General features: G+C 54.3%; 4 protein-coding genes across 4 annotated transcripts in view; 2 read left to right on the top strand and 2 right to left on the bottom strand.

Annotated features, from left to right (window-relative positions):
• Positions 1-14,992: 14,992 nt before the first annotated feature.
• Positions 14,993-15,426, bottom strand: LOC119103576 (runt-related transcription factor 3-like). Its single transcript, XM_037227163.1, has one exon. The coding sequence runs from the start codon at positions 15,365-15,367 to the stop codon at positions 14,993-14,995; it is 375 nt and encodes a 124-aa protein (XP_037083058.1). The 5' UTR covers positions 15,368-15,426.
• A 10,290-nt stretch (positions 15,427-25,716) lies between these two features.
• Positions 25,717-28,444, bottom strand: LOC119103921 (uncharacterized). The gene is made up of 5 exons (XM_037227619.1): positions 28,388-28,444; positions 28,023-28,135; positions 27,576-27,721; positions 27,047-27,161; positions 25,717-26,079 (listed from the first exon to the last, which is right to left on the bottom strand). The coding sequence occupies exons 1-5, from the start codon at positions 28,407-28,409 to the stop codon at positions 25,930-25,932; spliced, it is 546 nt and encodes a 181-aa protein (XP_037083514.1). The 5' UTR covers positions 28,410-28,444; the 3' UTR covers positions 25,717-25,929.
• A 6,122-nt stretch (positions 28,445-34,566) lies between these two features.
• LOC119102854 (uncharacterized) lies at positions 34,567-49,688 on the top strand. Its single transcript, XM_037226306.1, has 5 exons — positions 34,567-34,643; positions 40,380-40,489; positions 47,110-47,266; positions 48,482-48,589; positions 49,536-49,688. Exons 2-5 carry the CDS (start codon positions 40,485-40,487, stop codon positions 49,686-49,688), a joined length of 423 nt encoding a protein of 140 aa, XP_037082201.1. The 5' UTR covers positions 34,567-34,643; positions 40,380-40,484.
• A 14,783-nt stretch (positions 49,689-64,471) lies between these two features.
• The window catches only part of LOC119102853 (zinc carboxypeptidase A 1), a 7,055-nt gene continuing 507 nt past the window's right edge, over positions 64,472-71,019 (top strand). The window contains exons 1-5 of the mRNA XM_037226303.1: positions 64,472-64,718; positions 66,518-66,654; positions 69,021-69,267; positions 69,710-69,865; positions 70,320-70,424. Coding sequence (XP_037082198.1) covers positions 64,487-64,718; positions 66,518-66,654; positions 69,021-69,267; positions 69,710-69,865; positions 70,320-70,424 — 877 coding nt within the window. The 5' untranslated portion in view covers positions 64,472-64,486. The remainder of the gene's footprint in view (positions 64,719-66,517; positions 66,655-69,020; positions 69,268-69,709; positions 69,866-70,319; positions 70,425-71,019) is intronic.

Raw genomic sequence — 71,019 nt, 5'->3', positions numbered from 1 at the left:
AGGGGAAAAAATATGGTTTAGACGCAGCGCCTAGCCGCGCCATTGCAATGTCAATATCCGCAATCCAGGTCACCTACAGGATTTTAAGTGACGATTTCGATATTCAGTGCCCATGGCGAAGGAAAATAAACACGAATCTGGCGAAACGGTACTAAGTTCGGACTAAGATCTGTGTACATTGCAGCGGACTTATTTTTATGCTGCCAAAACGCATGAAGAAGTGTCAAAATTAAAATCAAAAACGCAACTGAGAAGTAGGTTAACTCACCATTATTCATCAATGCTCGTTCTTCATTTGTTTACCCCCTGCACCCTATCATCATGTTGCGGTCTGTTTAGCTTGGTGCCGTTTGTGGCTCACGAGCACCTGACTACGTAATCCTGCTCCAGTTCCCGTCCCTTTCCCCGTACCTAACCTTTCCATCTTTACATCTTAACAATGTTCATTCTGCCTTTTCTATCTATGCCCCCCCCCCCCTAAGCATCGTCTAATTTGTTATCATCGCAACTGGCGTGTGTGTACGTGTGAAGGAGGGGGAGGGGGGGAAGGGCAGCACATAATGGTACCAAACCGTGCAACAGAAATCGATCTGAAACTTGTCGTGGCACGGCAAAATTCTAATAAGCGCTTGGAAATAACATAGGCTTACTGGTTAACGAATCCCACCAAGGTAAATGGCTAGCTATAAGGAGCAGAACATTATTAAAACTGGGGATATCATGCAAACAAAACGGCATGCAAATACTAAACACATCGACAACACACCGCTTATTTTAAGATAGACGGACCAGTCACATGGTTGGTGGTTGAAACATGTCAATTAGTTCTTAAATGCACATGTGTAGAAACATGCTGCTCTTCAGGTGCTGATGACTTTCTATAATTGTTCGCCGTAAGTTTAACTTTCATAGTCTGTAAACCACTAGAATTTATGGTGCCTTTCATCTAAGTCTGATCCTCGGAATATCTCTAGATCATTGTATTACATTCTTGAACTCGCGAGATCCCGAGATTGAGAATTGGTACTGGGGTCGCCACCAGCGGCATCCGCTGTGGCGACCGAGCTGCTGCAGCGGCGGCTAGCACCGGCTGGCCCGGCCCGGCCGCACGCAGACGCCGAGGAGAGCAGAGACCGGAAGGCCCAGGGGATGTTAGGTTTGGTGAGACGGCGGGGCTGGAGCTGCAGACCTTCCTCAAAGCTGGGCACTGGGTCAGCCGAATTTTCGGGGCGCAAAGCCATTGGTTCGTAATGTGGAGAGATGCAAGCAAACAGCTGCCTGCTGCGTGTTTGCCCAGCGTACAGGACGTTGCTTGCGCATGATAGTGCACCAATCGGCGACAAGGTAGGGTAAAACGCCTTATCTGCATACGTCTAGAAGTTTTATGGTTATGTTTCACTAACCGCCATGCTTCAGAAACGCTAGACTCTGGTATTGTCCAACATGGGTATTCGCCTCTTTTATTATCCTTCTAACATTCCAACGACGGCAAATAAAGCCATGGGGAAAATATTGCACTGGTGGGCGAACCAGTAAGGAAACGTCTTTAAACAGTTTCCTACCGCTCGTGCGTAAGTAAAACTGTACGTGAAATTGGTACCCTCGCTCTTGCCAAGTTTTTTTTGGAATGGCAGACGCGACGCTCGTGTGCAGTCCCAGATGGCCAGTGCCGACCAACGCCTCCAACAATTTGATGGCTACACCGGCTTGAAATGAAACTTTCATGCACCGACGAAATACTACCATGCCCAACGCTAACTTACTGCGTGGTTTCTGACGAAGTCGAAAATAGTGGCCACAATGCAATGCAACTATGAAAAGAGTCATGAAAATAACGATGCTGCGAGTCCACAGCTGTCTCATTATGCAATTCTATATATGCGATTATATATGTATATATATATATATATATATGCAATATCTACGCGATTTTCACCAGATAATTCATTACTCGCTCAAAGATGACCGCCACCGTCAACGGTGCAGCTCAGCATTGCTGACTTAAAATGCAAGCGCGGCACTTTTACACAACGGTCAAACTTACTGCTAAATTGAAATAGTGTTTATAAACATAGCTGACTACGGTGACTGGGGCATATTGACACCTTTCTGCTTTGAGCCTGTATTTGGAAGAAGACACAGTTTTTCAACAAAGTGTTCTAAAAGACTTGCATGGTATCTGCCTACAGAGTCTCGGTAACATGGCGAAAGTCGTACGACGGATTTTTCAGGGCGAAAGCACAAGCCAGTATATTTTTAGTTCCATGTACGACAGCGCAGGAGGAAGCTGGAGGTAAGACAGTGGGTATTACCCTTATTCCTCGGCAAAAAAAAAAAACAGGAGGATGAAGATATAATTAGGCTGATATTTCGGCAACATGCCTTTATTGAAGCAAGAGCAGAAGTGAATTCGCTTCTGCTTTTGGGAATAAGGCTAATAATGCTGTTCTATCTATGTGAATAATGTTCCTCGCTAATGCACTGAACAACTTACGTAATTTTGAACTGAATGAAAGAGGGAGGTCATGGAGCACATCGCTGATACCTCCATCTATAGACAGGGACAACAGCGAGCACTGCATGTTGTTCTGCGTGACTGCCTGCATGTTTAGCTAGGAGTAGCCGTCTGGAGCAAAAGTGACCTTCCCAGGTCCACTGATGGATGTCACCATAAACACTTTAGTAGTTCGACCTCCAATGAAGGGGGGAGGACGGATTTTTGTACGGAGGACCCACATTCTATCTATTATTCAGGCTCCAGTAAACGACAGGTAGGCTTTCAGAGACACGCACCCGCGCCGGTACAGTCACCAAAACAAAGTCAATGGCATAAAGTGTGCTGCTTTTTTCTCCGTATTAGCGTGTACAAAGATTACGAAAACAAAACGTGCGACAGTGCTACATAGGAAACCATGCATTGTTAAAACATTTGAATGTGAATACGAAAATTGCCTACACATTTTTCTATCGTTTCTCAATTTCCAATTGTCTTTGAATTCAGAGCCTCATACTCCCTGCATGTATCGCATCTGTATTGTCTCTATGGAGCGTTGTCATACGTCTCATGATCACCGGATCTATGTCTGTGTTTAGTTAATATGTGTATGAATTAGCCCGCATATTAGGGCACATGGAAATGAGATAAAAGGGAATTAGTTGAATAGAGATACATGAGAGATACAGAGATACAAATGAATAGAGATACATTTCGGATTATTCAAAATGTATGACAATACATTAAATCAATGTCCCATTCACAACGCATCACGTTTCCTAAAGTTACCGAGCATCAGTTGTTGGGTTGAAGCCATTGTAATAGAAATATCCGTACAAAAAGAGAATGGAAATGGGGCTTCCCCTTCCCAGATTATACCAGAAACCTAGCCAGTTCTCAGTTTAAATGGCAAAAGGCTAGGCTTTTTCAAATTATATGCATGTGCTGGCCGCCTTGCGGGGAAACAGTCAAGAAATGCTAATTTTTCAACGCTTTGCTAGTCTTTGCGCTCTGCATGACTGCACACATGCACGCAATTACATCTAGGTCCAGTAAGGTGGAGTCATTTTTATACATAGCGCCATCACCGGAATGGGGCATTCCCAACATGTCTACTTAAAAAAGGCGAGTGCATGGAAACAGCCGCACTGTCATGAGCCGGATAAGCGAAAGAAATTCGGCTTTTATGGTGTTCTGTTTTCGATTTGCTACGCGGTAAAGCAGCATAGCCGCCAAATACCGCGTAGATGACTTCCAACAAAAGGCCATTACTAGTGAGGGACCTCACACACTGCATTCTAGCCAGTAAGAGGTTTGCTGCCAGCTGGACCGTCACGACTAAATTTTTAAGCTAGCGGGCACTTCCAGACGAGCCCAAAAGCATTATCTATGCTATGTGGTCCATGTTGTCCGCGTGAATCCATGAGGGGTATGAAACGAAGGGCTACTTTTGGACGAAGTGCATCTCAGCTGAGCAATGCACTCAGACTTCTAGGAACATTCACTGAGATGTTTGGGTGTTGCTGCCAGGAAAAAGATTTCTGAAAATCATGGACTTGAAGTTTCTGTTTCTTTGTGGTCGCTCCAGTACGATGCGTTTTGTGGCATGACACGATCGAGGTATTGACAGACGGGACTGTTATCATGTACTGGACACGACGGCAAAATGTAAGCGACTGAAGCCCGTCGCCTTTGGAAGCCCAAACGAGAAGGCCGCATCACTGCTTGGGAACATACCTCTTCCATGAGAGATGCTGAAAGATGCTGAGAGATGCGTACGGATATTTAGGATTCGTGTGCGGATTTACAAATGACTGCTGGAAGATAAGGTCGCCAGAGTGTGGCGATTTTGGTCCCAGTGATCATTAATGTGGAATAGTTTACTCATCGGTAACCAAGAGTTAAATGGGACTGAGGTTGATGATGATGTAGGTGGTGAACTTATAAAGCATGCAGCCTTATAACTTGCTTATAACTGTAGGGGGTGAACTTATAGAGCATGCAGCATCACCACATTTTGGGTGGCCCTGGTCTTTAATTCCTGCCAACATTCGCACAAAAGATCCCTGCACATAAACACCTATCCCTCACACAAACCGGCCATGTGTTCGGTCAGTGGCACGAGGTGAACGGCCGGGCGCCTGCCGCCCCCCGATGTCAGTTGAGCGGCCTGCACCGGAGCGCACACGCCACCACCGCTGGAATGCCGTGCACACGCTCCGTGCCCAGAAACAGACCGCCGTCCGTCACAGAGCACAGAGCACCGAGCACTCTGTCACTGACGGTCGTCAGTCGATGCATCATCGCATGACATCGGCTCCACCCAAACAAGCTCTCCAGCGCCAGCTTTGTGCACGTCGCGCCTGATTGCCATGAAATGCGTGGACGTGCCAGGCCTGCTACTGAATCGCCTGATAGCACTGGATAAGTTCGAGTCCGGCAATGTATCGAGTCATTCCGCCCGGCAGGAAACCCTAGCCATCAATTACACATCATTTTGCATGACCAGTTCACAGACCGTGATCGCACGAGCAGACAAACGGCCACGGGACGTCCGGTGTCATCAGCCTCGGAGCGACCCCTTCAACCACGCATGACCTCTTCACGTGGCGGGCGATGAGCCGATGGCGGGGCACGTGCTCCGGCGCCACGTGCTCCGGTCGTCACGTCACGTGGAGAGCATATTCGGTACTCACGTGTCTTACTCCGTGGCTCGCGCGGTCCGTCCACCGTCACCTTCATGCACTTGTTGTAGGTCATTATCTGCGGCGGCGATGTCGATATTTGTATTGTAAGGTTGAAGCTCTTCCCTGAAACGGAGGCGGGCAGTCAGCGTCAACAACAGCTGAACCTGGGGCGCACAGCTCGTGTGGCGGTGTGCGCGGGCGCGTTCCATTCCAATGCCTCAGCCCCCCCCCCCCCCCGCAAACTCAGCCCGGGGGCGGGCGCCGCCGCTCTTTGATACCTTAATTTCGGTGACATCGCGTTGACTGTCACAATTTGTCCGGGCCCCTTATCGGGTGGTGAACGGTGGTTGAGGTCGGGCCGGACGTTCAGCGGCGCGGTAAAATTCGACGCCGCGGCTGTCGGTCGTCGGCGCGCTGGATGCCGTCCCGCCGGTGATAAATGACCGGCGCCCGAGACGACGTGTTCAGTCGCTGACAATGGCCTGATTCCATCAAAGCTCCATAGGGTCTGCATTCGTGTCTTGATGAAGATCTCTGCGGTTTGATTCACTGAGTACTATATCGGGCCAATGCTAAATTTTGTAGGTGGTTTGTGGCACAGCCATGCCTTGGAAAAAGAATCTTCTGGTCAAGTTTTTTATAAGCTATACAAATTAAAAAACATCTGCATTGCGGTACATTGCGGTACAAAAACATTGCGGTACAAACCATAACATAACGGGATTGTATCAGAATGTTAAGGACTTGCCGCTTGTCAAATTGGCATTTCGAGGGCAGAAATAGGTATAGGTGTGCTTAGCCTTTTTTGCTAACTACTGCCAGCCAAAGCTTAAATGAAGCCGAACACCTCAAGTAAACTCTGTGGTAGAGCTTAACAGCGATCTGGTGCTCAAGGAGATTACCGTGTAGTTTCAGCGCCACTTGCCGTAAAGCGGGGAAAGAACTGAGTGATTTGGCGGATTTCGGCCGCACCCCTACCGCTTACGCCTTCTGCACCTTGTGACACTGGCATCCCGGGAAGCAGGAGCCTGGCGCTGAAGCTGCCTGCTACTGGTCGCTTCTGCCCCGCGCGGTGTCGGTTATATCGCGTTCCTAATCTTGTTGTTTACGTAAGCCGATCGCTACGTCGCCGGCTGGGTATCCTGCGTCGCCGGCTGGCTGGGCACCGCTGCGCCGCCGGCTGGGCACCCTGCGTCGCCGGCTGGCTGGGCACTGCGTCGCCGGCTGGCTGGGCACCGCTGCGCCGCCGCTGGGCACCCTGCGTCGCCGGCTGGCTGGGCACTGCGTCGCCGGCTGGCTGGGCACCGCTGCACCGCCGGCTGGGTGTCCTGCGTCGCCGGCTGGCTGGGCACTGCGTCGCCGGCTGGCTGGGCACCGCTGCACCGCCGGCTGGGCACCCTGCGTCGCCGGCTGGCTGGGCACTGCGTCGCCGGCTGGCTGGGCACCGCTGCACCGCCGGCTGGGTGTCCTGCGTCGCCGGCCGGCTGGGCGCCGCCGCGCCGCCGGCTGGGTGCCCTGCGTCGCCGGCTGGCTGGGGCACCGCTCCACCGCCGCCGGGTGCAGGTGTTGGTGCCGGTCGTGCTGCGCCTCCTCGGCACGTCCGGCTGTATCAGTATTTTCCGGCACTAATTTCCGCCTGCCACATGTGCTGTGCTCATGTAGAATTACATGGACGACCGGCGACAACTGGGCAGTCAGAAGCGAAGCTGGATAGTAAGAAGAGAGGCGTCTACCAGTCAATGAGGAAAATATTTCGGCATTACGCTATAGAGATCGACAATGGTATTGCGCAAAGTGCCCACCAAAGGTCTGACAGACCACCATACCTGCATGGCAGAATGTGAGCATGACCCAGCAGTTACGACGCCTTTTGCGGCGAGTGACGAAGGTAGGGTCGATGCGCGGTTAGCTTGACCCCATGAGGGCTGGAGCGAAGTCGCGTGTGATTTGGAAGGTAGTGTTCGGTAAATGGCAACTTCATTTGTTTACGGACTTACCAGCAAGACAGGTAGGTCATACGTTAAACATTGTATCATATCGGATACGTTCCTACGTTTTGAGTGATAATGATGTAGCATTTACGTAATTTGGCGTATGTCTGATCAATATCGCATGGTTGTCGTGTATATCAAAAGGTTTTCGGGAGATTTTCAGCATGCATTGTTGGTTATCAAGCTTCAACAAGTGTTTGCGTTGACTCTCGTGACGTTTGTCATTGGTGGTGGACCTCCGAAGGGAAGTTCAATATTTCGCATTGCTTTCTTTTCTGCCACCAATATTTTTCGTCACACGGGAAGTTGTTGGCCCGCATACTCTAATGTGAAGATACTTAAGGTAAATATGACTATAATCCCGTACACATGTCAATCATGTATCACGGTTGCTTGTCACACAATGTACCACACGATCCGCACATACTTGTGATTCATGATAGCCCTTCACCCCGAACACTCCCACGGTTCCGCTGCAACTCATGGCGTCTCACCGCCGGTGTCAAACTGTCACCCACGTCGATCGGACGGTTTATGGGCCGGCCCAGTCATGATCAGGCCTGCCTCTAGAGCCGCTGGCTTCTCCATGCTAGAGCGCCCAGCCGTACCGCTGGTGCTCCTCGCCATCTGTCGCGCGCTGAGAGCCACCTTGCGGTCGTCTTGAAGATGACAGATCGGGGCTCAACGCGGTAAGTCCACAGTCACCCCACGGCTCGTCGCTGTTGCGACGTGACCAGTGTGGGCCCAGTTGGGGCAGTGCGTGCAGGCGCCTCCAGTGCCGGCACGTCAGCTCGTGCACTACATCGGTCGACACAGGCGATAAGGCGCGACACGTGTTCCGCAGCACGGGGCTGGACGTCCGCGAACTCTTGCACCACACAACCAAGATCACCTTGTGCCGCGATAGCAAGCACTCAGGAGGAATTACGGCGCCGACGCTAAGGTCTGTCGGAGGAAACCTATGCTTGGAACTGCAATGGCTATCACATACCTTTTTTCTTAGACTTGATTTCGTCTAGTGATCTTCGAGCATGACAGAAAGGATGTGAATCGATCATGCTGTTTGGGTTCTTAGAAGCGAGCTTTCGCCACGACATCGAAACTTGATACGAACGCCTCAAAGCCTGACGAAGAGGGATGATGCCTTGAAATTTGTCATGTTTCAGGAAACCTGCATATGCGTGAATATATATATATATATATATATATATATATATATATATATATATATATATATATATATATACGAATATCGCTGCGCTGCAGCCTAAAACCCTTATGGCCTACACGCACCGACGTGCCAACCGCGTGCAGAGCTCAAAGTGGTGACGCCACGCGCACCAGGCATATCATTATGTTTCAACCATCCAGAAGCGTAGATTCAGAGAAAGAACGGTAGCCGCTCAACTAAATGCGGAAAATCTTGTTTTTTAACTGTTTTGGTACTATTGTTACCATCCAGGCCGTAGAGTTAACACTTGCTCAACCCGCAAGAAGGCAGCTATAGAAGGCAGTTGGTTCCCCCGATCCCTGCCTCTATCCCTGGTTCCAGACTCCTCGTGGAAAGATGGGTACCTGTGGATACCGCGTACGCGGTTGAACCAAACCACACGAATTCTGTGGCGTTTTGTAACAAATGTCGCGGATCTGTTTCGCTCTCATATCTCATGCTACGAAACAGATGTTACCTATCTAGACTTATCGCTCCCGTCTCTGTTTGCGTTACAATTCCATCCATGTAATATGTGATACCTTGAATCCTCCTTTGTGAAGATGTCGCGCCTTACGACGTGCGAGAGGCCTCGGAGAACTGCACCTCCCATTTAATCGAGCCACTCAAGTCCCTTCCAAGCCCTACACCTAAATCGGCAAGCACGGTTGTGTCCCCATGCGATTGAGGATAAAGGAATCTCTTATGGCTACAGGGAGATGATCAGGCGGCGCGGGTCAATCTGGTCACCTGTCCGATCCGGCCGCTCTGGGATCATGGCCGCTATATGAAAACGCTGGGCACTGGCGGTGCAGTCAAGTCCATACACGGCGCCTCGACGCAGTCCGCGCCATTATGAGGCCATTACTAGTATGGTATCATGATCAGCTGGAAGACGATCGTGTGCTGTTATGGGGAAGAGTGTATTCCACGCTGCCAACAACCCACTCGAACAGTTGGACATACCGTCACACGGCCAGCCATCCCGCCACACGCCAGCCATCCCGCCACACGCCAGCCATCCCGTCACACGCCAGCCATCCCGCCACACGGCCAGCAATCCCGCCACACGCCAGCCATCCCGCCACGCGGCCAGCCATCCTGCCACACGCCAGCTATCCCGCCACACGACCAGCCATCCCGCCACACGGCCAGTCATCCCGCCACACGGTCGGCCAACCTGCCGCACGCCAGCCTTCCCGCCACACCGCCAGCCATCCTGCCGCACGCCAGCCATCCCACCACACGGCCAGCCATCCCGCCACACGGCCAGCCATCCCGCCACACGACCAGCCATCCTGCCACACAGCCAGCCATGGCGACACGGCCGGAGGGGCGCGGCGCCGTTCGTGACGGGCCAGCCCTCAGTGTGGGAGACGTCCCGTCCGGTCGCGGGCAGGCCGCTGACGCCGGCTCGTCTCGCCCGCGGCCCGCGTGCCATCGGGCTTTCATTCCTGCCATGAGCACGGGCCCTTGTGGTGGTGCTGCCGCAAGTTGTGCTGTTTCAGGCGCAGCTATCTCCAGGCACAGCAGTCGGACAGCGTTTCACTTCAGCTCAGTGGTGGCCCCGGGCCGCAACTGTGGCATAATCAATGCGAGTGGGTGCAAGTGTTGACTGTCATGCAATGATATTTGAGGAGCCACGGCATCTATAAATCTTCGTCGAGTTCGCATAGGCCGAGAAAGTTGTAGAGCTAAAGACAATAAGTGAATCCTCCCCGAATTCTGGCGGAACACCAACACCTGTTAAATGTACGCATCAGTCAAGGCTTGCTATAATAGGACTTTGGGCGCAACGGCAGTCTGCGCAGTTGAATTCTGATCATGGAAGCGTTTGGATAAACATAAATGTGCCCGCTGAATGTTTTCCACACCAGTTATCATTTGCCACGATGCTCCTTTACGTGTTCAATGCTACTGCACAGAAATCTGCGGAACGTAGTTTCATGCGTCCACCCAAGGCCCTAACCAAACGGGTTTGCAAAAATCTATGTAACCAGCTTGCTGGGAAAATGCCTCCTAATATCGTGCGTATGCTGTGTTGCTTTGGAAGAATGCTTTAAGTCTCGAACCGTTCTGACTTTTGTGGCGAAACACATTATAGTTTAGGCTACAAACATAAACTGTTCCGCTTCTCTGGATATAAATTCTTTAACCACTTGATAGCTGTTCATTAAAACGAAATCAAGCATGCGATCAGACCTATTCGTCGTCTTTTTATAAGTCTTATTTGCCCTAACCATGCTAAGTAAATCCTTACCCATTGCTATCGACAAACTGAGCATGGCACCCTGGCTGATGAAGACGTTGGCCGAGTTGTCGGTCCGTCTTAAAATGGTCTGCCGTATCACTTATTTGCATATCCACATCCCACCCTGAATATTTGCCCAACACCCCTATGTCCTTGCGTTGAGTAGTTTGACAGACACCGAACTGTGTGGGGCAGCATCTTCTAGTATATCAACGTATCGGCAAACGCTTATGTTGGTGTAGTTCCATGCACAAATTAACAAACGTACGCAAACGCATGTAACGCATGGCTGGCAAAGTCTTTCCATATTTCATTTATATTGTCATCTTTAAGCCTCGTGTTTCCTTCCTTGTGTTCATGAGAGTCAGTGCGCATACAAAATATCAGAATTTGTATCCGCGAGATATCAGCGATAACAGGTACAGCTTATGATTGTCTACGTTTGTGTGATGCCACACGCGCATACTTGCGCATATGCAAACGGTTGCTTAGGAGATCAGTTCAAAATGCGGCAATTCGCACCAGAAAATATCATTTCGGAACGTCCTCTACAAATAGATGCTAAAAACATATGCGGATGCATGCACTTGTGTAAAAGATCATCTGAAAGTGCAGCAGTTGACAACAACAAATATATTTTTGAAAATGCTTCGTGCAAACCGTTCGTTCGTGCAAACGGCAGTTCCGACTTTTGTGAGATTTGCATAAGAACAATCGCTTACGAAAGGCCTGGGATACGTATATTTACAACACGAGCATTTGTAGTTAAGTTTAAGTTACAGTCACCATGAGTCCATGTCAAGCATCTCGTCCATGTTCGTAACAGTTGTCAATGCTTTTATTTCGCGCCATTAAAATGTTTGACACATGTCTAAGACTTAAAATTGGCAAACGCTCTAGCTTAGCCAGAACGAAATAAATGTTTGTGACCCCAAAAAGCGGTTTTCGATGCCAAATAACGCTGAACAACGAAAGTATTGTCTTGAGCACATTTGTTTCCCTCACGTTGTCTCAAAGCCATGTCATAAATAATGTTTAAGCACGGGCATCAATTAAGGGAAGTGTCCCGTCATGTGACTTGTCTAGCAGCCAGGACACAGCGAACAACTTGCATAAAAACCGACGCATAAAGACAAAAATGGAGCACAAAGAGAAAGACAGCACGTGAATGGGGAAAACCCATGACATTTCGTGCGTGCACGTTTGCTGTCAAAACACATGCATCTTACGGGCACGCGGATCAAAACGCTGCTTCGGCTGGAGCCAGCGCGCAGCAGTTACCCAGAAGTCCTTAAAACAGCACGAAAATTTCGTCTTTCCCATTGGACGGTGAAGCTGTGTTGAAGATGGAGGATGTTGTGCATTGCCAATGCAACGCATTTACCACCCAACAATGGTTGTCCGTAGGTACCAATACCGTAAATGTGTGTGGTTGCATTTATAATCAATATGCTTTTCCAGACCAATATTACAATCAGTGTCTGTCAGTGCGCATGTTTGTTAGCTGTCTGCTGCACTCCTACAATTTGCTGTAATGTAAAGGAGACGAGCTGCATAGCTAAGTTTGTCACACCCAATCATACCTGTACGAACTTTTGTTCGATGCCAGTTTTTAGGGTGTACATCGCATGTGAAGTACCAGGGGCGATCTTTGCTCTAGAGGTGATTTTTGCCTCTCCGGGTTCCGGTAGCGGCCGGTCCATAAACTATAACACGTGCGCATTTGAGTTGAGAAATTCGGGTGATTGTTCGCATCTTCGGAAATGGTCCAAAGGGAAGTCAACACTGGGCACAAGTCTAGACAAACTGGAAGGCCTAGGTGATGGCGGCACGCAAACGGCACAGTGTAGAGGACAGGCCGCTCCAACCCAGTTATGTCCGTGTCCGTGTTTGTGAGCGATGGACTACCCTCATTCCAGCGGGCGTCATGAACCTGCCGCCTTTGAGCCATGCTAATGATTTGTGTCGAATCTCAGAAGCCAAATCAACGGAGACACGCAGCTCGACTATATGCAGCAGCATCTTGATTAGACCACGGATCATGCAGCAAGTCCACTGTTGCCCTTCCCCCTAGGAAAGCCAGCCATGCACCGAACAGACCTAAAAACGGTCCATCTGGACTGCAGGTCTCTCGGGTGAAAGCCGGCGACACTCGTCCCAGCAGCACCTATGACCGTGCGGTCGTGGTGCCACTCACCGGTGCACCATGAAGTGTGCGTTTTCAATGAATAAACAGCTTTCAGATACATACGTGGTCTGCAGTTGTCATGCGTTCCGTAGCCGTCATGAATTGCAACAGTTTGTCACTCCAGCAAATTCGCAAGCAAGCCAGATGTATGCGTGTGCTTTTGATCAAAGCCAGCTCGACGTTGCCCAAAGACGTTACGCGCTGCACAGCTGCGACGCTGCAGCTCACTGCAGATATACCGCAGGAAAAATATACTACGAAGTACACTCGCTACCAAAAGTTGGATTGGAACGCAGATCAGAGGCCGCGTGCTCGCCCTCGCGTTACGGAATGTCTGAACGACGCACCCCCAAAGTTGCACATCTTGTGCTAATAATATGCTTTCTGGCACATATGACATCGTGTGACTGCTGGTAAGGGCGCAGTTTGTAGCGTTCAGCGAACACTAAGCAGTAAAGCGGTCCTGGCATTGCCTTCAAATGCAATGAACAAGTTATCCATGAATCAAATGGTGCGTTGCGGAAAACAGGCGTTCTAGTCAGTTCATTAGGATCGCGTGCTACTTTTGTCGAAACAGAGACAGACTGCCTTCAGCCAGCGCACGCACGATATTCATTCGCGCTCACGTAAAGCAAACAAGAGAAGGTGGATAAACAGCGGTATAGTACCGACCCAAATGGCTTTTTATACCCGTTTGTTCGCTACCAGCAATATTTACCCGTTCATTTAGCAATAGATCGTTATTTCATGTCACTGCCGTGGGAAAGCATTGAATATTACATTTGCTTACGTGATCTTTCGAGGGTTATGCCGACAAAACATCAAATCCGTCGCTCTTTCAGGAGATATTTGATGTACCAGACCGACTTTTAGGGCTTCATTATCTACATAACATTACACTGGTAAATCGCGTTACAGGCTTAAAGGCGTTCATAACCTCATTTCGCACCTGACTCCAAATGTGGCACAAGTGCGCTTGTCATCGCACCAGGCGTCAAATGCACCTAGTAGTTCGTAAGCCTATTTAAAAAAGGCATTTAGTTTGCATACAGACCACATCTCGGAGCATTATCTGTGCTAGTGTGCATTTGGGAGACACTTGGTGAGCTGAGGAACGATCATGTGTCTGTTGGATCGGAAATTACCCACAAATTGAAAAAGGTGGCCAGCGTTTGGTTGCCGGTGGACAACCATTGATTATGTCACATGGGTTTTTGCATGAGACGGACAGGAGACGAAAGGGGCTGAAGTGGCTCTTCTGGGAAGGTCTTCAGCGTGTCAACTTTCTGGAGCTACGCACACATAACACATGGAGAGTGCTCACAGCGCCCTCACCTAATCTTCATAACATCCTTGTGTACGAGAGGAAGAGGGATCAGTGTGGCCCCTCCTGTCATGTTTAGCCCTGTCTCATGGCGCTAGCTTGACAGAGCGTGCTAGGGTAGCTCCTCCTGTCACGTTTAGCCCTGTCTCATGGTGCCGGCTTGACAGAGCGTGCTAGGGTAGCTCCTCCTGCCGCGTTTAGCCCTGTCTCATGGTGCCAGCTTGACAGAGCGTGCTAGGGCGGGGTACGAAAGGCGAACTGACGTCACTCACTCTCCCCACTTCTCAGAACGTTCCGCCAGGCCTGCTGCACGGTAAACTGCCATGTTCATGAGATCTGCGGTGCAGGGTGCACAGAGCGCGCGCACACGACAGGCAGCGGGGATGACGACAGCGCGGCACGAGGAGCATCCGTCCCTCGTCTCTGCAAGAATGCGTCATCAAGCCTATGACGGCGCATGGATAGCGCGCTTACGGGAAAATCGCATCTCTGCTTTCGCGCGCGGCTCTTCTTGGGGAGATCGCCCATCACTGGCAGGGAGTGATGCGTTGCAGCCGGCGAGAGGGGTACACCGAGCATCGGCCGTCACTGGCAGGGAGTGATGCGTTCCAGCCAGTGAGAGAGGGGTACACAGAGGACTGGCCGTCACTGGTAGGACCCGGCCGGCGAGAGATGTGTACACAGAGCACCGGCCGACACTGGTCGGTCCCGGCCGGGGAGAGAGGGGTACACAGAAGCGTCGGCCGTCACCGGTCGGACCCGGCCGGCGCGCGTCACCCGCGGCGCCGCCGGAGTCCGACCGCGCGAACCCGACCGGCTGCCGGTCCAACGCCAGACTCACTCACCTCTACCCGCTGCGCCCGACGAAGCGGAGATCGTTGAACTTGGCCACCTGGTTCTTGATGAAGGCCATGTTGTTGCGCAGCTCGCCGGATGGGTTCTCGTCGTTGCCGACGCGCAGGGTGACGGCCGTGCCGTCGGCCACCTCGCCCAGCGCGATCACCTTGAAGGCCACAGGTAGCGTCTTGTTGGAGCGCCAGTGGGAGGGCAAGCACGTGCAGACGAAGCACGGCGAGCCGGTGCGCACCAGCTCGTGGCCGTGCTCGGTGGCCACCTGGTTGTAGGTGCGCTCCGTCAGGTACATCTCGGGCGCGCCGTTCATGGCCGGCTCCCGGTAGCGCTCCTGGTAGCCGACGTGTCGCAGCTCTTGCGGCAGATGCATCGGGGTCCACGCGGCGGCCGCACGGCCGGCCACCTCACGGCGGATGGCGCGCGCGGCGGGAGCGGCGCCGGCTTCACAGGCGCCGCGCTCGTTGGCGCCCGACCACGCGCCGCTCACTTCAGCTCGCTCCGAGGCCGCCGCTCCGGCACGCGCCGCAACTGCGCTATGAATGACTGGCCCCCGCCGGCCGCGGCGCGTTGCCCGCTGCTGACTCAGTGGAGAGCGCGCATGCGCGCTGGAGCCGGCGCCGCCGCAGCGATCGCGCGCGTAATTTGCATATAATTGGCGCGAGGGTTTGACGACGGCCGGGTCGGACCGATGATTGATGACCACGACCAGCGCTGATTGCAACTGTGCCGTGCACTCCAGCCACAGCAGGGTCAGCTCCTTATTAGCGACACTTGCATATTTCCAGTTCAGGCTCCCCCAGCATATCCTAATCACATCATGTCAATCTTCAAGTATTCACCAAAATTCTGAAACCGCATTACACGTCACCGAAAGTGAGGCGTGCGGACCACGGGAGGGTATCAGCTGAAAACACATGGAAGTTGAAGAGAGTTGAAGTTATTTAATGAATGTGCCTGCAGCTGAAATGGTGTGGAAATATGAAAATCCACCCCCGAAACGAGGATTTGTCCCCATAGTTCTTGACAATTATCCAGCACCAATCGCCTGCGCTCGTAACCGATTAAAATATTTTACCTTTGGTGTCGACTTGCGAGGGAATCTATTTTGACTGGAGGAGTCAAATTCACCATCGAGGCGTCCCGCTGGACCTGGGGGATCCAATAGGCAAAAACCTAGATCCAACTAAGGGTAGTGAAATACGGGAGAAACAACAGCTGCGCCCAAAACACCCAGACAGTTGTTATCTCGTTTACCCCCCCCCCCCCGCCCCCCAGAGACACATCTCCACAGAGACCCCGCCGGCAGTGGATCCGCCGCAAGCATCCTCACATTAGACAGCCAGCCCGTCCTGCAGGAGGCCTCACGCCGCCTGGAAAAGACCAGGTCCTTGAACTCTGACTTATCCATTTTATCTAAAGCGTCTTAGCCTGGCTCAATGCGTTTAATCCATTTTGGTTCAAGTTTAAATCCGTCTTAGGGGCACCGAAGGAAGGCTCGTTCGCCTCTTGAGGTTTGGTCCGGACTTAAAGAGGCCCTGCCGGCCATGAAGGGAACGATCCGCCGCAAGATCCGCCGGTAAAGAATCTTCCGTCAGATTCTGATTTGGGTTAGAGGACAAGACGCTCTTTAGGTACGGAGGTGGCAGACCGATACAACGGTGGCGCTTTTGGTAATTGTGGTGTCGTATGCAAGGCCGCCGTTGCAAGTGATTCTTGCTGAGGCCGAGAACCGCAGTGTCTGCGGCGAGCGGTTTCGGTTATCAGAAATCTGATGCCGTCACTAGTTCCTCTCAGATTCAAGTCCCTGGAACCGCCAGGAGTCAGTGAGAATTAGTCAAAGTTGAGCCTCGTAATAGGCGATGAGGTCAGCGCATTGCAGCCTCGATCTGACACCTTTGCTGAGACTCCAACTGCGGTCGGCGTGGTAAATGTCGACAGCACGTGACCGCTTGGGTTTAATGCGTCTGTAAGTTACTCAAATCGCTATAAATTGCGGCGTGCCAAAGCAGTGGACCGACCGACCTCTGGAAACAATATCGGACTTCATTAAGTTCTTGACTAGCATTTACTTTTGTCTGATCCGCCCTCCGACATCATTATCTGGGTTAATTAGGCTCAGGTTCCAGCCTCTGTTTCATCGGCGCCTGAAAACTTTTTGCAAAATAGCCGTTCGTTTAGCCATCGGTGGGCCGATCACAGAGCTCTTACAACGGGTACCTCGCAGGTCACACCAATGGTCACTTAAAAAAGGCGCGTGCCGCACACTGTCACGCGCTTTTTTGGAGCGCAGACGCCAAATAAGCCGCGGACGACACATTAGCGCTCAAGGGCCACGAACCCACCGGGATTCGTACCCGGACCCCTACATAGGAATCATCAGGACAAAGCCACTTGGGTGTCTTGCAAGCACTTTCTACAGAAAGCATTATCCTCTGTTCCCGATAATTTGCTCTTATCCTGGCCCAGGTTCCGAAAGGCATCTAACAAATTCGCTTCTAGGAGTAGAGGGATGCTAAATACTGGGTTCAGAGGCTAGAGACACACAACACATGCATGCAGTAGTATGCCGGCAGATGCTTTAGCAAGCTGAGCGCCCACCTGGCCACGAGCCCGACTTGCGCCGATTGTTTTGGACGCGCACTAAGCTAACACGTGACACGCCAACAGCAGTAGTTCGTACTGACGAAGACGTCCCGGCCGGCGCGTCGCGGTGTTGTGGGTTTGACATGTCGCCGCGCTCGGGGTCAGCGAGTCGCTGATGCGGGGTCAGCGAGTCGCCGAGACGAGGCTGACGCTCTGAGGGTGGGAGAGCCGCCTGCAGCAGCAGGCCACCGCCAGAAGCGATAGCAGCGCCAACGCAGCGCAGATTGTCAGGATCATTAAAAATCACCGCGGTTCACCGCACAGAGGTGGCACTCGTGTCGCCTGGGCCTAGCGCGAGCTCAGGGTGAAGAAGTGTTGCTCTTCCCCTCCTCTCCCCCACAGAGGCACAGCCGCAGACGAGCGATGATGCATCAGCCTACACCCGGCTAGCGTACTGCACGTTCATTGTGGTTGGAGAAGAGAAGGTCGTCGAAGCGTCTCACTCCGAGAATCAACATCTTAAAAGGTGGTTTCATTGCCGCGGTTTGACCTGCACGGCTGGGACCTGACTTCGCCGGGACATATAAATAATCACATGTCGCAGCCCAAGTAGCTGATGCATGGTTGACAATGACACGGACCCGTAATTTCAAGAGTAAAGCTTGCTTTCCGAAAAAAAAAACAATCCCATTGGTGCGCCAAAGCCCCATAATTGGCACGGCTGACACAGTCCATTAGGCAAAGTGGGCGATTCTTCGCCTGGATTGGAAAATATGTCAAGACCTCGCCGCATTTTGTTGAAGCCAAAACGCGAATACCCACTGTCCCCACATGAAGATTATGCTACCAGGTTAACTGTGCACCACATGGACTCAAAATCGCCATGAGCAAAAACACATTCGCTCACAAAGTGGGTGCGGCCGAGCTCAGCAGACAGAGAACGGAATGTGACCGTAGTGCTTTGTGTCGAAGGACAGTGGCCTGTTCTGTTGGAATTGACCTGGATTGACGGATTGTATTTTGACCTTCACAAAACCTGCTCTCGTAGCAAAGAAACCAAGTGTCGTTGATATTGTTGTAAGCGTTAACTCTTACATGAGCCTGTTCCCATCCTCGACGCAATGATTACTTCTCTTTAAAGACGGAGCAAATCACCAGGCCTAAAGACGGATGGCGCTTAATTACCCGCATTTTCTGCATCAGGTGTTATACCGGTATTATTTGAAAAGCTATGAATGGGTGGTAAAAGTTCGAATGTTTCCGTCCGTTCGACATCTAAATGGATGTCAGCAGTCACCTTTGCGGCAAAATCGGCTGAAAGCATTGCACCATTATGGATTGATGTCACATCGTGTCTGGGTCTTCAGACGTCTCGCATGCACTATCTTTCATTGGTGGCTCAATTTGCTTCATCATGTGTTGCGCCAGCAGTCGAAAAATGATTGCGCATACAGATCAGACCAGTTAGGTTCAATAAGTATATGGGAAATGCTTACATGAATATGCTACACCTAAATATGAATCAGGATTATGCTGCAAAGAATACTGAATTGAACATGACTGATACGGGCACGCGACTTGCACATTTTTTCGCAAAGGAGCCGTTCGGGGACATGACCGACTTCGAGGAGTTCAGTTGGGCTCCAGCTCTCACCTGCCTTCGCATTTGGGGTGTGCCACTGAATACGCGGAAATACCACAGCGAGAATATTACGGTCGAGTCTATGTATACAATAAATCACTACAGTTCTATATATACAGTATACAATAAATCTAACAATATAACTACAATAAAATATAGCTATAACAACAATATAACAATATAACTACAGTATACAATAAATCACTTCAAACCACCCGGATGCGTCCTGCTTCGTGTTCAGAATTAATTTCTATTCGTGGTTTTTGAAGGTCAAGGCAGTGAAATCCAGGCGTCATTTTCGGAGTCGCTAATAAATCGTGCGCACTTTTCCCATTCGCACAGATTGCGGGAGGATCGGCTCAGCAGGTTCTGAGTTCGGACTTGCTGCATTGTACCGAAGGAGCTCATACGGTTTTTAAGGTTGAAGGCTCTACTGGTAACATACGTTCACCGTTTTCGAAGCTTGGATTTTTGTTTGGACTTGGAACTTGGACTGGAACGACTTTTACCGAGTTCTTTTAGATTTTCCTTAATAGCTAACTTCTCAGGCTAAGTCGAATCAGCTCGTTGCATGCGAAACCTCCGCTAATGGATGTTCGGAGTGTATAGTAAAAAGCTTGTTTTATTCCGAACACAAAATCACTTTATTCCAAGAGGGGTGGTAGTAGCTTGAGGTTATAAGAAGTCATCCAAAACTTTATCATGAACTCCATCGTGTCGCGGACCACCTTGCACTTACAAATGCGTGTGAAATGCACTGATCTTGGTGCGCTGTACAATATATAATTAAGCTATTTTGAGCGATTTTTGAATCCTGCAATCAACACTGCTCTCGAAAGTCCCTTACGGCGACATCATGAGTAATTTTGGTTATGAAACGACGGCCACATGAGTAAATTGGAGATAGCAGCTACACCACACTGAATTGCCCGTCCTGTAAGATCAGTTGGCTGGACGGCGACCCGTGCATGGCGAGGTAAGTTTGAGTAGCTTCAAGCACTCACGACCTGCCTCTGAGTGGGGTGGTCCGCGGTCAGTCGCAGCGGCTGCGTTAAAGCTTAGGTGACGTCAGAGAGCCAGACGGCCGTGCCGTGCGTTAAGGCACGCTTAACTTTCGCCGTCAAATTATGCCGCCGGTCTAGAATTTCACAGTCGGATGGAAGGGTTAGGGCTCATGCGACAAACAAGTTTTAGGGTGGGCTCTGAACTTCCACTTCAGAGACTAGTTCTATGAAAGCTTCGGACCAAGCCAGAATGCAGTGTAAAGTCATAGATAACTCAGATACTTCAGATGATATAACTCGTGATATCTCAGCTACGAATGCGGTCCATAGCGACCCTTTTCACAAGACATTTTGTTCGACGGGCACCTAAGATGGTGCCTGAATAAAAACACACTAGCAGTGAGATTGACCATTAAAGTCGCTTGTGAATTCGCCCTGGCGATGTGCTTGCTTACCGCGTGTCCCTCTCTCGTCTCTGTTCGGCATTTCAAGTTTGTGGTGCGTCACGGCTTTGTCTCAGCCGCCTACTTCAAACCAGCCGCATCTGACAAAGAGGTTCTTCGGCGGTGCACCGGCCGTGGAATGGAAGAACCCTGCCGTAGACCAAATACCAGGGCTATTTCTCATTGAACTACAGCCAATGAGGGCCCTCGTTACAGCCAGCTGGCTAAAACTGCCGAGAATAACTGCAAATGGCGTGCGATATCGCGTGCAGCGTGCTCGGACGCTGGCGCCGGTCATTGTTGAACCTGTGAATCACGGCAGTCGTCGCCGCCGTCACTGACCTGACCCAGCCTAAATCAGTCAGCTTCTAGCCTTGCCTAAGGGTAACGACCTGGCTGACCACACCGTGCATGTCGGCTGGAGGTTTGGGGAGCTTAAGCACTCATGGCATGCGGCTACCGTGGTGCGTTTCTTTGCCAATGTGTGCATGTGATAACGTGTGTGTTCATCAGGTGCGCTTGTGCACGGTAAGCTGCATGTGCCAATGGTGATTGCGTTTGTCGCGACAGACGCTGATAACGGGTAGATAAGTAAGGGGAAGACGGATAGTAGGTGTGTATAGTAACAAATGAGTTCACTACTTATTTTATTAGTTTATCTATATATTTATTCAGTAAGTATGTAAGTGAGTGAGAAGTAAGTAAAAAAGTGAGAGGGACTTCTTTCATGTTGATCATTTGGTTGAGGCCGTGCTTAATTGTGTCAACTAAAATTGGTGTACACTTGCTACAATGATGTTTTTGTAGTTTGGTGCTTTAGCAATCTTAACATGCGCTTGGTGTATTGTTCATGCTGTGGTTACCTACCAGGTACTCGTGTCTGTTTTCTTTTATCGGGTCGTCCTGTTCGGTAAAATGAATTGACCTACCGGGAATATGAGTTAAATCCTGATACTAAAGGATATTATTTCACGTTTTCATGGGATCTGAAATGAGAAGCACATATTCGAAATCATGTTGCTCAAAATTATGCCCTTTTAAGACATCGTCTATTCTCATCGCTGTGCTAGATGCGTACTAAGTTGTGCTGACTTTCGCGTCGCCAATTTCAAAAGCAACCAGAGATGTACGCCATAGAGATGTCAGACGAATCTATCATCGGGTCTATCGCTCGTGCCTAAATTAACAAGCCATCTTACGGCAAGTTGGAGTACTACAAGGGAGCCAGGCCGTCCGATACAGTGGCAGTTCTCACACGACCAGTCTTGCAGCGACTCTGACGTCATAAAAGCGTGACATGACGCAATCAAGCGATGACGTATTGAGGACCGTATCTATTAGATGGTGAAACTGTGTTATCTAGAGTAGTCGCTTTCATTCAAAAGTATACAAATAGTCACAAGTCAACTTTTCCATTATATCTGATGCTCGCCACATATCTTCAAAGATGGAGCATTTCCTTGAACGGAAAGCAGGCCGGAAGTAGGCGATTGAATTTGGGGGCTTGATCATGATGATCATAGTCATTGGTGTTTCAGGACTACGGTCATCACATGTCATCTTGAGCACGTGAGTTTTAAATCTCACGTCTCTGATGCGCGCAGTATCATGAGAAGAAGCAGCTATACAACATTTGGACCAACAGAGTAGCGAAGTCTAATGGAGTAAGTTCCACACATAAAACAGCAAACAACAAAGGTATGCAAGGGTAACTATCGTTCATGATGCGTGATGCATAAAGTTTGTACTTAATGGTCGAAGCCGAGGAATCTCGTCCAGCTATGGGGTTGAACAACTTGAATACCCCTTTTCATTTACCTCCTTGTCATTATGAAATTGTCTCTTATCATTCTTTCCATGCAGGATTAGCTTGTAATAGCTGCACGTTTCAAATCACTGAGGTACAATTAATTGTTCTGGTTGTATTTAAAGGAAGTGTTCCGCATCTGTATGGGGCTCTGAACTGATTTGCAATCTTGAGGACCTTTCGGTACAGTTCACAGCCCCGCTCTTCTTGGGACCTAAATCCCTCTAATTTCTGAGCTACACGCCCGCGAAAAAGAGAGCATTTCGGGAAAAATATTTCTAGCTTGGTTTAGCATTCATGGCGTCATAATAACGGCGTTTAAATCTTGCCGTTCCATAAAACGTGTCGTGAGCAAGGCCAAGGAATATATCAGGGTCGCGACGTTCATATATGGCCTTCTTGAGCGCCATTTGCAGATATGGCGGCCGTCCATTGGCTCTCAATCAATGTTGTGTAAGGTACGATGACGTGATCAAACGATGACACATTGAGGAGCATATTTACTACACAGAGAAATTGTGTTTTCTTGAACAGTCCTTTCTACTTACAAGTACACCAACAGTTATAAAGTGCGCTTGTTTCATCATATCTGATGCTTGCTCCAACATCTTCGAAAGTGAAACATTCCCTTTGATATGGTCCAAACATGACAACTCCACTTTTCCAATAACGTCGGTTCCCGAAGGTGCTCGAAGTTACCGGAGATTGGATCTCAAAGGCCCCAGTGGTAAATGCTGTCATGCATAGTTTTGACGTCTAATTTTTCTCAATTGTTCCAGGCCAAAGTCCACAAAGTCGCCACGCGAATGCAGTTTTTTTTTTTTGCACGGATGTTTCATATGGATGCAACTGTGATTAATATGCTAGCAGCGGATGCATTATCTACTCTGACATCTTTCTGTTTTTTGCCGCCGAGTTGAGGCCGTCAAATACCAGGCTTAACAGAAATCTTCAACATTTCATCACCATTTGCTGACATTTTTGCCTAAGTCATTTTACAATGCCATTGTTCTGTTTTCGTTTTATGTTGGTTGAATAGTAATCCCTTTAAGAATCATATTGTCCAGATAAGTAGATTTTAGCGGCGACAGAATGTCATGAGCTGTCATCATGTTCGGCTTGTCTGACGCTGAGGAATGTACCGAGAAAAACTTAAAAATGCGGGTCGAATTAGTTTGTAGACTCTGGCCAAAAGCGATGCTGAGGCGGCGTCATCCTGCCCAAGCTCGATCGGGGTGCAAGGAAGCCAAAAGGCCCCTCACGAAGAGGTATGGAAACTCGGGCAGACCGGCAGCTGCTTATTTCGAGGGAAGTTCTGAGGACGGTCTCGCCCAACATCATTTGATTTGCGTTTATTTGAGGCGCGCTACATACAGTATGCATTTTGAGAACGGGAAGGGAGCGACATCTACCACCGGAGGGGAGCGCCCGCCTGCAACTCTGATACAACACTGCTCGGATCCGGGGAACGAAATCAAACTGAAATGATGCTAGTATGGTACGCACGAGAAAGGGCATACGCCAAGCTCATCTCGCTAAAACACTCGGGTGCGGCGATTGCAAGCAGCTACATTTTAAAGCTCGGCTGAGTTCTCGAGGATCACAGTTAGTAGTCGCGTTTTGTGCTTTAAATTGACGCTTTAGTCGGGGTATCCAATAAACCATCCGAAAAAGAGCATCATGACTGCATCATCCAGTAGATCCAAGACGATGTAGTTGAACAACATTGCTGCCACGTCCGCCAACATTTCGTGAAATGTACAGGGAGATGAGGGGCTGCGGTGCGCTGAGTCTCGAGATTCAGCATCAAGCGCCCACGGAGCACCCAAATTGGAAGATATCGGAGTTCCCCACGGGCCGTGCGATCGCGAACGAACCGGAACCCCCTTTACCGGAATCGGAATGAACCGCAAATAAGGAGCTTGCTACCTTAGAGAAATCCGATCATGACGCCGGCAATTATTCAACCCTCGCCGCAAACGGTAGTGGGTAGAACCTGTGCCAGACCGACGTTGTGGCCGGGTTGACGTCATCGGCGTTTTTACTAAGCTGCCCGTGGAAGAGGCAATAACTGCTATCTATAACAGGATCGGGCATGACGACACGCTGCCAGAATGGAAATCTGAGCATAGTCTCCATCAACCGCCTCACGATGCTCGCCGTCAGCACCGCATACTTCCCGTGGAAAGAAAAGCTCTTGAAGACCCAGTCCGTCCTGATATCTCTGCTGACTGGCGCACCTACCTTGCGACTTACCACCCGTGGCGGGGTGGTTTCCAGCCGCTTTACAAGGTCGCATCCATGACCGGAATGACCTGCAGCAGGCGATCTCACAAAATCTCGTCAAGCATCGTAAGCACTCGACGTTCGATGCGGTTCGGTTCGGAATGTGAGCAAAAAAGCAGTTTGGCATTATGAAGTATTCTGCTTTTGCGGCCTGCGATTTATTAGGGGTTACTGGTTAAACGAATAAACGCCTTTTGACCGCATTGCGATTTTGTGGACACATCGTGATATAACACAATCTTAATAAGATACACAAATCATCGCTTGATAGTTGCGTCAAAGCAGTGCAGGAATGCTCAGCTTGACGCTCAGTACCTCTGGTGTAGTGAAGATCAGTCATCTTCAGCGGCAGATCACTACGCTTGGGTATTAAGATCGCCTTGGCTTTGTGAGCAATCTTACACACACCGCCCAACTCAGACAGAGATATTTCCAACACAGCGGACCATTGCTGCGTCTGGTGAGTGTAGACAGTCGCTGGTCTCTGACCGGCACAGACTGCACGGCCAGAAAATGGACGATGGGAAAGGAAGTTGTAAGTAACGGATATGAGCCGCTGTGCAAATTTAAAACAATCCCGGCCAGCACTTACATATTTATGCCGGACATTTCTTATTGGCAACCATTAGCGAGAGCGCCCCCGCTGTGCGAATCAGATAAGCGACGGCGTACGCCTTTCAAGCTTGCGTTCCACACCGTGCGGCCGACGGAAGTGGTGTTATTTAGTGGCCACCCAGTGCGGGCCGGGCGCGGAAGCGCCGCCATAACCAGCGGCGCGCTCTGCTTGCAGCACGGCGCGGGCGCCTCTCCGACCAGCGGCCGCGCGCCCGCCTCCCACGTGCACGACCGCACACTCACATCGACGACGTATATTTAACAGCAATCATCAAGCCCGGCCGACGGCTGGAGCATCATAATCAACACATCTCTGCCGAGCGGGGGGCGATTTTGTACGGGACGGCGCGGTGGCGGTCGGCCGACAGTGCCGAGTCGTGGGAAGCGTAGTCGTTCGCCAGCCACCATGACGCGGCACAATGGTGACATCCCTGTCGACACACTACGGCGGGCGACAGCTCGGACCCGTCAGTCGACATTCCGCGCTGACGTGCGGCAGCTTCCTGCAGCGCGCGGCGGTGCGCCGCCCGCCGCTGGCGGGCGCCTGCGACGCTAGGTCCAACTAGTGTCATCTATGGAGCGAGACGAGAGGCTGCACTGCTCCAGCTGCTGCAAGATGGCCTGCAGGTGGGAAGCGCGCCGCCGATACTGCCGGTCGATCTCGTCCAGTTTAGATTCGATGCAGCGTATCTGGGTGTTATCCTGGGAAACACATGCAGCCATGAGCCCACTCATATTCATCTGACAAGAGTTCTACAGTGGATTAAACCGGACAAAGATTACGACAAAGGCAATATGAGGCCGGCCACATGACCTCCCGGATCCTCCCGGATCCTTGTCGACCCGGAGCGAATTGCATTTGGGTCTGTAAGATATACAATTCACAAACGGTCTCTTGAAATGACAAAGCCTCCAGGTAAAGCATCTCCCGATATATCCCTTCATTCCCTTCATTTGGTACACCTCTCTGGCCGGTCTCTCTGAAGACGAGTTGGACACATTCCTGTTGCAGAAAATACTCGAGGATCAGCCGACACTAGGGTACCGTGAGCAGGTCAGAGGGAGGGGCAAATCGACACTGGGGTGCCGTCAGCAGGCCAGAGGGAGCGGTAAGTGACATTGGGGTACCGTCAGTAGGTCAGAATGAGTGGTACGCCGACACTGGGATACCGTCAGCAGGTCAGAAGGCAGGGGTAAGTCAACACTGGGGTACCATCGGCACAAAAGAAGGAGGGGTAAATCGACACTGGGGTACCGTCAGCAGGTCAGAGGGAGGGATCAGTCGACATTGGGGTACCATCAGCACAACAGATGGAGTGGTATGTCGACACTGGGATACCGTCAGCAGGTCAGAAGGCAGGGGTAAGTCAACACTGGGGTACCATCAGCACAACAGAGGGAGGAGTAACTCGACACTGGGGTACCGTCAGCAGGTCAGGAGGGGTAAGCCGATACTGGGGTACCGCCAGCAGGCCAGATGGAGGGATAAGTCGACATTGGGGTACCATCAGCACAACAGAGGGAGTGGTAAGGTCGACACTGGGATACCGTCAGCAGGTCAGAGGGAGGGGTAAGCCGACACGGGGGTATCGTCAGCACATTAGAGGGAGGGTAAGCCGACACTGAGGTGCCGTCAGCAGGTCAGGGGGCAGGGCGGTCGGGCGCTGACCGGGTTCTGCCGGTGTTTCTGTTTAGCCAGCTGCCAGTGGAGCGACTCGACCGTCTCTCGCAGTGTCTGGTTCTCGCCCTCCACCTCAGCGATCAGCCGCGTCTGCTCCTGGAACCTGTCCCACCGGTACTGCGCTCACTTACGGCGCTCACGTTGAAATCTCTGGTCTCTAACGAAACCCAATACAGACAGTGCAAAAAAAACCAGATAACTGCATCCTTCGGTGGCAGCACGTTTGGTGACCAGACTTCAAGAAGACGGAAGGCGATCAAGCGAAAATCTGATGCGAATGACTGTTTCTGCCGTCTCTCAGTGAACGCGTCACTTGAATTTATGCCACACCAAATCCATCAATACAGCATTAAGCATGCAGTGATACCTTCTTGGTCAGAGCGGTCTCCACCTTACGAATTACTAATGCGCCTGCGCATAGAGCTGTATACATTACACGTAGCACAGCGGGTGCGCCACATAAGCAGCCCAGGAAAGGCTGAGGCCCGAGGCAGAGTCCAAGACGAGCGTCGCCCACCTCCTGATGGTCTCGCGCAGGTGGTTAATGACGCCCTCCTGCGCCTCCATCTGGGAGCGAACCTCCAACAGCAGGGAGTCGCTGCGGGCCGACATCATCTGCTGGTGCTCCTCAGGGTGCTCCTGCGCCGGTCGGCAGTCCGCCAGCTGGCGCACACAGGGACGGGCCGTCACGGTCTCCGACGACGACCCGCCCAGCTAGCCGCCTGCGTCACCTCCACCGGTTCTCCTGTCCCCTGGTATCCCCCGTCCTGATATCCTTATCGATGTCACGGACCTCACGATCGATTACAAAGCTCCCGACCAGCTGTCCCAGCTCGGCACCGGAGCCCACGGTCTCACCTTCTCCAGAGCCTTCTGTTTGAGCCGCTGGAGTCGCTGTCCAGCTTCCCCTGACATTTTGCCCACTAACCGCCCCCTCCCCTCCCTCCCGACCTTGCGTCCCCACCTTTGCGCGCAGCTCGTTCCTGAGCGCGGTGATCTCGGCGTCCCGCCGCGCCACCTCCTCGTCCCGATGCACCGTCAGCTGCTCCAGCTGGCTCTTGAGCTGCACGTTCTCCTCTGTCGGCGGACGGCGGCGGCCCGTCACACCGACAGCCAGCGCTGGCGCCAGCGCTGGCGCCGCCGGACACATATCGGACCCGCCAGGCAGTGCATCCGAACAAAATCATCCGAGTGTAGCAAACGGTTGCTACCATGGGACACGCAACCGATCGCAACGCAACAAAACCGGGCTACTGCCACCAGCGCGGCAGGCCGGGTGGACGCGGCAGTGCGGTGCGCGGTGAGCGGCGCCGCGCGCGCGGCAGGTACCCTCAACGGCGGCGATGGCCATCTGCAGCTCGGTCAGCAGGGTGTCGTCGACGCGGCGCGCCCGCTCCCGGGCCGGGCTGGAGCGGCGGGACCCACCTGCCGCACGGGACACACATGGCTCAGGCGCGGCAGGCGGAGTCAGCGGGAGTGGGTCCCGGGCCGGGCTGGAGCGGCGGGACCCACCTGCCGCACGGGACACACATGGCTCGAGCGTGGCAGGCGGAGTCAGCAGGAGTGGGTCCCGGGCCGGGCTGGAGCGGCGGGACCCACCTGCCGCACGGGGCACACATGGCTCAGGCGCGGCAGGCGGAGTCAGCGGGAGTGGGTCCCGGGCCGGGCTGGAGCGGCGGGACCCGCCTGCCGCACGGGACACACATGGCTCAGGCGCGGCAGGCGGAGTCAGCATGAGTGGGGCGTGGTCCAGCCAGCGATCGGCTGGGACGGCTGCCTGTTCACAGCTCGGCACGCCGCGCCGGGTGAAGGCGCCGTTTGACCGCAGTTTTGGATGCGTCTTGGCACGCTGCCATCCGTCCAGATCAACATTTTCGGAACTTCGAAGTCTTCAGGCGGCTTTGACCCCTTTCGCTTATAAGAGTGGCGGCATTATGCTCAAAATGACGAGTGGGAGGGCCAAGACGCGTCCGTTGGTGGCCGTCAGTCGGTAGCAAAATGGAAAAAGATTGATGCATACGCATATGCAACCACCCTATCCGTGCGACCCACCTTCGCTTGGTCATTCATCCAGAACGGTGGACGGACAGTCATTAAAAAACTGATCCGTGGTGATGATGGTGACTTAAGGTTTTAGGACACATATTTATCAAAGGTCATATTGCGCCCTAGGTCCAGGGATTATAGACATTAAACCGATACCAAGAACCACTCAATTTGCCAAGAACACGATCAAGGACAACGAGGCAGGTTCACAAGTGACATCAGTGCCAAAAACAGCCAGGGGCGGTCTCAGCGTCGACCAAACGGCAGCAGGCGCAGCCGGCCTCACGCACCAGGAGTCTTCTCCGGCGTGCGGGCGGCAGCGGCCAGCAGCAGCTTCTGACGCTCGCGCTGCAGGCCTGTGACGGTGCGCTGGCTCTTCTCCAGCTGGCGGCGCGTCTGCGTCACCAGCCGGTCGCGGTCCGCCAGCTGCGCCTTCAGCTGCCAGTCGGACGCGCCGCGCTCCGGTCAGGCGGCGCGGCGCCACCAGCGCACCACCAGGTGGCTCTGCACGTGGGCGGCCGCAGTACCGTAACGACGCAACAGATGCGAGTGCAGCTTTCGAAATAGCGTCGCACACCTGGGCATCGTTATTTAGATAGCAAAGACATTCAAATCATACAGGCCAAACGCCAAGATCAAACGCAGGTTTGTTCTGCCCGCCCGCAGTTGCCACAGGCGGGCAATTTCAGCGCTCTAGGGGGACACTGGGACAATCAAGCAGACACTAGACAATGCCGGGGGGGGGGGGGGGGGGGGCAGCGCGGCGCCGGTATGGCCAAGAGGGCCGTGCGCACCGCCGGCGGGACCCACCCGTCGGACGGCGGCCATCAGGTCCGCGTCGGCGCGCGGAGGCGACGACGACTGCAGTCGGCGAAGCCGGCCCTCCAGCGTCCGCGCCTTGGCGTCGTACGATTTCTATGACAGCAGACGCAACCGTTAACGCAGCCGGCGCTGTGCGAACGCGTGGGTACGAGGGTGGGCTGGGTACGAGGGTGGGGTGGGTGCGAACGTGTGGGTGCGAGGGCGTATCCTCACCGCCTCATCGGCTTGACTAGGCTGCTATTGCCACAGCGTCATTCACATTCACACAGGCCTGCAAATATCACGACGCAGCACTCAGCAAATATCACACAGCCAACTCGCACGCAATACAGATGAGAAAATCTGCTGAAGCAATACAACATACCATTGATTACGAGGGATGTTTCTTGAACTATGGGGCAATTCAGGCCGTCCTGCCCTTCATGATTTTTGAAACGTTTTCAACCACTTTTCGCAGGATTACCAGTTTTAAAAACAATAAGCGCAGTTACTTTGTAGCTGTGGTGTTGCAGCGCTTGACGTTTGCACGTGGCCCTCAGTTCAGGCGGGGATAGCCTGCGACGTCCCATCATCACCGCTATCTAATCTCCCCATTCGATTCACAAGGAATACGCAGTTTTCCAGCTAACAAAAGGACTGAGAAACACCGGAGGCTGAAGTCAGGCCCACACCTCAACGCCCCAGCGCCGAAGATGAAAAATCGGACTGATAAGCGTGTAAATGTATGCCTGCAGACGGTTACGAACTCCCGCGCGAAAAGCATCGGCCCACCTGTTTTGGGGTGTTTTTAAGGATCGAAGTCAGATCTCAACAACCAGGGCAGATGAACACCTGGAAGCAACTGCATACGGCAGGCAGGCCACTGTACCGGCTACGTTTCCATATTCACTGACCTGGAAACTGCGCCGACACAAACATTCTACAGAATGAATGCGTTCTTTTCGGCCGCGGTTGCCAAACCCTGGTCATTGCAAGTTCATGGACTTTGGCTAGCTGAAATTGCCAAGCTCGGCTAGACTCATGGCAGCCAATTTTCAAGCCACGATACTCGTAAAACAGCACGAATGATCCGTCAGTGGAACTCTGCTAAACCCTCAAAAAATCGGCGGATTCCAGACGCGTCGGCGCGGGTCGGCACGGTGTCGAATCCAAAAGCTTGATTTTAAAAGCGTCCACATCATGCAAATTGGTGACTCTTATGTCTTTTATCGCTTCGATCGCCCAACCTCATATAAGTTGAGTCAACGATGCGCTATTAATCGTAGCTAAAGTCCCGATTATCGTTGCGACCCTTCGTACAAGGCGAGCAGCCACGCTAAACCACGCTCCTAGAACACGCCGGCACGGCACTGGGTCTGCCTACAGATCATCTCTGCATTCGCGTACTCAGCATACCTTCATCGGCAGGCTCGTGTCCCTGCCTCCCGTGCCGCGCCGTGACACCCTCGCCGCGGCTCTCCCGGGGACGGAGCTCCGTCCCTGCCCTCCCGTCTGACGGGGCCCTCCGCAGCGGCGGCGCCTGACATCGGTCAGACGGCGCCGCGCCACGCCACCCTCCCACCGGTGCCACGCCGACCTGACGCACCGACGGCTGCTCGACTCTCCAGGTGAAGTGAGAGCAACCGCAAACTGCTCGCTGAACCCAGCTCCCATGGAAATTGCTGCTGCCGTTTTTCCACCGCCCACCATTGCCAAAGGCGTGCTCCTGGCCACCCGCTGGCCTGGTGCGGCCAGAGCGTTGCCGGTGACGTCACCTTGAGCTCGGCCTCCCTGGCGGCCGCCTGCTGGCCGGCCTCCTGCATGCGCAGCTCGGCCTGCAGCAGCGCCGTGTTCAGGGCGCGCCGCTCGGCAGCCACGGCGGCCGCCAGCCGCTCCGGTGAGGCCGGCGCCGGTGCCGACGCCGGCGTCTCCGTCTGGCAGGCCGCGCTCGCCGTCGGGGGCCGCCGGGGCGTCGACTGGCGCGTCACCTGGCGGCGCAGGCGGAAAACCAGGCTGTACACGGGCGAACGCAGCCGCTCTTGGGTACGCGTCGTGCCGCTCACTCACGAAATCGCCCTCACACCCACATACTGGCTTGCGCACCGAGACCCGCATGTACATACAGACATACCCAGGCACAGTAGATGGTATGTGCACACAGGCAGGCATGCGTGAGGGCACAGCCGCGGCGGTCAGGCATCATGTGTCGGTGGGGTGAGACACCAGAGCCTGGGACGGGAGTCGTCAGCGCCGCTACGGACGACCCCACTCGCCACCTCGTCGGTCACTCGACGCAACGGGCGACCGCTGCTCGTGAGTCACCGGCTGTCTCGAGCGCACGGGGGCCACGATCGCCCCACTAGTCACCAGGGCAGCGCCGGTCATCGGTCAGCAGTCGTCTCATCTGATTGTCGCTAGTGACGCCGGCTCCCGGCACGTGCGACATTCAGACCATGAGCGCGAGGACGCGTCTCGTGTCTCATGCTTGACCTGTGCTTGTGGTCAGTAATGTCGCCAAGGTCCTGAGGTGTCACGCAGTCTGCAGTACGAACAGTCCTGGACTGTGAGGATGTGCATCGAGCTGGCGGCCCGGGACCGCGATTAGCCGGCCGCTTCCATGTTCAGATAATGACCTCCATTGTACCTACCACTGTACGAGCGGATGCCGCGTTAGCAGCGTCTCGAGATCCGCCGCACTTTGAGCAGTTATACGTCCGAGCAGATCCAGTATAATTTTGAGAACCCGTACCCGAACATTTTCGGGAATGACGTTGGGATCAGAGCCGTCACTAAGCAGAGATTGCTGAGGGGACCCTGACCACACCACGGCAGAAGCGCATGCCAGGACAACGAAACATTTTCTCCAACAGACTGCAGTGTGCCAGCCCACGCAGCGATGAGGCTGCCCCAGTTTCAGCCTGGTTCGCTTAGACACTAGCTAAATGACCGTTACGCACGAACCACGTGAGTGTGGCGTCTCGCAGGCGGACACACACGCCTACTATACAACGGTGGCAGGGAGTGCGCGGCACTCTACCAACTGGACCACAGGACCGGCCCTGGAATATTGCATGATACCCCTCCAAGCCTGCGTTGGCGAAGCATCTGTTAAAAACAACATTCGCTTTTCAAGTCAACACCAAGTATACAGATGTCTATGGTACGCCCGGAAGGGTGCTCCTACGTCACCACCAGTGGACTCCAGGCGTCGGCGAAGCTGAGCTCCCCGCCGTCAGTTGTCTGGATGGGCTCCCCGTCGGCCGCGGCCGCCAGCCTAGGGCTGGCCGGACGGCTGTGCTGATAGGCAGGGTTATGGGGAGTCTAGAGGCGGGCGGGCGTGGTGAGCTGGGAGGCAGGGGATGGGAGAGTCGGAAGGCGAACGGGCGGGTTGAGCCCGGAGGCAGGAGATGGGGGAGTCGGGAGGCTAGCGGACGGGGTGAGCTGGGAGGCATGGGGGAGTCGGGAGACGAGCAGGCAGGATGGGCTGGGAGGCAGGGGGGAGTCGGGAGGCGAGCAATGTGGTCAGCTGAGACAAGGGGGACGAGGGAGTCGGGAGGCTAGCGAGCGTGGTGAGCTGGGAGGCATGGGGGAGTCGGGAAGCGAGCAGGCAGGATGAGCTGGGAGGCAGGGGGGAGTCGGGAAGCGAGCGGTGGGGTCAGCTGAAAGAAAAGGGGGATGGGGGAGTCGGGAGGCGAGCGGGCAGGGTGAGCTCGGAGGTCACATAGCTGAGCAGGGCGCCGCCGCCGCTGGCGCGTGACAGGGCCACACCTTGTCGTGCAACCGGGCGACCTCCTGGCCGGCCTTCTGCACCTCCTGCCAGCGCCGCTCCAGCTCCAGCCGCCGGCTCTGGAGCTCTTGCTCTTCAGGGCCGGCTGGCGGCGCGCGCTGGCTCGCCTGAAGCCGCGCCTCCAGCACGCGCTTGTCGCACTGCAGGTCATCTATGACCTGATCCAGGTCGACACGCTCGTTCTGCAACAGCAGACGGGCGGCTCACGTTATCAGGTCATCCGACAGAGGTCACAGAGGTCACAGAGCCGCCGCGACAATCCGTGTGAACCCGTGCATACGACTCCTTGCCGCAGCGTCGACGCTCGAGTGATTCAACACCTCAGCAAATCTGACGAGCTTCCTCAGAAGCGTTGAACACCAGTGCGCGTGTGCGCTTGCATGCGGTGCCTGCGGGAGCATGTGACATGGTAGCAATGGTGTACCAAAAGGACACGCTCGGGCTGCCAGTGAGCCGCATGGATGCCATAACATACGAGTGCAGCGCCAGGCAGCTGACGGAGCGGTTGTCGCGCGGGATGACCGCGGTCGGGGAGCCGTCAACAGTCAACAGTACAGTGGCGACAGTCGGCCGGCCCCTGACGCCGCCTCCAGCTCTGCCCGCCCAGGTCACCCCGTGCACGGTGAGTCGACAGAGGGCCGCCCTGCTGACGCCAACAGACCGCCGGCCGGACCAGTATCGGCCCACCACACAGCAGCCGTCACAGTCCCGCGTCCTGGCTGCCTCAGCACCACAGCGCCGTCACGTGACGTCACAGACCGCCCCGCCGCTGTTCACCGGACGCGGTCCAGCGGCAGGATGCTGTGACGTCATAGCTCGCCGCCGCCGCCGCCGATAACGCCCGATGCCACAGCGGTGAGCGGCGCGGACGCGACGGCTGGCGGCAGCGGCGGCGCAGCCAGCGGGCGGCTGCGGCGCACAGCCTGTCGGCTGACGGCGTCCGTCGACATGGTAAGCCTGCGCCCTCGGGCTCCCGCGCCTCACGGCACGCGCACACTCCGTCCCGCTCGCCGCGATAGTGACAGGACCTGAGACCGGGCCTCCTGTCGGATCGCACACTCTGTCCCGCTCGCCGCGATAGTGACAGGACCTGAGACCGGGCCTCCTGTCGGATCGCACACTCCGTCCCGCTCGCCGCGATATTGACAGGACCTGAGACCGGGCCTCCTGTCGGATCGCGCACTCCGTCCCGCTCGCCGCGATATTGACAGGACCTGAGACCGGGCCTCCTGTCGGATCGCACACTCCGTCCCGCTCGCCGCGATAGTGACAGGACCTGAGACCGGGCCTCCTGTCGGATCGCACACTCTGTCCCGCTCGCCGCGATAGTGACAGGACCTGAGACCGGGCCTCCTGTCGGATCGCACACTCCGTCCCGCTCGCCGCGATATTGACAGGACCTGAGACCGGGCCTCCTGTCGGATCGCGCACTCCGTCCCGCTCGCCGCGATATTGACAGGACCTGAGACCGAGCCTCCTGTCGGATCGCACACTCCGTCCCGCTCGCCGCGATATTGACAGGACCTGAGACCGGGCCTCCTGTCGGATCGCACACTCCGTCCCGCTCGTCGCGATATTGGCAGGACCCGAGACCGGGCCTCCTGTCGGATCGCGCACTCTGAACCATCGCATAGCACAGCGCATCGGCTTTGATGCGTGGACATGTCGGCGAAGGAAGTGTGTCGGTATTTAACATGAGCGAGGAAGGCTTGAGTTCCCGGTTTGTCGGTATTGTGAGATCAGAGATGCACCGCTGATAGCTATCGACTTTCAATGTACCAGGAGTTCAACAGGTAATGGCAAAGCGCAGACACTGGTTCCGTTGTCAATGCTCAACGTTCCAAGCTGCGCTTGAAAGCACAAAATCGATACGAACGACCGCAGTGATCGATCATAAGCGCAACTTGAAACGTCGAACAGCGACGGTATAACCAATGCTTGCTTGATATCGTCGTTTAGCCAGTGTCTCCTGGTACGTTGGAGGTCCCTGTAACTGTCAACAAAAGAAGTCAAAAATTATCACGCACCAGTACTGCCAGACCGCGTGTATGACAGCAATGCGGTCAGAATAAAAACGAGGCGGTGCTTGGCATGGCCGGATGAATACGAACGCAACGCGCGGCGCTAACCGCGGATACCAAGCAACAGGCCTGCCTCCAAACAAGGGCCAACAGCGCTGTAGTCCAAAAATGGTTGATGGTGTCCACGATGCATATGATGACGATACACCATGAGCATTCCAGTCTCAAAACGGCAGCACACTAGGATGCGTTTAGGGAACAAGTAGGGTCCACCTCGCCGTTTATTACGACCTTCATAGAAGTAAGCCCATGGACATCGTGTCTATTGCCGTAGTGCTGTCCTGGATATATTTGCGATAATAATATTTGTGTCGACATTCCTGGTGCATTCACAGAGCAAAACTTTTGTAATCGCGTACTGGGTTCTACCGTCAAAAGATCCCACGTGTTCTCATTTTAAATGTAACTCCTTTTAAGTCGCTTGGAGAGTGTTGTGTATATCGTATTCAAAGTGAACAAGCTGCTTCATAAGGCTACGGCTGAACCCAGGACACGCTGTCACCGTTCCTCGCGACGGACGAGCGCGAGTCCACGCCCTCCTCCTCATCTGCGCCGCCCGCCGGCTGTGGGCGCGGTACACCACGTGACGGCACCCGCGGCACCCGCCCATCCTGCCGGGCTGGCAGGCCGGCGACGCCACGCAGGGTCGGCAGCTTAGAGCGCCGTTCAGCTCCGATGACACACAGACGGGCCCGCGTCCTCGTGGACAAACTCAGAGCCGTTCACAGAGCGCCGGGCGTGCGTGCAGCGCACTGGAGAATCACTGAGCCCGCGGTGATGACGATGATTGGGGCTTTACGGCGTGCCGACTACCGTGGGATTGTGCGTCCGAGCGCAGCATCATCTGTGACGGCGCGGCGACTCCGCGGCGGTGGCGACGTAGTGGCGACGGCAGGCGGGAGGCCATCGCCCAACCGAGAGGAGACGAGCCGACAGCACCCTCCACCCACCGAAGGCAAAGCAAAACCTGAGATGGCGCATGACGAACGGGGCACCTGCATGTAGAAGGCAGGTGTCCCGGGACACCTGTCTTCTACAGCGAACGGAGTTCCGCGAGAACATTCAGACCCAGTTCGAGCGACTCAACATCACGTCCTCGCATTTGGAGGAGCGTGTCGAGGCCACAGACATCACGGCTGACAATCTGCAAGATGCCCGAGAAGAGACCGCCCTCCCTTACGACCCAACTGAGCTCGCCGGGATGGACTGATGCCATGGAACTGTCAGAGCAGCGGCCGCGGCACTCCGCTCGGCTCGACTGCGGCCCGCCCCTGCCCGGGTGACGCCCTGGCGCCGCGCCGCTCGGCTCGACTACGGCCCGCCCCTGCCCGGATAACGCCCTAGCGCCGCGCCGCTCGGCTCGACTGCGGCCCGGCCTGCCCGGGTGACGCCCTAGCGCCGCGCCGCTCGGCTCGACTGCAGCCCGACCTGCCCGGGTGACGCCCTAGAGCCGCGCCGCTCGGCTCGACTGCAGCCCGCCCCTGCCCGGGTGACGCCCCTAGCGCCGCGCCGCTCGGTTGCGGCCGCCCCTGCCCGCGGCGCTGGGTGCGCCGCCCAGCACAGCACGCGCGGCGCCAGCAGCGGATATCCGGGGGACGTTGGCACGCTGGCGATCCGCGCACCACCTCGCCGTCTTCCGGGCATGTGCGTGGCTGAAAGCAACAACATGGGCCGCGTCGCTGGCGGCCGGGACCGAACGGTGGTGTCGCCGCCTGGTGGACGAGATCCGAGACAGCCTGAGTCTGCCATCAGATGGTGCGGAGCAAGCTGGAGCTATGCGGCAAGGAACACCTCTTCAGCAGTGAGTCTCATGCTGTTGAGTGGCAAAATACGGTGACGTTCAAACACGGCCAAAGCGCGAACTTAACTGTTAATCTTTTTCATATTTAATCCGAGTCTTTTTGCATGTATGGATTTCTGTGATCAGATCTCGCGCTCAGCTGCTTGCTATGTGAGCGCTGACCCTACCATCAGACCATGCGATTGCAGGTCAACGACAGAATCTGGTGCAAACGTACAACGAGCCACAATGCTCGGCGTGATCCGAACTTCCCTCTGACGTCACCTGATCTTGAGTGCGGCCGCTGCCGCCGGAAGCAGACCATATTTGTCAGTGACAAATATCGAGCGCCTAAAGCGACTCGAACTCACCTCGCCACAGGTGGGTGTATCAGAAAGCATGCGCTCTAAGCCAGTTGAGCTAAGGGGACGGACGGACGCACTTTTCACGCCACGCGAGCCTGCCTTCCCACTTTTCACACAATATGCAGCCTGCCCACACCACTTACAGCCTGGGTAGACCTTCAAGTCCGGGCAGTACGTCGCCGTGCATAGGTGAACATGCCCGATCAGTGCGGACAGCTCGGGTGTTCCTTCATCGCACAAGAAACGTGCAGGTGACCCCGGTGTAAGGGCTTTCGTGCCGTGCTTTCTGTGGGTTCGCCGTGCCTTGGTGTCTGTTGACGGCCATTGCTCCGTGCATTCACTAAATCATTGCAAAATGGCGCATGATCAAACCGTACTCCGGCCCAATAACACGCATGTGCTGCCCCCCGCTGGTATTCAGCCCTTGGGCCCGCCTGACCCCTCTCACATACCTCGGGAGGCCGGAGTTGACACAAGACACGGTCCCGACCTCGGCCCTGGTGCGGCCACGCGGATCCAGCCAGACAGGGTCACACCGGGAGACCCGAGTTGACCTGACGCGCGGCCCGACCTCGGCCTTGGTGAGGCCACGCCGCTCCAGCCGGACAGGGCCGCATCGGGAGACCTGAGTTGACCTGACGCGCGGTCCCTACCCCGGCCTTGGTACAGCCGCGCGGCCCCAGCCAGACAGGGCCACATCGGGAGACCTGAGTTGACTGACCTGACGAAATTTCGCGATTTTTTATGCATGTTTCCTGACGACGTACCGCCAATTCCATCCATACCGAGTAACCAGCATCCGTTTAACATCCATGGGTTCTGGTCAACGGTAGGATGGGCACCTCCGCCACGCCCCGTCCGCTCCCATTCAAAACAACTTTTGTGCGGCGGATCTGCTTCTGGTGTGCAAATGTCGGGTGAGAGAAGATTCAACTAGCTCGGCAGCTTTCCCGAGCATCTTCATGTGTTTCCTGGCCCACACAAATTTTCCGCTCAGAATGCCCTTGGCCTCAGTCCTCTACCGTCAGCCTGTACTGGTAGCCCAATTTCGTGAGAAAAAAAAACTGTACTACGCTGAACCTTTGCAGTGCATTTCACGAAATCCCATCGATAAGCCTTGATAATTTCAGAATGCAAGCCTGCATATCACCAAGGGATGTCACGGAACTTCATCCTCGAGCTTGCAACAGACCATCTACGGTGCCAGATACATTACGAGTTATAAGACAATTTCCCACATACTGAAAGAATGGCGAAAATAATGGTTCTCGGCACGTGACGTGCCGCCCATTTGGGGCCGTGGCGCCATGAGCTATGGTAGCCTCACGCCGCCTAGCATGTGGTCGGCGCACAGTGAGTGATCGGGCGGCCCGAGACGCTGGGACGCTCCGAAGGCGTGCCTACATGTCCACCAGTCGCGCCCGAGGCGTCGAGCAATAAGGAGGAACCCGTCCATATGCGTCCATTTCTGCGGTGTGCTTCCCCGAACTAGCTGTGACAACTGCAACATGGTGCAAGTGACAGGATCGATTGCCATGAACACGGACGTCTTCGCCCAGACCTTCTCCTGCCTGATGGACGCGCTGCATGACCACGTCGAGGCCTCAGCGCAACAGGGAGGAGCGGCTACCGGCGCTGGCTGAATCAGCCAGCCAGGCCGGATAAAACCCGGACGACCGACTCCTACCGACCGACTCGACCGATGCTGGCCACACGGACACCCCCGCTGCTAGCCCCGGTCTAGCAGCCCCGAGCGGCACGAGACGGCCGGGTGCGACGGCGACACCCGTCCCCAGGCTGATGGAGGGTGTCAGCCGGCGTGAGTTTGCGTCATGGCGAGTCAAGTTTGAGGGATATGCCATCCTCATCAGTCTGTACGGCCTCCCGCCGGCGGGCCGAAGCGCCGCACTCGTCGCTCTGGTGGACGACCAGTGGACGCGAACACTCCGTCTTGGCCTGGATGTCCGTGACAACTGCGACAGTTCTGAAAGCGGTTACCTCCGGGTCGCCCTGAGGTCACTTTACATATATTCAGCGCTACTGCAACGCAATTCCTCAGTGAACAAGATGGTGGGTGCATCACAACATCCAGCTCCCAAAGAAACGAACAACAGCATTGAGCATGCGTGTGCTCGTTCTTAAAACGTAGTTATGGAAGGTTAACACCGGGGCGTCCGACCGCAGCGCGCGGCGGTCGCAGTTCCCGCCCTCCGCACGCAGCCGGACGGGCCCGACATCCGCCTCGGCACCAGACGTAAACAGGCTGTTAGCCAAGCCTCTGTTTGCGGTAGAAGTGGAACAACGTGGGCGTTGGAGGAAGGAAGTTATTGGTGTTTAGGGAGCGCGCTGAGTGATCAGGCCATTCTGCGCCCACAACGATGTGCTTACGTCCTTCGCGAGGTGTGTACATCACATTAAACTCAACGTCTGCTAGAAACGAGAACGGCTGTTTTGATTCCAGAAAGCCGCAACTGTCACCCAGGGCGTCCAACACGGAGCAGGACATCCAAAGCGTCGTATCCAGTCCCTTGCAAACTGAGGACGAGCGGAGAGCACGTGATTTACTATGAGGTAAGCGCCTATCCACGCAGAGGCCTCCTAGCAGAGCGCAACAGGGACCGTGAGGCGCATGTGAAATGTCACCACGCATCTGCAAGAAATCACGTCTTCCCTTCTTCCTTTGCAGCAGAAAGATGGCCACAGACCCATCTCAGGTTGCGTGGCCTTGTGTTTATTGCTCGCCGGATCATCACAGTAGCACTGCCATGTGCTGTGCAGGAATGTTCTGATTGCTGGGTAAATGTCTCTGGCAGGGATTGGTAAAGGCCGTGTCCATGGTGTCTGTGCTGCTCGCCTCCCAGCAGCGTCAGCCAGATATTTTCCAGCGATTCAGACTTGCTGGAACACCGCAAAGGACAATTAACCCTCTTCCCAGCCCTATCCAATGCTCCACAAGCGGATTTCCCTCCGCTTGGTGACATTGTAGATGCTCCTGTGCCAACTTGAGCCCTTCCTCCTTGTGGCGATGCGTCAGCTGGTTTGCCACCCGCCTTGAGGCAAGATTGGTCGTCTTCCGGTGATGACGAATGAAACGGACCGTTTTGCTGTTTTCGCTTTTCGCTCGCGGTGGACTGTTTTCGTGGACTTGTTCGCCATACCAAGACTCTGAGTCATCTGGCCGATTTGCCATACGACGATCCTCCATCACCACAGCTTCCACCTCGGTCACGTGGGAGGGGTCAGTCTGCGCCGCGGGTCTCTCGGAGCGTTAGGGGCCTCGCGCACTGACCCTGCCCGCCCCGAGCTTCTGCACCCACCTGCTTTGACTCGGCACAGGCGTTACCTCCATTATCACAGCCTCCACCTCGGTCAGGTGGGAGGGGTCAGTCTGCGCTGCGGGTCTCTCGGAGCGTTAGGGGCCTCGCGCACTGACCCCCGCCCGCCTCGAGCTTCTGCACCCACCTGCTTTGACTCAGCACAGGTGTCACCGCCATAATTCGAAGCGTCCCACATGCAAACCAGTGTCGAAATGAAAACCAAATTGTGGGCAGTTGACAAAAATACCTCCGAAATACAGCTGTATCTCTCAGACGAGGCTAGGCACAGCGCTGAGATCTTCTATGTGCCCAGAGAACACGTTCAACCTATAGTCATTTAAATTGCTTCCATACTGTTTTTAAAGTATTCCGCTGTACTATAACCGGAAGAAAAATTGTCGCACAGAATCATACGAAGAACTACAACTTACTTCTGGAATGCACCTTGCACAAGGAAATGCCCCTGCCTGGATACAGCTTACCGTTAGCCACACATAAGAAATGTTTGGTCAATTGGAGCATTGCTTAAATTGTATCTTCCCCTACACACATTTTGTCAACAGCATATCATTCCTACTAATGTACAACGGAGGCCGGTGTACTGATCTGGGCGGCCAGCCAGCGTCCCGCCAGGCCACTGTATGATGGCCGGGCTCACCCCGCGGCAGTTAACCCGCTCGGCCACGCCACCAACTCCGGCGCTGCCGCACAGGTCAACAGCATTTGGTATTTGACTGTCGCCGTGCTCTCGCACGGCTACCGGTGCGTGGCGACATCTATCGGCCCGCGCAGTGAACTATGGTCGATGCCCTTCGCAGTCCGCCCTCCACGCCGCCCGTGCCGCGAATGGGGTGCGGCAAACGCGAGCTGCCGGAACCGTACAGTCTCGAAACGTCACTGCGACGGGGCAGACCATGTGTGGAAGTAGAACCGTTACAGTTTCAGTGCTAATTAGCGGGTTCGATCGCTGTATGAGAGCTTATTGGGGTTGTCAGAACGGTCAGGTCTGCACCATGCTAACAAAGCTCACACGCTGACGCTGCGCCACGGCTATGTTACCAGTCCGCACTGACCAGGACATGAGGCACAAAAACAACGTTCCTGCATCCGATGCGCGGAATGAGAAGGGGGCATGCGAAATGCACGTTCGCCACCCGGCTCATTCCAGCAGGTTGAGTATGGACGAGCCGCAGTACGCGTCTCTCCGCCGACGGCATGTTTCCAGCGGCCCGCACGCAGACAAAGCGGGCCGGTTTCAGTGTCAGAGACTGTACTCTGAGTGGTGCAAGAACAGGTCCGCCGATGGTGGCGTCTGGAGCGGCACGCGGGGAGTGCGGGGAGGCGCGCTCGCAGCGGCGTTATCCGTACTTTGTGCACATTGGGCTCGTTCCCCGTCACAAGGGGGAACAGTGTCATTGACAAGGATAGTCAGCGGCACATCGTCAGGGGCAGTGCCTCCCAAATACAGACAAGATGGCTGGCAGCTATGGGGTATACGATTTGAGGTAAGTGGGGTCCGGGTCCCAATTCCCACTGCCAAACGCTGTCCCCGAGTTAGACCGATGACGTCACAGGTTAGGGCGTCACTGCAGTTCCTACAGCCTACAGTTAGCGCCTACGATGCAGCCACGCTTGCGTGGCGTCAGGAGTTGCGTCAGGGTACCTTTCCTACTGTGGGCCCGGGAAAGTTGCTTTATTTTAGTTCGCCGCCAGCGAGCGGCAGCAATCCCACAATCCGACTCTTGGCCCGCCCGCCGGCGACGCGCTTGTTTTGTTCTCTGGACTGACCGGCATCGTCGTGGCCAGGTCAACAAAGGACTGCCTCCATGGGTACAGGGGTTGCGGGTATTGTACCACCTTACCGCTTCAATGAACCCGCGCGAAGTGGCTGCAGAAAAGGATATGGACTATCTTGTTCGAGCAACCTTTGCTCACACTCACACTAAAACAAAATGTTAAGACTAAGAACGTGAAAATGCTAAGGCCACTAATGCAGCTTGCTAGCACAAATCTTGAGCCAGAAGGGCATTCTCGCTGTTCGTACGTGCTTGCCGATTTTGTTTGAGTTTCAGCATTTTTGTTGCAAAAAAACGTAGCCTGCCTTATAAACAAACCGTACTGCTCATGTCTGCACTTCTGAGATTTTCTTTTTCATCAAATACCTGCGACAGCAGCGGAAGATGGTAAAACCGCCCGCGCCATCCCCTTCTTAACTCTCTCGCGAGCCGGATGGGAGACCAGAGGTGGGCAGGATAGTCTGTGGCTGTGTGCGTTTCTTCAGTCTCAAAAGCGGGATCAGTGGCCGTCGGTGTTTCTGCCGTCAACGAACTGGAGCCATCAGCAGTTTGCCTCTCTCCTGTCACCGGAATGGAGTCGGAGACCAAATATGTCACCCAATGAGCAGAGCAGAATCTGCGGTCGTCTGCGTCTCCTCCATCACCACGTAGAGGCTGCGGCCGTCTGCGTCTTCTCTATCAGCAGAACAGTGTCCGGTATGGGTCTCTTCCACCAGCAGAACAGCGTCGGTGCCTCTGCGTCTCTCCGGTCAGCAGGGCATTCAGCGGGAGGCGGGGTCTCAGCCGAGCTCACAGAGGAGCCGTCCCAAGGTCGTCAACCGCGCCTGCCCGGTGCACTGTAAACAGACCGGCTGGCCGGTAGCGCACATGGCGGGGGGGGGGGGGGGGGGGGGAGCTCACCGGAAGGGCGGGGACGACCACTCAGCGACACAACCGACATGGTGTGTACGGGAACAGCTGTCCCAGCGCGTGATGGTCTGGTGGCGGTAGTTTAAAGTGAATGCTCTGCATTTCAGGATATTGAAGCAACCTTCAGATGTGATAAAATGAGCTCACTTATAACTATTGGTATACCTTTAAGTGGAAAACTGCTCTAGACAACACAGTTTTTTCTACTTGATTAATATGCTCAATGTGCTATAGTTTGATTGCGTCATGGAACGTCTGTATGACCGCACTCACCTGTAGTTCTTCCACCTCTCGAGAGGTGAACTATGGCGGTGCAAGATGTGTGCTGAATCAAATATCGCTGGCTGCTCGTGCTTTGGCCTTTTCTCGTGGTGCTCTTGCATATTATCTATCCGTGATTTTAAGGTGTATACTTGTATTCACATATTCAGTTACAACGCTATTTTTAAGTTACTCGATCACAGGTCTTATTTCTGTAATAACTAGGACGAATGTATTTCTTGCGTTATGTCGCACAAAACGTAATTCGTGTCAGAGCATCCGACCCCTTTATCCTTTTCCTTGCTTTCCCCTGAATCCCTGCGACGCCCCGCTTGTCCGGGGCAGGCTGCATGCGTTATCCATGGGTGGGCCGAGAAAATAGCGTTCATGTGACGTCATAGATGTCTTCGGAAACTTTGAGAACGTCCGCCCCAAAATAATTTGCACATTTTCGTGAGCGTGTAGCCCGAAGGATTTTGAGTTTCAAGAAGCGCAGGGCTTTGAATTGCACCAATGATCTTCAGGATGGCTATTTCAGTTCAAATCCCCATCCAAGTGTGGAACACTCCCTTGAAAAAAAAAACTGCCTCAGAGAGGAACGGAAGATCTGACGCACTGAGAACATATATGGCTGCGAAATTTTCCTCCTTGTTTTTGGCTTGAATGGAATATATTCTCACCTGCTGCTAAACTCCACATGCCTTGTTCTGATATTCATTTCGCAGCCTGCATAAAATGCTGCGGGTTGGCCACCTCAGGCTCACATATATTGTACAACTCATTCCACAGGGCTGGATGGATTGGGATTGGTAGGCCTATAAGAAGACTGTTGGCGGACCCAGTCTCCGTAAGGGGATAAGAGGTACAAGAAAAGTTGACTAAGATATGCACGAATGTTGAGCAATAAGACTTTCCTGATGCTGTTGTTTTCGAGAGCGTTTTCTTGTTACGCTGCATTAATCGCGCAAAATTTGGGCCTAGCGCGGGTACAGAGGAAGGTGAGCAGCTTTTGGCTGTACGTTCAGTGCGGCGTAGCTTTTGCTGATAACGTTTCAGCTGAAAACAAGGCGTAAGAATGCTAATTATTCGAGCGCTCGGGAAAAAGTTGGGATCCAACAATCGTTTCGTGTTCCATCAGAATTCGCCATTTGTTCTAAGAAAACCAAAAGTAAAACGTTTCAGTCAGCGCCCCGTCACGAGGATTTTTGATAAGACAGCTGATTTTTGCGAGTTCTGAAAATATGCGGCGGAGCAGCACTTAATGGAAAATGCAATCAACTACACCCATCCCATCAACTGGCACAATGGGTGCTCTCTTGGACGACGAGATGGTAAAGACAAATGTTGACCATACATGCTTCACACATCCTTTTCGTTTAAAGGGAGTGTTCCACATTTGTATGGGGGTTCGAAATGAAGTAGCCATTTTGAAGATAATTCCATGCAGCTTGTAGCCCCGTCCTCTTTGACCTAAAACCTCCTGGTTTCTGAGTTACACGCCCGCGAAAATGTGCGGGCTGTTCCGAGGTTACCCAGGCACCCATGACGCCGTAATGACGCAGTTCGAATCATGCCGTTCCACCAGCAATGCGGCGTCCAAGGCTGAGCGAAACATTAATGTCGGGCTCGGCCCACCTGTGGATGACGCATACAACCTGCCCCGAATAAACAGGGCGTCACGAGGATTCAGGATAAAGCAAGGAAGAGGATAAGAGGTTCGGGTGCTCTGACACCAATTACGCTTGTGCTTTATAATACAAGAAGTTATGCATTCCTTCTAGTTATTAGAGAAACAAGACTTCCAATCGAGCAACTTAAGAATAGCGTAAACTGGGTGCGTGAGTACAATTTAACAGCTTAGTCAGGGATAAATCAGTAAGCACACCATGAGAAAGGGGCAAAAAGTAAGCTTATAACGCTATGTGGCTCGGCGAAAACTTCAACCCCGTCTTGCCATCCCGCGGGAGATTGAAGAATTACAAATTAGTGTTGTCATACAAACGTTCCATGACGCAATCAGACTTTGACGCATTTGGGAGCACATATACTACAAAGGGAAATGTTTTTGCCTAGATCAGTCTTTCCACTTGAAAGGATATCAAGGGTTTTAATTGAGCTTATTCCATCATGTATGATGCTTCCTTCCATATGTTCAGATGCGGAACCCTTCCTTAATAAAATGGGCCTTGAGCCTTGTGATCTTGTGACAAAGGTTTAACCCCCCCCCCCCCCCCCGAACATAAATGAAAATGCCAGATAGACGTGTTTCATGGCGGTCACCAGATGTTCTGAACTATTGTTCGGACTTTCTCCATCTACATCTTCATCTCCATGTCAACCTCCGTCTTTCCATTCCTCGCTCCCGCTCCCTGAATATCATCCCCATCTGTTACTATCTCCCCCTCTCCCCATTCGTTTCCATCCGACTACCTCTCACTACTCCCACTCTTCAACTCCCAAAACATGTGAACAGAGCGTGCTGGCCACGCTCGCCGGCGGGTCCATCACGGCGACCGAGCCCTCACGGACCCCCCAGCCCACGGACTGAGCCCTCAGCTGTCCCTCAGCCCACCGACCGAGTCCCCACCGGCCCCTCAGCCACGAACCGAGCCCTCAGCTGTCCCTCAGCTCACCGACCGAGCTTTCGGCGGCCCCTCAGCCCACCGACCGAGCTTTCGGCGGCCCCTCAGCTCACCGTCCGAGCTTTCGGCGGCCCCTCAGCCCACCGACCGAGCTTTCGGCGGCCCCTCAGCCCACTGACCGAGCTTTCGGCGGCCCCTCAGCCCACCGACCGAGCTTTCGGCGGCCCCTCAGCCCACCGACCGAGCTCTCGGCGGCCCCTCAGCTCACCGTCAACGTGCCCGTGTTTGTCCCTCCGCCCAATTTGACAGTGAAGCCATTGTCCCAGGTTCTCCAACATTTCGGCGGCGCTGAGCACGTGCGGCGAGTTGCACGACAACACCACGCTGCCCTACTTCCAATGCCTCTGCTCGGGCCTGGTGGATAAGTACGTCGTCCGTGCCAAGTACTTCTTCTGCAAGAAAGCCGGCGAGCTTGAAAAGGAGGTGAGTGCCAGACACCGACCGCGATCACTAATGGTACGGCGTAATAGCTCGTTAATGTTACGCCTTACGGTGGATGTCACGTGTACCGTAGCTGCGCTCCTTTCACCATGTGATGACCACTGTGTGGCAGACGAGTGAGTTTGCGTTACAAAAGTTATCTTCGTGTGGCTTGTCAGCGAAGACAGTTGTGGGGGGGGGGGGCAATGAGATTGGCATGAGGCGGCAGTGGTATGAAATGGCATGGAACGTTAGTCTTGTGATAAAACTTATTCATTGAATTGTGATTGTCCCACTGGTGGAATCAGGGCAGGGACGCAGCCAGGATTGTCTGAGGGTAGGGGTGGGGTGTGGGGGTGGGGTGGGAGGCTTGGTGAGCACTTATCACGATCTTGGGATTGTTCTGGAGCTATCTTTGATGAAAACAAGAAAATGTGTGTCGAAGAGGGGGCTGCCCCCGCCCGTCTCCCTTGGCTGCGCACCTGGGTCAGGGCCTTTGCGTACGTCATGCTCAGCGAGGACTCCGCTCTCAAAGCTACGGCTTAAAGTGTCGAGTCATTGTTTTGCGGGTAAAATGTCCGATTTGTGGTTGCCCAGCTGTGCACGATGTGTCGGTGAGCGACATTTATGGAGTGGTTCTGCGGCGACGCAGATCTTGTTGGCGAGTAAGTTTGCCCCCATGAGCTGCTTTGGGGGGGCTGTTGCACGCTGGTTGATTTGAATGCATGTGAGGAATGACCGAGCCTTGCTCGTCAGGGTGGCGGGCTGACCCAGGATGTGGCCTGTGTCGGTGCTGACGGCACGTGGGGAGCGGCGCAGGCGTCGCGGCGCTACGATCCTCTCTAATGATGCGACTTTTGTATCCAGATTTGACCCCCCCTTCCCGCATACACGCATAGTGTACAATATGACGAGGGAAATGATAGAGACGTTTAACTGGAAAACTGTTAATTACTTTTAAAACATCACGCAATAAGGTTGGCCAAATAGCATGAAAACTGGATTTTGAATAGGCATGACCCGGCTGTTAGGCTGTTTTCTAGGCAGGGGATCGCTAGCCTGAATATAAGCACCGCGATTTGCTCGGAAATGTCCGAAAGCTGCACGTGACGGTGTTGGTTGGGGGGGGGGGGGGTGTGTACGGCGCCGAGACGGCCGGTTACCCTGTGGCGTGGGGAGCGTCCGCCCTCCAGCCTGACGGCACGCCGTCTGGCGCAGGCCTCGGCCGAGACCACGCGGCAGGTCGGCGCGACTATCGGCATCATCCTGGCCGTCTGCGCGCTGCTGGCCATCCTCATCTTCGTGTACAGGCGGTTCAAGCCCCAGGTGAGCTGGGGGCGAGCTGCGCAAGCATGCCACGCCGGACACAGCGAGGGCGGCCGAAGACCGGCGCAGCAGCACACGCGCTAGCTGCCAGCGTCGGTGTGATGCCCACGGCCGCCTGGTGACACATGGCTGCCAGCGTCGGTGTGGACCGCCCGCGGCCGCCCGACGGCACATGGCTGCCAGCGTCGGTGTGACGCCCGCGGCCGCCTGGTGACACATGGCTGCCAGCGTCGGTTGTGGACCGCCCGCGGCCGCCTGGTGACATATGGCTGCCAGCGTCGGTGTGACGCCCGCGGCCCGCCTGGTGACATTAGGCTGCCAGCGTCGGTGTGACCGGCCCGCGGCCGCCTGGTGAACCCACCTGGCTGCCACATGGCTGTCCAGCTGTCTGTGTGACGCCCGCGGCCGCCTGGTTGACATAGGCTGCCAGCGTCGGTGTGACGCCCGCGGCCGCCCCGACGGCACATGGCTGCCAGCACCGGTTGTGACGCCCGCGGCCGCCCGACGGCACATGGCTGCCCAGCACCGGTGTGATGCCCGCGGCCGCCCGACGGCACATGGTGCCAGCACCGGTTGTTACGCCCGCGGCCGCCCGACGGCACATGGCTTGCCAGCACCGGTGTGACGCCCGCGGCCGCCCGACGGCACATGGCTGCTAGCGTGGCCCGAGATGTGGGGGGGGGGGGGGGGGGGGGGGTGGCTGCGCGCGGTGCTGCATCAGTTGGTGTGGTTTCGGTGCTCTCGTGTGACGAACGCCCTGTGCCACCATTCTGGATGGAAGTAGTGCGTAAAACATTGCTTGCCAACAGCCCGGACGTGTGATCTGAAGCCATTTTGTTCTCCTTTCAATTTAAGCCCACCCTTATGAACTGTGTAGGTTGCGCCAGGTTAGCCTACTGTCCGGAAATTATGACTGATGAACCGTGCACTTGTTTACCAATTGCAGATTCTTGCGAAGACTCGGGCGGCATTCTCTCACTGTGGCATGAAGAACCACTACGACTCATGCACCCGGATGTTCTGCGTTTGCTGCCAGAAGCACTCAACCAAAGACTCGGTAACCACTGACCCGAGGGCTGTACAACGAACGCGCCTATAACGCGAGTGCTCCGATTCGGGTTCAATCCCCGTATCCAGCTGACCTATGCCGTGCTACGTTTCGGTGGACTTGGCCCAAACTCTGAGGACCTGGAGTCTTCAGACTCGGACACCAGCGACCTATCGACCAGCCACGGACACTAGGCACGAGTCTGAGACTGGCCGGAAGCCGAATCTATTTCGCGTTCACCGGCATCTTGGACTCGGACTCACGTGAATCGGTTCATTCTACAGATGTATCATAGCCAGTCTCGGGCGTCAGTGGAAAAAGTCAGGGACTCGAACCCACGTGAACATTGGCTAGGTTCCAACGTACTCGGAACTTAAAACATTCTACAAACCTGAGACTGTGATCCAGACTTAAACCAAAGGGAATCAGGACTCGACATGGTTCAGCCGAGACAGAACGCGGTCTCCATTCATTATGACATCTCTTTGATCACCTAGGTCGTCAGTCAGACCACGCATCAGTCAGTTGACTGAATTGTGAAACGCCGTCTTATTTTGACAAAAATACTCCTTGAAAGCATAATACGATTGACTTAATTGCCATGGTACCTGACACCTACTTCCATGCTCCGACACTTTTAGCCACCCAAAACCGCAATGCCCTATTCGCAGCCAGTAATTGCATTACAATTATTGTATCACGTGGAGGCAAAGACGGCGAAGTGCCAACTCAGCTCTATCTTGAGACGATAGGTGCTGTTGAGAGGCCCACCCGCACTCACACGCGGCGAAATAAAGAAACCCGGAATCCGATTTCGGTTCAAGGTCGTGGGAAAAAAGGACTCATTTGCAGCAGACCTGATGGATTCGGACTCGGCCCCGGTGATGTGGGTTGCTTCGACCGAGGACTCAGGCATCCGCACTCTGACAAGACCGTGCCCGATGCTTGTCGAAAATTCGGGGAAACCAGTCGTTTGGTCACATTGCTATCGAATTATACGATGTTTGATGATTTCACGTAAGGCTTCATAAAAGCGAAATGAAGCACATCAAAAGCGTAAAAAGTTTTTTTCCTTATCAGCCAACGGAGTACTCGAATTTTAAATCGATCAACGTAGACTTCGCCAATGTGTTGGTGCCCAACCTGGAGCTGACTGCAATCCTGCGCGGCGTCAAACTCTAGCGAGCGGCCGTACCACGCGGTCGAGTCGCAGCTCGCGCCTCTCGGGGCCTCTCCAGCCGGCCTGTGACGGTAGCGCCCGTTGACAGACGAGCATGGGAACGAACTGCCGTCCAACCAGAACCTGTCCGGCCAGCCCACCAGCCGCTGCGGCAACCTCTGCTATAGCGACGCCTGCCTCAGCGCCATGGAGTTCATCTGCGACTTGCGACTGCTTCCGCACGCGCAAGGCGCCCAAGTACATGGTGCCCATCCTTGGGTGAGTCGACGGCGCCGCGGAAATCCCAGCTGGACGGCGCGAGCAGCGGTGGACAGGAATCAAAGCTGCCAGAGAGCGGGGCGTGTAGCGATGGAACGCATCAGAGCTGCCCCGGGATCGGGGCAAGTAACGATGGACGCGGATCAAAGCTGCCAGGGAGCGGGGCGAGTAGTGATGGAAACGGATCAAAACTGCCAGAGGACTGGGAGAGCAGCGATGGACACGGATCAAAGCGGCCAGGTAGCGGGGCGAGTAGCGATGGACACGGATCAAAGCTGCCAGTTAGCGGAGCGAGTAGCGACGGGCACGGATAAAAGCGGCCAGGCAGCGGGGTGAGTAGCGATGGACACGGATCAAAGCTGCCAGGTATCGGGGCGTGTAGCGATGGACGCGGATCAAAGCTGCCAGGGAGCGGGGCGAGTAGTGATGGACACGGATCAAAACTGCCAGAGGACTGGGAGAGCAGCGATGGACACGGATCAAAGCGGCCAGGTAGCGGGGCGAGTAGCGATGGACACGGATCAAAGCTGCCAGGTAGCGGGGCGAGTAGCGGTGGACACGGACCAAAGCTGCCAGAGAGCGGCAGGACTGTGGTTGTGGGGAACACGGCTGCGATGAAAATACAGGAGATGGTCCTCGGTTTGATGGCGGCTCATGCCGTGTGAGGTCGGTAACTTCTTCCGAGCGTTTCAACTGTGTTGCCACCCCTCTGACATGCAGTATGTGGCATTTATGCCATACCGTAGTATGCACATATGTAAATGAACAACAGTTGCGAAGTTACGTGCCGTTGGGTGTGCAGGCGTGCGTGTGTCGTGTGGAACTGTCCCAATTACTTGTTACGAGGTCCGCGACCACAGCCGCCCCGGTCTTACTCATCTGATGGCATTACAGGAAGCCTCGGTCGCGGTCGGGTCAGCCCTCCAGCGAGCCGTCGGAGGAGCCCGTGGTGGAGCTGCAGCCGCCGCGGCGCATGCGCTCCGTGCGCAAGGCACCGCCGCCCGCCGATGCCGAAGATGCCCGACGCGCCCCGGCTTCGACCCGGACCAGAGGGCAGCCGGCACGTGGCGCCCGCCGGGTCCCCCGTACCGGCGGCCGACCGCGCCGCCGCCGCCCGGTCCGGCGCACCACGCGTACGGCGAGCCGCACGGACCTTCATCGTCGGCCATGTTCCAGCCGCCGCAGTACGACGACCTGTTCCAGGCTGGGCCGTCCGACCCGTCGCTGAACAGGGGAGGCCCCCTGCGCGTCTCCAAGGAGTTCACCGCCCAGCTGAACCAGGCCATGGTCGGCCGGCGCTGGCCCTCCGAGAGCGAGATATAGAGGAGCCTCAGCGGCGCTCCCAGTCCAGGCCCCGTGTCACACGAGCTTCCAGACCGGCCGGTCAGTCGGCCGTCGTCACGACACCAGCAGAGCCCACAGAGCCGGTCCAGTGCGTTGACCGTAATGCCGCCTCCACGGCCACACGCACCCGAAAGTCGTCAGCTTCGCGGACCAGGCGTCAGGCGATGGTACCGCCCGGAGGCGCTCGGCCTGTGCGCAGTGGCGGGGTCAGGGCAGTGACCTGATGGGCAAGAATCTCCTTGGAGGCACGGTGGTCTCGTGACGTCCGCCGTGCCCAGCGGTCCCCGTGCGTCGGAGGGGAGAAACATGGAGCGGGACGGAGGGGCGCGCTGCCGTCCTCGTGCGCGGCAGCGGCGGCAGCGGAGTAACGGCAGCAGGTCGCCGCGGGGCGCCTCTGTGTGCCGTGTCATCACTGAATGGTCGAGGATGTAGTGGACGTGGGCAGCTCTCTGTTAAAAAGAGTGGCCATCAGTGGAAAGGAATCTCTCCGATTCCACCCACCACTGCCGAAGGCTACATGTAGCACGCTTTTTATATCAGCATGTACCGGTGTGCGTTGCTCTGAACTCATGATTCGCCAACAAGGCTGATTGATGTGCGTTCTGGGAGGGGGCGAGGGAGGAGATGGCAAAATCTGACCGACCGCCCTGTTTACGCAAAATGTACCGCAAACTAAACTTTACTAGTAAACGACTTTTTGTGCATTTCCAACAAGGGAACGAGGCGTCAAGCAAACCGTAAAGCATTCGGCCAGCAACTGTTTTCAGATATAGCTTGGCAAGTCATCCCACGCCTCCCCCGCGCGGGCACCCACCGGCCATCGGACCACAGCGCCGAGCAAGCCCTCGCGGCACGACACAGCACAGCTGCCGTCGAACGGAGGTTCACGGCCGTCCAGAGATGCGTCTTCCCGACGAAGCTCTAGAAAGAGGCTGTGTTGCCGCTCGGACCCTGTCGCTGGCGCCCGGTTCGGATTCGGCCGCGCCATGTGGTTATCGTCGGCCAGAAGCGGGCGCCTTCGTTTGCCGGCCGGTCCGGGGGGGGGGGGGGGGGGGGGGGGCGTCATCGCAGCCATCGCCGGGGACGTTCCACGCGTCTGCGACTTCAGAGTTGTGACCGGATCGTCGTTGAATGTCCGCGTGCCCTCCTTGTTCGTGTCAAGTGCAGCATTTACGTTATAATGATGCGGCATTACTCATGTTTCATACGCTACGCCGCCAACGGACAATTTTTGCCGTCTAAACCTGTTGATGTCTAATACTGAGCCTTTTCGGGTGCGCTTCCCCACCGTCATATTTCGGCGCGCGGCCTTGTTTGACCTTGAGCTTATGTACCTTTGGTTAATGCGACTCAGCATTTAAGAAATTATCCCAGCATTGTCTCTGAAAATTGCCAGGCACCAGCGTTATTTTGGAGCGGTGATAGCATTACCCCCTCCCCCTCCCCTCCCGCCTCCATTCATGGTGTGCCATTCTGGCGGGTCCTCCAGGTCGTCTGTTAACGGAATGGGGGTACAAAACAAAATCCTGATTGCATACTACAGCGCACAGGCCACCCTCCTGGAAAAAAAACGGGACGAAACAGAACCGAAAGAGAAACAGAGGGAAAACGTAACACGTCTTATATGCATATGGCTCCAAAATTGCTTCCTATAGGCCGATCCGTCCCGTCGGCGTGTGCAAGGCTGTGTATCGCCATCCCGTAGCCGGTGACCGTGCGCAGCTCAGTGCCGTATCGTGCTATGTATCGGGAGCGGGTCCGCTGTGGACCGACTGCGGCCCGGTTCCGAAGGACGGTCACGCGAGTAATTAGCTTGTTTTGCAGATTGCGTTTTGTATGAATAGCTACACAGCCAACTTGCCCAGCGGGTCCGGTTTTACCACTTGGCTGAACCATGAAAGTGTGATTTTATGTCGTCGGGATAAGATGTTCGTATGACACTGCTGTGCAAGAGCCTTCCAACGACTAACATTTGAATAAATGACGAGGCGCCGCGCGAAAGCCTGTCACTCACCGCTCAGCGGCATACTGGTGACGTTATCGACCGTCGGCGAACATCTCAGGCTTTCAGTAGAAAGTAGGTAGGTGGCACGTAATCCGCCGGTGCCCGGCCTTCGGCGTAGACGACTGAATGGTGCGTGCGCGTGTGAGTGGGCGTGAGCTACATGACTGGCGGCACTGGAGTCGGCACTACTGACTAGGGGTGCAGGCAGAGCCGTGATAGGGGGGGGGGGGAGGGGGACAGAGCTGACAAGGGGCCCCTGATCGTGAAAGGCCTTCCCCTTCCCCATTAAAAAATCAATGGAAAAGCCACTTAGGTTCGAGGGGGAAGGCTTTATTTCACTTTTTACTGGAACAGAAGCCACAACTGCCGGACAATAGCGATGTATTTTGAAGTCCATAAACTAAAGGAAACCGGTTAAATTTACAATGGTTCAATGGACTCTTTAAACCGATAGAACTAAGAAGCTGTGCCAGAGTTTTGTGAGGGTTCTACACCGACATTGTACTCTGCAAGCGTTTTAGCGATTTTTTTGGTGAGCGATTTTTAGATTGATGTTCAGGACGGAATAGCGTTCACCGTACCGCAAACTGGTGCGAGAATCTGGTGGTGGAACTGATATGAGCAATGGTAGAAGCCCTATTTTTCGTGCCGGGTAAGCAGTCATGTTCTGTTCTGTTCTGTTATGTTTCAATTCAGAGGACATCCTCGAAATCACAAAGGAGAAATATACACGTCAGCCTAGTTTTGGAATTACACAAAGTTATTTCAGGACTTTCGGAGGCGTTTTTCACGGTGGTTGTCCTTGTGCACCCGGCGCCCGCCGATTGGTATCGTCTGCAGCGACCTACGCCATTGGTTTTACGGAAACTGCAACTCCAGCCATCGCCGTTCTTGCTCAAACTTGTCATGTAATTTATTCACCAGTCGATTCTGCAAAAGGATGGACGTTCTATGGCAAACACGGTTGCCCTTTTTCATTACTGCATTCTCGACTTCATTTCGATCCATGCCAATGAACGCTGAGACTCAACGCCTTTTTCCGCGCAAGGAGCTCCGTAGATGGAATACCTTGGGGTACATTATCGTTCTCGGCCAAAAGCCGAAGGGTATTCCGCCCCAGCGCGAGGTGCCTACCAGCTGTCACTCTTTTTTTCCACTGTGGTAAACGTCATAGGAAGAAAATCAGAGTCATAGCAAAATGCTTTGCTGAATTCGCGGAATAATGGCTTCATACCCGCACATCTTTTTGTCTTAACAGTGTTCCAAGCTATCGTAGCATCTATTGCACGAACGTTTTGACACATTAGTGTGTTGCAAGCATTACAGAACACACACGCTGGAGAAAGCAGGGCAAATAGAATGTATCACTTTCATAGTGGTGAGCACGGAGTCAAATGAGATTTCTCCGCGGGGGTGGGGGTTTCTTTAATCTAAATTATGAGCTATTCAGAGGGATCTCGAGAAGACTGGTATTACCGATCAAATCGTACGCGCCTGATGTAGTAATAAGTGAAAAGCAAAAAGTGGGACGCCCCCTTTAACGGGGGTTTTGGCTTAATGGGGAGCCCCCCTCCCCCCCCCCCTCCCACCTGTTCGGTGCATCGACTGGGACATTATTGACTGACATATGGTTCTTTCGTTGTTCCATTGTGGACTCGCATCATAAATCCTCATCTTACCGTTTATCGTCAGAGGGCCGACCAACCCAAGAGGCCCTCCGGTAATCGGGGTCCCGTTCCTGCCCTGTTCAGTAAATGTTCCCTGACCGAATCAGGACCCCCTACCGACACAGGACTCCTGTTAGGCTCCCTGACTGACACAGGACCGTCATTGCTGCAGTGGCCCTGACCAATGCAAATCGCGGGCGCCGGCCTTAGTCCTGCTCAGCAAATGGGCCCACAGGGCTCAGACGGACACGAAGCCGATGTTCGGTACTTGTGCTCTCTGCCCGAAATAGGGGCCGGTATTGTCCCAGGGTCTCCGATCAGAGTGAGAGGTCCTCTGACTGTCATTCAGGTCACGACCCTACGGGCGCGGTCCTTAATGCGACCTGCAGTCAGCCCCTCCAGGACCCTCGAGCCCTTCAGAACACTCGGCCGTTCAGCATTTCAATCGGGCCCTTGGTCGTCGGTCCGAAGGCCCCTTGGGGCCCTCTTTGGCCCTCTCGAGCACTGCCTCTGGTCGGCTTCAGACACTCTTAGCTTACTCGGCCAGTTATAGAACTCTCTGTTAGGCATTGTGGTCTCCTAGCAGACACAGGGTTTCTCATCGACTCAGGAGTCCCGATCAATGACTCGCGGGCCCCAGTTTTATCCCTGCTCGTGAAAGGAACAATCAGGTTGGGATCAACACGTCACCGAGTGTTTGGTACAGTTCGTACCTGACCAAACATAGAGGCGCTCATCGACTCAGGGGCCTCGACTGGCGCGGAGTGCTCTCTAACTGGCATTTGAGGTACCGACCGCACGGCTGGGACCTCGCATACGGCCTCTTTGGGTCGCCACATTACTGCCCGCCTACCACGGGCTGCTGCAGCCCGAGATCACTACCGGAGCTGATGCTACCGGGAGATGTTCTACCCGCTGTCGCATCTGCCTGGCTTGCAGCGGCACGAGAGCGAGTCAAGTCGTGGTAAAACCGGCTTCAGGTGTATTTTCACGACATATTGTCAACTACGGCATGTTTTCGAGCGTCTGTGGAGTTACTCCGGTCTGTCGTTCCTCGGCTATTAAATTCGACACCGACATGATTTATCTTTGCTCTAACGCAGGTCGCATAGGGTTTCGGGACCTGGGAAACCGAACTGGCAAACAACATAACCTGACCACCACGATCCAGTTTGGAACGGACGGTACCAATGTTCGGAAGGGGAGCGTTTTCCGGCAATTCTCGCGTGTGGAGATGACCAGTTTTAGGACTCTACGGCTACTCGCGGTCTAGTTTTTCAGGTGTCCACACGCCAACTTCTGAAGCCCACAGACGTTATGAAACACGCTCCGCGCTAGGTTTGCTGACGTCCGCCCCCATTTCTTTCTTGCGCAGCACGAGGAGGCCGACCGGCCAGAAGCCATCATGGATCACCGGGACGTGCTGATCTAGTGCATAATCACGCCATTGTATCTCAGGCGTCCCAGGCGAACGACACGGCTGGCAGGCTTGCACGGACCGAGTCTCTCCGCAAGCTGAATGGCCGGCTCATCAACCCCAAACAAATCAAGTTATATACGACGTCTCTGACTTCGTGCTGCCATCGCCGTTCCTCCGCTCGCCTGTTGAAACTCCGTGCGAGCCATTACGACAGGTTCGTCACAGCAAAACGTGGCTTGGTGGCGGTGTATTTGTGGTGTTGATGTGTCAGCTAATGAGCTGCGCTTAGCGGTTGCCTGCACTTGGTAAAAAGGCTGAATCCTGGCCGTGTCGGCTGAGCCCGCGTGAAGACGGCGGCAAGTCCGGCTGCAGAGAAACCAACCACTCGGACGTAGAAAGTTGCCTGACGCTCTATTAATCTTACCTCGTGCCAACGAGCGAGAGAAAAATCGCTGCCCTTAATAAGTCATTACACAAGAGCCAACCGGTCAATGACCCACGGTTAGCCACCACTCCGTCGCCCAGTTCGTGCGAGCTGTGGGCAACGCCGAATCCCCCCTGTGAGCAATGCCAACGCACAGGCAGTCTCAAGTCCGGATTCACCTGAAGCTTTCAACTCCCAGCCACATTGCTCCACTTGCGGATATCCCCACCAAGAGCACGCTACGACACATACGAACGCTTTACGACAGGGCGGACGTGCTGGACGATATCCGCACCAGGACAACTGCTACGAGATCGCTGCTGCTAAATGCAGCTTTAAGCAAACCCCAAAGGTTGATTCGAATCCGAAGCGGGTGGTCTGAACTTCGACGCATAGGTTATCATGGGCAGTAAGTTGTGCGGTAACGACTGTCTGTGTACTTCAAACATTGCCCTTGAACTTGTTTTCGGCGCGGGTGTTTTTCCCCAAGATTCTGCACAGTGTTTTATGAATTTTGTTCATGAAGCCAAGCGTGTTACCATCATCATATCTGATTCTTTGAGTGCCACCTAATAGCTAACAAAATTCTTGCTTCAAACATCAACCCATTCCGAATGGAAAAGTCATCCACAAAAACCAAACAGCACCTAGCACTTTAGTCCCCCCGATCGCTAATGTGTCTGTCGTACTCGCCAACGATCCTTAAAGACGACCTGAGCCGACGCCTCATGAAGACAAACTGGCCATGAGACCGTGTCACAGCCTTATACGACACGCTCAAGATTTCGACCAAATCGCCCGTTGAGACTGATATCAGAAGGGCTTCGGTTTCCAGTTGTTTCGGCTAATAATAGTCCAATATTATAGTTGCTTAGCAGCGTACCGATGTTTGGCAGAACCTCCTGGTAAACTGAAGTGTAGCTAACTCAGCACAAGAACTTTGAACTCATATCGTCCGTTGGACTAGAATGTGCCTTCTGTAGGGTTGGCGGTCGGCACAACGGGCTATGCCTAAGCAAGGACTCGGATCCCAAAACAACCCCCCCAAACTATGCGGCATATCTTTTTAAGAGTGGGATGACGTGCGCCACGATTTTTAAACAAAGAAGCAGCGCCAACACCAGAAACTCGACTTGCAAGTTTCTTACTCGAAGTCACGCACGTTGACAAACTCGTCTTGTCATGGTCAATCCTTCATTAACGCGCGCCAGGGTGGCCGGCAGGATACCCTCCGCCCGGGTGGGGCTGGGGGTAAATTTACCCCCTCCCCTGAGATCTCGGACACTAAGGGAGCTAGAGACACCAAATTCACAGGGTTTGCTGACCTGTACGTGAACTCACTTAGGTCAAATTTTGAGGTTCCCAGGTCATGGTCTTCGGGTCAAATGAAGTCAAACAAGGGTCCAATTCCAGGTTGGTCTCCAAGTGCCCCCAGAACCTAGATAACCGTTTCTAAGCAAAAGGTCACATGCTCATTTAAGGTCAGTGACCTTGTTCGACCTCTTGAAGGTCATGGTGACCAAATCATACAAGACTGCTCTGAGTTTTGCACTTGGATAAGCGACAAATATAACGCCACACAATATGTTTCTAAAAACAAAATGTTGACCTGAGTCCTTTTAAGTCAAGGACCTACTCTGACCTCTGAAAAGGCCATGGAAGATGTGTAATGCGTTTCCTGCTATCAATGAATTCGAAATGAGCACCAGGAGTCATCCCATACAGCAAGCCCTAGAGCAATAAAACAGGTTGGTTTTGACCCTTGGTCTTACCTTCACACCTGACCCTTGGGTCAACGTCGTTTGCTCATTCAATATTTTTGTTGCCTACGAAAGCATCTCAGAGATGTGTGTCTTCGTCTAACACTCCGTTGTTGCATCAGAATGAAACGATTCCCTAAAAAATGACCGCTGAAACCATATCCTGACTTTGACCAGTTATAGGTCAGCGACCTTACAAGGTGCATCAAAATTTGTTATGCCAAACGATCCGCTATTTGATTGATTGTCTACAGCCACGCAAAATTTGGCGCGGCTACGCCGTGCCGTTCGGAAGCCATTCTGGAAAAACCTTCGGGGGGAGGGTCAATTTGACCCTCATCCGAGCGCGCGTTAACGCTAGCACGCAATCGCTGTCAATGCATTTCTTTCTTTACACAAACATATGTATATATATATATATATATATATATATATATATATATATATATATATATATATATATATACCTATATATATATGTACATATATATATATATACCTTATATATATATATATGTATATATATATATATATATATGTATATATATATATGTATATATATATATATATATATATATATATATATATACATATACAGTGACCCACGCAGGTACGTTAATACCACCAACCACCCCGAGTTGAGCCCATACGACGGCATAAATAGCCGCGGTGGCTTACTGCAACGCTTAAGGTATAAGCGAGTTGCATGCGCTCTCAACGCAAGCCAGCTGATGAAATGAGCTTGCAAAAAGAAAGGCCTGATGCTGCCCTTTTATGGGCCATTTGCAAGAGGCTTCCCAGAAAACAAGTTATGCAGAAAACAGGCTGGGGATCCCACAAGACCCGCCAATGGCCTTACTAAACATCGCAGACGAAAGCACTTTTTACGTCAAGGTGTCAAATTGGCTCGCTGGATGGTTGACACCACTGTATATAGGACGACAATAAGGGATCACTGTGGAAATCCTCAAAAATGGCCAGAACATGCATCGCACAACTAGCTGAGATGAACTGCGTACAACCGCTTTGAAAACCCGTAGCGCAATAAGAAATCAAACAACTACATCACGCAAGCATCTGTGATTCAGCCTTATTTCACGACTTACGTTGATGATCTCAAACCTGCTAATTGGCGCCCTGATTTGACGTGAAGACCATTCCTCATCCCTCTTATAAGGCATACATTCTAACCGGCCAAGTCCAACGTCCTTCATTGGCCTCTGCCCTTACCACTATTCAGGTCAGACTCCGTCCTGTCTAGACTGAGTCCAGAAGGTGTCTATTTGGCGCTAATTAATGAAGAATACACGCAATCAACCAACATATTACACGGGCATGGAAAACACAGCACACGGCGGCTATTCCCTGCGGCGCTCCGGATGAATGCGCTGACAGGCCGAATGGTGATGCGCTGCATTTGTATACTGAATACGAAACACCCAGCATCACACATCGCATTCGGTGTGTCGCTTTCAAGCTGAAGGAGGGACACGTCACAACCGACTAAGCGCGTACAAACCGCCGCTCGGCGGTGCGCTGGAGTCAGCTGCCCACATTCGCGCACGCACAGCCGTCACATCACAGTTCTTAAATCGTCTCCGAGCTGAAGACCTCAGGTCATGTTCCCGAGCTCTGGAGGTGGCGATCCACATGTTCGCACGTTACATGCAAACCGTGGACAGTTCCGGTCCCAAACTAGGTTTTCGCAGACCTGGGTTTTAACAGTGTTGGCACTCCGGCCTGGCAGATGTGGGTTTTGACAGTGTTCGGACCCCCGCCTGGCAGATGTGGGTTTTGATAGTGTTCAGATCCCGGCCTGGCAGATGTGGGTTTTGACAGTGTTCAGATCCCGGCCTGGCAGATGTGGGTTTTGACGGTGTTCAGATCCCGGCCTGGCAAGATGTGGGTTTTGACAATGTTCAGATCCCGCACTGGCAGATGTGGGTTTTGACGGAGTTCAGACCCCGGCCTGGCAGATGTGGGTTTTGACGGTGTTCAGACCCCGGCCTGGGAGATGTGGGTTTGACGGTGTTCAGATCCCGGCCTGGCAGATGTGGGTTTTGACAGTGTTCACACCCCGGCCTGGCAGAATGTGGGTTTTGACGGCGTTCAGACCCCGGCCTGGCAGCTGTGGGTTTTGACGGTGTTTCAAGTGCGGGAGTTCGGCGCTGGCCTGGGGTTGAAGGGCGGATGGGGTTTCGCAGCAATGCGGATGTCACGGAGAAAGTTCAGCGACTGCAGATCGTGCAGAGGCGGGCGGTGAGGTGGGGACTTTCAGCTTGAGCGCCCGACAAAAGGTCGAGTCAAACCGGGCTGAAGATAGCGCAAGAGGGAAAATGTCGAATTTTCGGGTGTATCTCACTTAAAACGGTAACATAAAACAGCTTTCAAATAAGTTTAAGATTTGGGTACCACTTTCAAGATTACTATTTCCAGGTTGCCGATACTGAAGCTCGCGGCGGGACTGGGGCTCGAGATGCATTGGCTGCCTGTGTCGCGCCAGACAGCCGGTCGGCAGTGAGATCGCTCGGAGAGCAGTGACCTGGGCGGAGCACTCCCACCGCAGCCGATACAATGCCGCAGCAAAAGGCTGATGTGGAAAATCGACGATCAGATTCGGAGTTAAAGTGTGTTCGACAGGTTATCTGATGCTTAGCTTCACATTGCTCAGCTCGGCCGCGACGACAACAGCCTTGAACGCTTCTGACATCGCGGTGTTTATAATTCGTGCGAGCACAGCTGTGAGGCCGCATCCGACAATGTAGCCAATAGGGTCGGTCGCGTCGCGTCAAAGCCAAAACCAAACATTATGAGCAACGATGTCTTTTAATTTACGCTCTCTTAAACAAAATGGTGCAGGCAAACATCATGTGCTTAAATGAATACAAACAACGCTTCGAGGCATAAACTTAACGCACCTACATCGCCTCAATATCCAGCTCAGTACATTCAACTTGCAATGCTACTTAAACTTCTATTACATAGCAATGGTGCAAAAACATCGCATGCAAACTATCCTTCAACGTTTACAGATTTTAGGCGATAAAAAATCGAAAATGCGGCACCTTAATGGGCTGCTATATCATCACTTTTGGAGCATGTTCTCATGCACATGGATATGGACCCTTTAAAGGCATTGCCAGGTATGACGAAAGTGGACATCACGGGCATTAATACAACATTCATTTCTTGGGGTTTCGAAGGAATGAATGCCAGGGTACCAAAAATTTGATCTTGTGAGCTATACAGGTTAAACTTGATGGCATACAGAAAACACGACTGCATATTTGTGGATAACTCAACGAGGTTGGCCGAAGAGGGAATCTGGGGATATCTGAGCTCGACGCTGAGTTTGAATACGAATTAAAGGCCTTACTTGACGGACATGAACAAGGTTGAGCCAAGATATAACATTTATTGATCAAAGTTGGGAAAACAAGCCTTTAAAGCAGTGGCGCGCTAGCACCGGAAATTCCTTTATCTGGGCAGGACGCTTCCAATGCAGATGCCAAAATAATCAATCATCGAGCTCCTGTGTCGTAACACCCCATGCACGGCACTGCGCTAAGTGCCGCGCAAAGCACAGACGGCCAAGCCCGCCGGTTATGCTGACCTAATCGAATGAGGTCAGAGTATATTTGTGAACATGTTTGCGGTGCCGTCATAATTCGTAACGTACACGAAACTGACTCCAGTGGAACGGCTTGATCGGCTTGAAATCGGAACATGGGTTCTTCCGCGCATGGGTCTGTTGTGAATACATCAAATACCACTAAGTACATCCCGGCTGCACTCACGGTTGACATCCGTGAACGCGACGCACCGGCGGCATTCAGTTCGGATTTTTTCGTGCGCAACTACAGCGCATCACGTCAGTGTCTTTCTAAATTCCGATCAAGATTCGTGGAAAGGCACGAAAAATTCACCGTCTTTACCCTACCCTGAAGGCAGCAGAGCTGCTGTACTTAGTTTTGTTGGTAGACACAAGATCCGCGTCCCACTGTAAGCGCACGGCTTGGCAATTATAGGAACGGAACGACGAGGCATGACACAACATGATTCAATAGTTGAAAGTGCTCTGTATATCGTTTGCTTCGTACAAGAACAGCGCACTCGCCCCCCCACCTCCCTGTAACACGTCGTAACGGTTCGTCAAGACCCTCTCCCTTCCCTTTGCCCATTAGGTAAGTTGTAATGATCACCCACGGCCTGAGCTTCGTTGTTTACTCGGTCCGGTGGGGCCAGGTGAACGCGACAAGACGGAGCGATGACGGCTTCTCAGCTTCTGTATCTGGACAGCTATCATCTGTGGGCGCAACAACAGCTCCCAGCGGTGTTCAATATTCCACGCTAAGCACCCCAGCCGGAACTGAGAGTTAAGCGGGCCCGCGCGATGACCGGCGCACCGTTCTGCCGGGTCAGTGTTGCGATCTAAAGACGCGGCGAGCGAAAACACGCCGGGCGCGGGTGCCACTCCTCCGCGCCCCCGAGAACCGGCTGAGCGGGCGACCACTCTCTCCCGACATGCGATACGAGCGTCAACTGGGCCAGAGCCGATCCGCGCTCGGGCGCTGAGTAATGCCCCGCGAGGCGAACGGTCGGACGACCGGGCCGAGCGAGCCCGCGCTTCCGACCACGGCGCCTCCCGGACGGCACGTATACCACTTTCGTCTGCCGGTGGTGAAACCGGCGGCCCGACCTACTCTGCCCCGGCGGGTCGGCCGGAGGAGCTCTGCCCGGACCGGGCCGCGCCGGAGCGAGCAGTGTGCGCCGCGCCGCCGCACCGTCACCATGGGTCCGCTCGTGTCCCTGCTGCTGCTGCTGCTGACGCCAGCCGCCGTCCCCGGGCATGGCCAGGTACACGTGCAGAGCTCGCGCGGCGACACGGGCCTGGTGCCAGCGCTGAGACTGCGGACGGAGCAGGCCGACAACGCGGCCCAGTACGCCGGCTACCAGGTGCTGCGCGTGAACGTCGACAGCAACGGCACTCTGGACCTCCTGCGCACGTACGAGGACAGGCCAGGTGAGCGACTCGGCACCGACCGCGCCGGCACGTCACCTCCCACCTCCCACCGCGCCGGCACGTCACCTCGTGCACCTCCCAGCAGCTGACCACCGGCATGTGGCGTCCATGACGTCCATCCAAACTGGGATAAAGCGTTCAATACAGTCAGGGCCCCTCCTGAACTGGCCACAGAGCCCTCAGCACGTGCTGCAAATAACCACGACCGCATCGATTCGCCGTGTGTGGCTTTTATTCTAAAAAACCCACAGCGCACGATGTAAGCAAGCGCACGGTCCAAATTCAACGGCAGATCTAAACGTAGCACTTCTGATAATTACGCCATCAATAGACCGGGAAGCTGCCAGTGCCGCTCCAGTAAAATATCTCGGGCGCAGTTTGCTGTGGCTTGAATCGACGGAGGTTGGACCGTGAGAACTGCGCAGGCATGGCATGACACGGCTCACTATGATCAACATCCACCCAAGATATTTACTAAGAATTTACTAAGTCTCTCGAATAACCAATCGGTCAGCCCCCTCCCCCCCCCCCCCCAACAACAAGTCATTCCAAATTGAATCCAACCATTAACTGTTAGGGGTCTGAAAACGGTATAAAGCAATATCCGGCATGAAGCAGTGTCCGGCCCCTCTGTGCTGACGGTGGTGGTAATTGACTTGCCTGCCTGGTGGCCCTGGGTGGCATGTAGCACGTCCCGAACGTGAAACGAAGTATGACACGTCCCTTGGGAAACGAAGCGAGATATTCAGCCAATATTTAATGAGCAATATGATGTATTCATTATACATAAGTTGAATTAGCAGTATCATTTATCTAAAGGTGCGGAGGCAACAGAACTCAATGAAAGCCATTGGGGGGACCGTATGGCTGTCTTCCATCCATCTCCAAACAAGCAGACACCGCCTGTTTTATCTAAAACATTAAAAATCGAACTCAGCATAACAACCGCCGGCTGGCAGGACGCTTCGAACATGAGAACATGAGTCACTTATCATCAGTGACCGGTATCTCACTCTGAAACGAAGAGCTTCGTAGGCCTGCTGTGCGACACGCCAGTGGCCACGGAACGGCCCGCGAGCATGGGGCGTGCTGCCACGGTGATGACCGGTGAAGCTCCTCAGCCATCATCCTGCCAAAGCCGCTTGTATGTTGGCATCCCATCCTCTCTACGCACTCTAACCGGCCAGCTCCGCCAACACCATTCAACTTTCAAGAGACTCGACATCCAAGAGGCCGTCAGGTGGCCAAACAGTACACATCCATCGAGTTCGAAGGCTGAAATGGTGAGACCTGGCCAGCCAATGCTCGTTCCACGTGACTCGTGACAGCGCGCGATTTACGTGATAGTGTGTGACTGATGTGATAATGATGTGACATACGTGATAGTGATGCGCTTTGCCAGTGAACCTCCCATGAAAGGACATTCAAAAATGCATTGATCAGGTCCAATGGTGAGAGGAGCGTGTGACTGTATCTGCGTTGGCTCTGAAGTCCCGTCCACGCTGATAGAACGTCCCGCGCCATACCATGCGCCTCACCGGCAACACACTGCTCCTGTCATTTACAGCAAACATGGGAACAGACTCCAGGCCTCATTGCGAGGGATGCTGCTCTCTATCCACAGCGTGAGCGCTGAAGCTGGCGTCCGGCCGTCCCACAGGAGGTACTCGGGATCGGACACCGGACCATCGCCTCCACGTAACGGCGCGACGGGTGCCGGAGTCACGCGTCGGCAACGGTTGGTGCGGCGGTGCCGCGTTGACGCCCGTGGCTGACCGCGCGCCCCGGCTGCCCGCCAGGGGTGGACTTCTGGACGCCTATCAGCCCGCTGGTGCCCACTGTGGACGTCATGGTCTCCCCCGACGTCAGGAGCGAGCTGACCCGCCGGCTGAAAGACAGCGGCGGCAGCTACGGTGTCAACATAGGAAACGTGCAGGTCAGTAGGGGCCGCCACGGGTGGACACGGTGTGCGGGTCTGGCACCGAGGGTTCGTCACTGAACACCGAGCTTGGCACGGGCGCACACCTTTTGAATGCTGCCGTTGCACGTAGGCACATGTCTCTGACGCTATGCCATGCCTGGATCCACAGGCACCAAACAGTGCACTCCTCATTAATGCTGCCAATAGGCCTCCCAATTGTCAGATGACGGGCCGTCGTCTTTGTGAGCCGTTGTTGATGACGTCATACCTCGAAATGAGTCCCGGCGAAGCAAACCGCAAACTATTGGCCCTCAAGCTCGGTTACTTTGGATTCGGAAATGTCATTCTCCTTCGAACTACAGCGTCTTATGACACCTGGCAGTTGATTCCCACAGACCGCATCGCCGTAAACAGAAGCCGAATGCATCGATATTTTGTTCGTGTCCGTCAGGACCCTTCGTGCTGTCTTGACGTAAAATACGAGGACGACATGCTGTCGGGTTTCGAGGTCATGTTTTGATATCATAACAAAAGCGGGAGATAGGTACATGCCAGGACTTAAATTCATTTAAGCTTTAATGCGTTGCCCAAGCTACTAGTAAGCTTTCTAGTAAGTGCTCATTCAGGGGTGTACCCGCGTGGTAACCCAGGGAGCACGTGCCCGTCCCCTCCACAATTTTTGGGCTTACATGAGAAGAGCGTTACTTCATGTTGACATTTAAAAATTCGAGGCACGCGCAAAAAGAAGAAGATCGAGTGCGCGCTATTTCATTTCCGTCATGACGGAATTTCTCGCGTCAGTGGCGTACTACAATTGATTTTCAGTGATTATTTCAGTTGTGCCCTCATTGGGAAACTTCCCGCATGCCGCTGTGCTCATTAAATGAGTTTGCGGCAGCACTGGTCAGAGCGAGCCACCGCCGCAGGGCTCCAGAGGTCTTGATATTTAGGGCATTTAAATCCTGAGGCACAGCCACATCATTTGAATCGGCGAACCAGCGTCATCCTCCACATCTCCACAGATATACAGAACTAAGATGTGGTTTGAAAAAGATGTCGAGCTTTTGGAATGGCAAGTCACGCTTTTCCTTCCCGTCCGCCTATCAACGTGAAAATAGAAATGACACTCGATGGCTACGAAAATTAGCCACATTGCTGTGGAGAGTCCCGTCGTTTTTCCCTTCAAAACGCGCGAGCTGCAGGTGACACGAGGCTTGGAACTGTGTGCGAATGCGTGCGCAGCGTCTTGTAACCTCACTTCCCAAGTCCGTTGAAGGGTGAAACTCGAAGGCACACGTTCGGCGTTTTCGCGGCCAGTGCTCTGGGCAGAGGGTGTGTTCGATGTGTGGGCGGTGGACCCATGTGCGAAAAGGGGTCCTAATGGCAAAAAACGGACATTCCCCATCTATCAGCTCGGTTTTCAGATACGATCATTTTAGTATTGCCTCCGTGTAGATCAGACGCTGGATATATCCTACGAACACCCACAGGTCACCCCTAGGATACACGCCGTGGTCTCCCCGCTTCCTTTCCGGGTTGGCCAAGCGCTAGCTCCGCCAAGCCCGGAAAAGGCTGGTAGTAGTATGGGACAACTGCCGCCCTAGCGGGATGGTTCAGGTTAGAGGGAAAGCTCAACAAGGAGAGCTTATTAATACCGAGCACCCTAAAAATAACGGATCGATCAATTGTTTTACGCTGTGTAAGCAGAACTGGACGTGCGGAGGCACGTCATTTAACGTTACATCCGAACGACTAAATATGGCCTACTTCATTCGACAGCAAACTGGTCCTTGGCCACCAGCTAAATGTCACCGGCTGCCGCGGCGGCCGCTGACCTGTAGAGGTCACCAATTAACGTAATGTCAAACTTACTCTCATACCACGGCACGCTATGCGTGCATTGCAATTGGTATGTAGAGAGCAGATCATTGGTGATTGCGCGAAAGCGAAATGACATACGTAATGGCCCAAGTTAGCATTAGTGGGGATGGATGCCAACTGCGCGAGCAAGGTAAAAAAAAACATTAATGTCCGCAACAGATCATGAACAGAACGACACGAACAGCGGGTTCCCAAAGACCATTCTGTGGACAGATCCGCTGTTTCCAGCTCCCCTTCATCTCCCGTTATCACTTCCCTGCGTCTGGCGCGAACGCGCCGCGACAATGCATGACGCGCAGCTTACGCTACAGCACACCGCCGCCTCCGAAAGCTCGCGGCGCTTCCACTGAGCGATGAGCCTCCCACTGATCCTGCCAGAGCTCAACAGCAGCCAAGGCGAGCGCGAGCCCCGGCCCGCGTCGCGCGCCGGCTGGATGGTCTGGCGGCGAGGTCGGCCCTGCGGGGCGCGTCTGACGCCACCGCTCACCGCCGCCCGGCAGGACGCCATTGTCCGCCAGAACCCGATACCGTCGCCGTTCTACCTGGAGCTGCTCGAGGGGCGCCAGGGCTACCAGCTGACCTGGAAGGCTTACCACCGGCTGGCCGTCCACCACCAGTACATGGACTATGTGGAGCACGAATACCGCGGTCTCTGCAGCACCTTCAGCATCGGCATCAGCACCGAGGGCCGCAACGTCAAGGGCATCCGATGCGGCCTGGGAGAGCGCGAGATCTGGATCGACGGAGGTGAGATGGGTCGGTCGGACGGGGACGGGTTGTCCCACCGTAACCCACGCACTTAATGGGAGGCATGCCAATGCAGCGTGGCGCGACGCTCACAACTGCAAGAGTGAGCACAACTCATGACGCCGCGGTGAAAGCAAGACGCAGCGTCAATCCGGACGGGCGTGGCACGAGGGCCATGACCCGCGAAGGAGACCCGCGGCTGTACTCGCGATGACATGGCCGACCAATGACAGACCTGACCAGAGTAGTCCAGCTATTACACAATGGTAGCTGCAGCGCACTGATCAGACGTAAACATTACGTAACTATCGCCAATGCTCATCACATGGCCTCAGAGCATCTCTCGTAATGCATCCATCGGGGCAAAGAACGCTACAAAACACGACGTTGACCTGCGCGCGCGGCTATGCAGCGACCGTGAAGGATCGTGCGTCTGTTTCAGGCATTCACGCCCGCGAATGGATTTCGCCGGCCGTCGTGTCCTACCTGGTCAAGGATTTCTCGGCGACTTCGTACAAGGAGCAGGATATTCTGAAGGCGTTCACCATCTACATGATACCGGTCCTCAACCCGGACGGCTACGAGTACACCCACACGGGTAGCTGACGCCGGACCGCCCCTGACAGGCTGCACGGGTGTCAGGGAGCACGAGGCACCGCGCAGTACCAACACAACGTGACGGCGGATTTCCGCCACGTTGCCGAGGAAATCATGAGGAGGGGAGGGGAAGGCCTGCGTGATGTCGGATAGCAGACAGGAAACATAACGAAATAGGGCTTACAAAAAAAATCGTTTTTGGGCTAAAGGCGTACAACGTTGTGGCACACTCGCCTGATTCAATGGCATCAGGATCACGAAATAAGTGACACCTTGCCATGCACTTCAGCATGGTAACCAGTGGCCTGGGCCGTCTCCGTCACGCACGAGACGCCGCCTGCCGTGAGGTGCACCGCGGCGTGTCTGAGCTCACCGGCGCGGCCGGCGGCGCCTGAATTTGACACGCTCGGCGGCCGCAGCCGAGCGCAACCCGTTGACGGCCCGCTCGCCCGCAGGACGACGCATGTGGAGGAAGACGCGCTCGCGCACGCCCGGCTCCAGCTGCGTCGGCGCCGACCCCAACCGCAACTTCGGCTACCATTGGGGCGAGGTGCGTCCGGGTCGGTCAGCGCGGGCGGCTCGTCGCGTCGCGCTCGGGTCCGATGGCGCTGTCGGACAGGCCGTCAGACGGTTCGCGCCTATCTGACCGCCTGTCCGACGGCACGCGCCTGTCTGGAGGGCTGTCCGACAGCACACGCCTGTCTGGAGGGCTGTCCGACAGCACGCTGTCTGGAGGGCTGCCCAACAGCACGCTCTCATTTGACGGCCTGTCCGACAGAACGCCATGGTCTGGCCGCCTGTGCGATAGCTCGCTTTGGTCTGACGGCCGGTCCGACAGCTCGTTATGGTCTGAAGGCCGGTCCGATAGCTTTGGTCTGAAGGCCGGTCCGACAGCTCGCTATGGTCTGAAGGCCGGTCCGACAGCTCGCTATGGTCTGAAGGCCGGTCCGATAGCTCGCTATGGTCTGACGGCCGGTCCGATAGCTCGCTATGGTCTGACGGCCGGTCCGACAGCTCGCTATGGTCTGAAGGCCGGTCCGATAGCTCGCTATGGTCTGACAACTCGCTATGGTTTGACAGGCTGTGGTCTGTCAAACGATCGACAGTTCGACGGTCGACAGTTCGCTACGGTCTGACGGCCTGTCAGACAGCACG

Source organism: Pollicipes pollicipes, unplaced genomic scaffold (genome assembly GCF_011947565.3).
Source record: "Pollicipes pollicipes isolate AB1234 unplaced genomic scaffold, Ppol_2.1 Scaffold_5724;HRSCAF=6776_pilon_pilon_pilon, whole genome shotgun sequence".
In the NCBI taxonomy this organism is placed as follows: Eukaryota; Metazoa; Arthropoda; class Thecostraca; order Pollicipedomorpha; family Pollicipedidae; genus Pollicipes; species Pollicipes pollicipes.
Note: the sequence above shows the minus strand (reverse complement) of the source record. Positions and strands in the feature narration are given on the sequence as shown.

Excerpts from the sequence above, each read along its gene's own strand:
- LOC119103576 (XM_037227163.1), bottom strand. The coding sequence starts at position 15,367 with ATGCATCTGCCGCAAGAGCTGCGACACGTCGGCTACCAGGAGCGCTAC.
- LOC119102854 (XM_037226306.1), top strand. Across the intron at positions 47,267-48,481 it reads CCGGCGAGCTTGAAAAGGAG|GCCTCGGCCGAGACCACGCG; the intron begins GTGAGTGCCAGA and ends CGTCTGGCGCAG. Across the intron at positions 48,590-49,535 it reads ACAGGCGGTTCAAGCCCCAG|ATTCTTGCGAAGACTCGGGC; the intron begins GTGAGCTGGGGG and ends TACCAATTGCAG.
- LOC119103921 (XM_037227619.1), bottom strand. The coding sequence starts at position 28,409 with ATGGCCATCGCCGCCGTTGAGG. Across the intron at positions 28,136-28,387 it reads GGCCATCGCCGCCGTTGAGG|AGGAGAACGTGCAGCTCAAG; the intron begins GTACCTGCCGCG and ends GTCCGCCGACAG. Across the intron at positions 26,080-27,046 it reads AGAAACACCGGCAGAACCCG|GATAACACCCAGATACGCTG; the intron begins GTCAGCGCCCGA and ends TGTGTTTCCCAG.